This window comes from Mauremys reevesii, linkage group 6 (genome assembly GCF_016161935.1).
Source record: "Mauremys reevesii isolate NIE-2019 linkage group 6, ASM1616193v1, whole genome shotgun sequence".
NCBI classification, from domain to species: domain Eukaryota; kingdom Metazoa; phylum Chordata; order Testudines; family Geoemydidae; genus Mauremys; species Mauremys reevesii.
The window spans coordinates 77900511-77972599 of record NC_052628.1 but is presented as its reverse complement, the minus strand read 5'-3'; positions in this window follow the sequence as shown (position 1 = coordinate 77972599).

Genomic DNA, 72089 nt, shown 5'->3' with positions numbered 1-72089 from the left:
AGATAGAACTATTGCCTTAACTCAGCCTTTCCTGTCCCCTTTGGGGAAACTAGCAGAGAACAATATATGCACACCAATTGGATTGTCTGTCCTTTTTGTATGAGGAAAAAAAATGGGGAGGATCCTTCACCTTCTCCAACTACTTAGCTCATGAACAGGGCCAAAGGACCTCGGGCTCTTACTGTGGGAACTGCTGTCAACCCCACAACTGTAAAGGTGATTCAAAAAATCAGTTATGTGCAGTGCAGATGTGACGTAGGATGATGTACATGATGGGTTATAGGATTCTTTTTTGAGAGGCCTAGCCAGTCTGAGCACTGGAAGATGTGCCAAGTGGTTAGTCTTCCAAGCAGCTGTCGGGAATGTTGTTCCACTTTGCTGAGTGCATATTCTGCAACATCAGATGAGTTCCAAATGCAGGAGGGCTTGCACTCATTCATCTTGCTGTCAGGATTCTCACACAGCAAGTAAAGCAGCCCAGCAAGCAGAACGTAAGTCCCAGGTGGCAAAGCCGGGGGGATGAGTTAAATATAACTAGATCTAATGACCATGGCAAATAGGAACTCTGTCTTAGCCCGAGAGAGAGAGATTATGACTGATTGTTTTCCCTCTTTAATATCTGTCTTTAGGATAAAAAAAATCATTTAATATAAAATGAAAGGAAAGAAAACTACACAGGAGATTTTCTGAAGAAGCTTTTTATTCCTGAACACATTTCCCCTCATACTTAAAACTGGTGCTGTAATAAATAACCATAATACAATCTGTCATGTTTAAAATGAATGTAGAAGTGTTGGCATGTGTCTGCCCTCCCCTCATACAATAAAATGTGATGTGGGTATGGCTGAATAGCGAAGTGTACAGTCTTTCCTCCCAGCATAGCTAAGTATTTGTGAAAAGAAAACTAAAACCTCAGAATGAAATGAATTGCACTTTCTTAATCATGACTGTTTTAGCACCTTTTCTAAGAGGCAAAAATATGTATATGCCAAAGAGCACAACTTGTGACACTTGGCAAGAGAGTTATTTACCACCCTGGACTTCTGGACTCTCATGGCATTAATATAAAATCTAGCAATGAGTGAGATCTTGCTTTTCACTAGAACACCTTCACTTTTGTTGGAGCTTTTTAGTAGGTTTAGTCTTTTTATAGTAGGCATGTCTGCTGCAATGGAAAGGCCAATTGGGGCTTTTGGAGGAACAATTGACCTGACATATTTTAAAACCAACATCATCCAGTTACTTCAAATAACCTAGCAGTTTCCTACAGGAAACCTGGACTTCATAGCTAATTACTAAGTATACAAGAGTTTTAAAAAAACCTCAACCCTCAAACTTCATCTTCCTTAAAAAGAAAAATACTCTCAAGCTAGTGCCGGAGTTTTTAATAGTAGGCAAGGACTTATTAGAATCTTTAACTTGAGTTCAGAATTGAGGTAGGTTTAAGATATTGAAATATTTGATGCAAATATCAGTTTGGAAAGATCAGGGGTACTTGGAGGAGGGAAAGTTTTCTAGGGAAATAAGTGGTGTAAGAGAGAGCCCTGATAGACTGGGAAAGAGACTTGTTTTTAGCTGGTAGATTATGGCTTCTCAAGAATCTGAGGGGCCCCACTGTGGCCCTGTCCTAACTGTGTTTCAGTGTGAATTATCTGATTTATATAAATGTGACCAAAAGGTGGGCTTCTCAGAGTGCATTAGACATCAGGTGTTCTTAGGTATAATGCAGTTGTGAAAAACTGTTGATGCTACTTGGATTTTTTCTGCATTGGCTGACCAGACCATGTTAGAATACGGTCCCTTAACTAGTTCCCAACCCATTGTGGATGTGAGTGTAAGGTTTAGAAGGGTAAGAAGAGCACACCAACAAAAAACTCAGAGCTCTTGACAGGCATGAGAGACAACACTATAAGATCTCTAGGAAGCGAACATTTGGTGCCCACTAATGATTAAAACAAAAACAAAAAAAAACAACCACCAAAAACCAGTCTTCAGGGTGCAGGGAGTGATACATCCTCAGTACCATCTTAAATTCAAATAGTGGCTTCTTATCATGATAAAATGTTATGTGAAGTTTGGTCTGCTGGGTACATGAATCTTGCTTTTGCACTACCACAGAAATTGGATTGTTTGGACTCTAAACCTGAGAGGAGTTTGCACTATCCAGGTAGTTAGTAACAAATCCAAAGGTCAAACCTTTCTTGAAGCAGAATGAGAAAGCAAAGGATCAGCTAATTACTTGTTTGATATTTTATTTGTATTAGGACAGTACCCATAGGCTCCAATGAGAAACAAGCCCCCATTGTGCTAGATGCTATATAAAAACATAGCAAGATTACTTACAGCGTATGTTTCTTTTACAATGTGGGGTGGCAGTAGGGTGACCAGATGTCCCAATTTTATAGGGACAATCCCGATTTTTGGGTCTTTTTCTTATATAGGCTCCTATAACCCCCCACCCCGATTTTTCACACTTGCTGTCTGGTCACCCTAGGTGGCAGAATAGAATAATGAGAGACTGAGAGTAGAACAGTCATTATGGGTTGCTCCAGGTGAAAGTGATCAATGAATTGATTTATCTGGAGTTTGTAGATTGGGAATAATTGCAATACAAACAAAGTAGTGTGCAAAGGTCTGAGAGAACAGTCAAAGCATGTTAGCCCTGGGTAGCTGGAGAATGGAAAACACAGGTTGGTTGGTACATTTGAAGACTTGGGCTCAGGAAAAGCTTTCTCTCTAGAATGCTAGATAGGTAATGTGAGCTACTTGAGAATGTTTTGCAGGCTGGAATTTAATGCATATCTATAGTGCTATATAACCATTTAAAATAATTATTTAAAAAAACAAGGGAGATGGATTTATCCAATGATAGACCCTTGTGTCAGCAAGTCACCATATCATTATTAGTAGCCTGTCAACCGAAACCAGTTGCTACTATGGAGGATAAGAAGTGGACACATAAGGGATTTCTAAATATTATACATGTGGGAAAAAAATCAGTATAGATGGGGAATCCCACGTGTGACTGTAACAATTCTTGTATTTAATATGCTGAAATACAAACCTATTTAATTTGTCCTGTAAACTGTTACCCATTTAGGACAGCAAACTTTAGCCTGCTCAGGTGAGTAAGAACAGCTCCCTTGGGTAAAAGTGTGCAGGATCAGGACCTTTAATTTCTCTATCATCCAACAAATATCTGTTTTTAAAAGCACTTTCCTCACTGATGGCAGAACTGTCTGCTTGCAGGTGCAATAGCTGTTATTCTGGTAGCCTATATATTTTCCTTCACTTTATATATCAGAGGGGTAGCCGTGTTAGCCTGGTTCTGTAAAAGCAGCAAAGAATCCTGTGGCACCTTATAGACTAACAGTGCGCTGTTCAGTGTTGTCCTGGAAGTATTCTTTGAGTCGGAGACGGCGAAAGTAGGCTTCCAGATCACCGCTATGGGCACCCGCATGGCCCTACAATATGCCAATATTTTTATGGCCAACCTTGAACAACGCTTCCTCAGCTCCCGTCCACTCATGCCCCTTCTCTACTTACGCTACATTGATGACATCTTCATCATCTGGACCCATGGGAAGGAGACTCTGGAAAAATTCCACCACGATTTCAACAGCTTCCACCCCTCCATCAACCTCAGCCTGGACCAATCTACACGGGAGGTTCACTTCCTAGACACCACGGTGCAAATAAGTGATGGTCACATTAACACCACCCTATACCGAAAACCTACCGACCGCTATGCCTACCTTCATGCCTCCAGCTTTCATCCCGGACACACCACAAGATCCATTGTCTACAGCCAAGCACTGAGGTACAACCGTATCTGCTCTAACCCCGCAGACACAGACCAACACCTAGAAAATCTCCACCAAGCATTCTCAAGACTACAGTACCCAGACGAGGAAATAAGGAAACAGATCAGCAGAGCCAGATGTGTACCCAGAAGCCTCCTACTGCAAGACAAACCCAAGAAAGAAACCAACAGGACTCCACTGGCCATCGCATACAGTCCCCAGCTAAAACCCCTCCAACACATCATCAGGGATCTACAACCCATCCTGGACAATGATCCTTCACTTTCACAGGCCTTGGGTGGCAGGCCAGTCCTCGCCCACAGACAACCTGCCAACCTGAAGCATATTCTCACCAGCAACTGCACACCGCACCATAGTAACTCTAGCTCAGGAACCAATCCATGCAACAAACCTCGATGCCAACTCTGCCCACATATCTACACCAGCAACACCATCACAGGACCTAACCAGATCAGCCACACCATCACCGGTTCATTCACCTGCACGTCCACCAATGTAATATATGCCAGCAATGCCCCTCTGCTATGTACATCGGCCAAACTGGACAGTCTCTAAGGAAAAGGATAAATGGACACAAATCAGACATTAGGAATGGCAATATACAAAAACCTGTAGGAGAACACTTCAACCTCCCTGGACACACAATAGCAGATCTTAAGGTGGCCATCCTGCAGCAAAAAAACTTTAGAACCAGACTTCAAAGAGAAACTGCTGAGCTCCAGTTCATCTGCAAATTTGGCACCATCAGCTCAGGATTAAACAAAGGCTGTGAATGGCTTGCCAATTACAGAACCAGTTTCTCCTCCCTTGGTTTTCACACCTCAACTGCTAGAACAGGGCCTCATCCTCCCTGATTGATCTAACCTCGTTATCTCTAGCTTGCTTCTTGCTTGCTTATATATACCTGCCCCTGGAAATTTCCACTACTTGCATCCGAAGAAGTGGGTATTCACCCACGAAAGCTCATGCTGCAAAACGTCCGTTAGTCTATAAGGTGCCACAGGATTCTTTGCTGCTTTCACTTTATATGTGAGATACAGGACAACAGTAGTCAGGTAAAGGTTCATTGGTGCAGTTACCAGGTTGACTTAATTCATCCCTTCAGTTGTCTGAAGGGCCAAGTTTGTTTGCTTTGTGCAGGGTCAATGCTTGGTCAAGGTAGAAGTCTGCAGGGTTTGATTCAGCACTGGCAATGCAGCTTTGATGCTACATCTGAGGAGTATAGATATTTTAAAATAAGTATCTACTATATGGAGACAGAGTACCACAAGGTACTCAGTGCCCCCAACTTCTGTGGATTTTAGTAGTCAATTAGATGTTGACCTCATGTGCTTGCAAGTACTTGGTGTGGCCTTTATGTTGCCAAGTTTGGACATCCCTGCACTAAAAACTCTGATTAGGCGCTAGTGTGGTGCTGAGGGAGGCTAAAAGAGATGATTGAAGATGGTGGCAGAGCTTCTGTCTGAAGAATGATTATTAAATAAAAAATATAATTCCATTCCAGCGGTCCCAGATAAGGACAGATTTAATTGACAAATTATAAAAAGAGAGGATTATTAAATAAAAACAAAAGGGTGAAAACATGCTAATCATCAAAAATCATTAAAAGCTTTACCAGATAAGCCCCTAGTTTTAGTTAAAATTTACTTTTTTTTTATAACAGTAAAGTCTTTGCTATTACTCAAAAAGCACATTCATCTCTTTCTCTCAGCATAGAACATACATGGTTATTGGTACACTGCCATCGTTGCCAAAGAGATGTCTGTGACAAAGGTGGTTGTCTCCGTTTTAGAGCCTTATTCTAAATTAACAAATGTTACATTTTATACAGAGCATGGCATTTAGTCAGACCATCTGAAACCAGACCAGTAAAACCTGAATCGGTCCAGTGACTCCTGCTTCTAGTTACACCACAAGATAATAATTTCTATTATGGATGTCTGCTCATTGAACAATTAAAATAAAATACCTTTTATTTTGGATACATAATTAATTAATTGTTAATGCCTAACAATGTCTGTTCCTGTAATCAAATTTACAAAAATACTTCAATCTCTTTAAATACCAGTCCCAGTTTGGCATATATAGTCATGACAGTCTTCTGCCCAACTTGACGAGTTTTCAGTCTACGCACTGAGAAATGAGGCTCGATGTGTTATCCAAGCAAAATTCAGGAGATTAATGGTCAAAACCAAAAGTACAATTTATTCATATAAAGATTATGGAAATAGCTTATACTGGATAGTTTTGAATTTGATTTCTATCTCCAGATACAGCAATCTATCAAAGATACCATCAAGTCAAACCTGACTCAGAAAAATACTGTACTGACAGTATTCACCTGATTGCCTTCTAGCTTAATGCTATTCGTAATTTAAGACAAGAGTTTTTTGTTTTGTTTTGTTTTATAAACCTATGAAATAGAAGGATGAACAATTGATCACACTGGTAATTGTTATTTGTCACCTTCCTTGCATGGGTGATTGCTAAGAAGATTTGAAACCCAGACAATTGAAAGCATAGATAACAGATCAAAGACAGCTTTCCTAAAGTCCTACCATCTCATTACATGTGCACACCCTGCATCTAGGTGCACAGATGGGTACCTGCATGTGCAAGTAACCATTTGCACTCACAATTACAGTAAGTAATGGTAAAAAATGTCAGATAATTTTATGATACTTTCACCCAATCTGCATTCTTTAGTGAGGGACTTTTAAATTGAAAATAGATATTGTATGGCGGGGTTGGCAACCTTTCAGAAGTGGTGTGCCGAGTCTTCATTTATTCACTCTAAGTTAAGGTTTCACGTGCCATTTTAACATTTTTAGAAGGTCTCCTTCTATGTCTATAATATATAACTAAACTATTGTTGTATGTAAAGTAAATAAGGTTTTTAAAATGTTTAAGAAGCTTCATTTAAAATTAAATTAAAATGCAGAGCCCCCCAGACTGGTGGCCAGGACCCGGGCAGTGTGAGTGCCACTGAAAATCAGCTCGCGTGCCACCTTTGGCACCTGTGCCATAGGTTGCCTACCCCTGTTGTATGGGAAATTATTACTATTTGTCCTTTTACCTCAAGGACAGTATATATGTGGGAAAACATGGCTTCTGTCTTTGAGTTGAAAGGGAAGTAGACTTTTACTGAACTAGTTTGCCTTAATTCTGTGGCTGCCTTTATTCACACAAAGCTTGTCTTGAACTCTTTATCTATGCTTGGCCATCACAAAGCAGGCTGGATATTTTGAGATCCAGCAACACAAGTTCCCACCGACTTCTAAAGAGTTAGCTGTACAAGCCCTTTTCAAGTCCAAAGATATAATCTGTTAATAAAATTGACCAAATCTGATCATTTTTCTAAAGAGATCTCAGGGTTGTAAGCTGAGAAAAAATCTATAGAGACAGCAGCAAGACCTGGGCTTCAAAAGAGTTTCAGATAGCAGAGTGCATCTGCTAAATTAAAAAAAATTCCTGAGGGGGGTAAAAATGTGAACAACTAGAAACTATATTAGTGTATTGATTTTCCTGGGGATTTTCCTCCCCACTGTGCCCTCCTTAGGGATAGTAAATCTAAAGGGTAGTCAATAACCTACTTGAAGCTTTGGGTTTGAGTTTTCCCTTTCATCATCCCTTATCAGATTTTCCTTGGCTCTCACACCAGATTTATTTTGCTTTGTTTCATGAATTCTTTGGTTGCACTAGTGTACAGCTTTAAATCACATTTTTAAAAAATAGAATAAATCAGAATGCTCCCTTTTGCTTTCTTTTTAAACACACATTATTTCAGTAGCATGGTTATCATTTGCTTGTGACATATAACTGTGGTATGATAGGTTGGAGTGATTTATTACCATTTTTTGTGTTTTTTTGTTTGTCTCATAAAATGACCTTCTTAATGGAAATGGAAATAAATAAAGCAAATGTTTTGACAGTTGTCTGATACACCAAACACTCATTCACTTTTCACACAATATCATTCACTACTTCCTGGAATGTTTAGAGCAGTAATTCTCAACCTATTTACCATTGCGGGCTGCATATGCTGCTCTCTGTGTTGTGTGGATGCAGCCCAGACAATATATATACTACCTGTGTGGTCCCGATGATGTCACACGGACTGCAGCTGTGTGTTGATTGGGCTGCCCGCGGGTTGAGAACCATTGCTTTAGAGTGACGGGTTTTCAGTTAGATACCGACCTCGCTAATGGAAACATATGTAGCATATATACATTTCCATAAGATTCTGTTTCCACAAAGCTTTCAATTTACTTTAGTGGCCATTAATATAGACATTCGTTAAAAACAAAATCTCACAGAAGATTAAACTTGTGACATCCTGTTCTACACATAGCCATAAAAATAAGAGTACAGTAGTATTCTTGAGGAAAGAACTTTGGAGTAAGACTAGTTTAAAGTGACCTCTTTCTCTTCCATGAAAACACTGCTCAACATACACTACTTTCAGCTTGCTTTCCGTCACTAATATCACCTCTTCTGCACCTGGATATATAGGAATACACCAAACAAACCCAAAGAAAACATGAAACAAAATAAAAGATTACTGAATCCTTTTGTAAATGTTTTCTCAAGGACAGTTTTATGTTGCCTTCCCTTCACCCTCCTTATTTAAAACCCCTGTGATATAATGTCAATTCTCAATATTTATGCAATTGGATCTGTGAGGAGAGGCCTTCTGTGAACTATGGTGACCTGTGAGGATGAGCCAGCACAAAGGACATGGAGTTCTGAGTTGATTCAGAAGCAATGACTGTCATGGACCTGGTCTCTTATAGATGTACTCCCTTCTCATAAGGTTGCACATATTCTGGATCTGATATATAGAGGAAGGAAAATGGGTGGGTTGGGAGAAGAGAATGAAGGGATCAATATTATCCGTGTGTCATGGGCAAACCATGGTCTTCTATAGTTTCTCACTGGGGTGCACCCCATCTTGAAGGAGCAATGTACCTATTTTGATGGTCCACTATCCATGTTAGATGGAATGAGGTAGTCTCCAGGCTGCCTTGAAGGAAAAGGTTGTTCTTTTGATTGACCACTCTGCAGATGGTTTGGTAGGGCTCTCTAATAATATTTTGTCCTCTGCTGTTGATAGAATCCACTAAGGTGTCCCAGTAATTCTACTTATTCCCTACAATGTGCCTTGTCTTGCAATGATCGACACTGAATTTTATGTCATTCTTGTCCATATAATTAGCTTGGTCAGGTCCCTCTGAAGTTCCCCAGTTATCTCCAGTCTTGACCAAGCTAAATAATTTTGAATCGTATGCGTGTTTTGCCACCTCACACCCTTTTCCACATTGTAGTGGCCCACTATTAACCTTTTGCCATGATGGAAATTGACATTTTATTCCAATTCTTTAAGTTCAAGCTCTTAGTTAGTTTCTAATCCATTACAGCAATGTACCCATCATTCCACCATTACTTAGTTTCCTTAGTAGCCTACTGTGAAAGACTTTGGCAGACACTTTTGGAAACACTAAGTAAATTATTGAAGGATATATGGTGGGTTCTGTGTGTTGTGGACTGATTCCAGCCATGTTTATATGGTTGGAGTTAAAAAGTTGTAGAGAAAGTATGAGAGAGTTATTTATATGTTTCGTGATTTGGTATGAAGTATAATAAAAGGAATAAAATTGCTAATTAAATGCGTTATAATTACTAAGCTATAAGAGTTACAGCAATGATTGCACAGTAAAACAAATTAAACATTCAGTTATTGCTGTTTTGTTTAACAATTAGGGAAACAGAAAGACTTTATATCATTTTCTTGCTGCTACTGACTACTGGCTCACCCCCTGTGACTTTTACTCCTTCTGTTGATTACTGTTTCTTTTCTTATCAGTTTCACATCTGGGCCTCAGAATGCTGTGTAACTCCCTGCCAATTTTGACCTTTTGTCAGGCACTCTTCTTCTCTCTCTGTCAATGTCACCTATGACTTTGAGTGCTGTCATGCTACCTGGTTACAAGCAGTAGAAAGTGAGCAGACCCAGTGATAGAGTTGCACAACAATAAGGAGCTTCAGGAAGTTGGCAAATGAAAGGCAAAGTGACTTTTCCTCTACTGAATCCTGATTTTAGAGTTTGTTATATGTTAGTCTATTTCTGGTTTTGGTAAATGACTCAGCCAGTGTTTTCTGAAAGCTGCAAGGGCTTTAGGGGACACACACACAAGGGGAATCACTGGTGTTCAGAATTCTAGGGGATCTTGGGATAAGGTGTACAAGAACAGCAATTTTCAATCTCTCTCCGGATACCTTATGTCCAGTGATGGAGGATGGTTGGAATGTGCTGAAGATATAAGCTGACATGATTCAGTTATTTGAGTGTTATAGTCAAAATAGAACCCCCTTAGTTCTATGGCTGGGCACTGAGGTATATGACTTGAAACACAAAGTGGACAAACTGGTTTAGTGTGAGGCAAGTGGCAGCAAAGATTCAAGGGATGGTAATATGCTGAAGTTCAGTAACCCTTCAATTAAGGGGTTTGAAATGTAATTTGGAGACCTATCACACAGCTTCTGATGTGGAGCGGCACAGTTTTAAAAATAAGTTAATATTTGCAAGGAAAAAAAGTTGCAAAGTGGAAGATTTTATAGTTAGAAACATTTTCAAGGGTTAGAGTTTGAAGAATGATGCTACTGATGATATTTGGGATGAACAGCTTGGGCTAAATTTTGAAATTTTAAACACGTATGTTGCATACATGAAATATTCATGCATGGGAACAAACAAGGAATTGTGCACACAAAATATGCAGTAGTAGGTGCAAAATGGACTATTTGTACACTAATTAAGTAGTGTAGCATGTGGAGATACCCATTTGGTGCATATAGCTATATAATTTCAAATGCACTATTTGCAATTATGCTTTATACCTGGTTTTGCACACACAACTTGGAATCCAAGTCCTGTGAACAATGTTTTTTGCAAGAGTGAACCCACAGTGCCTATCTTTGTGGCCTTTTATGAATAAATTGTGTTCATTTTCCATACATGGCAAGATACTATATGAAGAACAATAGTTTAAATAAGAAAAATTACAAGGAAAATTTCATTTGCTAGACAGCCAAATAAATACTATGTAGGAATTACAATATATATATTAAGGAGAGCAGACAGAATGCAAGTCTCAAGTTTAACTATTATACGGCTGATTTTGGCCTCCTCTTGAAAATCCTCAAGGTGAATTTCAAGTTTGCACATGATTAGTGGAAAATACATCTGCTTACCCTCAATAAATAAATAAGTTGATGTCATTTGGACAAACTTATTTTGAAATATGAAATTTAGGGAAAAAAGACGCTTTTCTGACGCTCTTGTCAGACCTTATCTCAAAAATGGCTTTTTAAAAAAAAACTTGAAGTGAGATTTATTTGAAAGAGCCTGTTGAGATCTGGGGTGCAGGGCCAGTTTTGAGATAGGGAAAGGTATGTTTGGGTAGTCAGTCATGAGTGAGGAATGTCAGAAAGGACCAGCAGGCTACATTGGACTTTTATTGTGGAAAATGACAGGTGGAGACTTAAGCTTCCATTTTTAAAAAATGGGGTCTAGGCTTTTTCTTGGCAAAGATAAACATCAAAATGTAAACCGACTGCTATGGTTATTGACCACAGTAATTATTTTTTTTTAAATATTGAAAATAACTCTTCCTTCCATTCCTGTTACTCTAGCTTCTTTCTTGTCCATAACCCACTAGCCACAGTCAGCTGGTGCTGCTAAGTCAATTACCTCACCTAGTATCTTTTCCTTCCGCCCCCTCTCCCTGCATGCTATCACAGGGGTTCAACATCATGAAATCTTCATTCCTCCAACTACTCCACATACCTGCTCTTGTCAATAGCCATGCCAGCAGTACCCCCAGAAGAAACTGTAAAAAAAAATTCTCTTATTACGCAAATCCACGCAGCTTCTCCTTTTGTGTGTCTCCCTCAGTCTGTCTCATGCAGGAGGGTCACATTTATTGCTCTGCACAGAAGAGCCAAAGATATTAGAATATTGACGCCTTGACATGCTGAGATGACTAATACACCCTCCTTTCCACCCAATCAGGGGAAAACCCATCCTCAGTTTCAGAATCCTTCCTCTTTCTACCTGACATCCACCACCACCAGTGTTAGAAGGCTCTCTCTTCCAGCTCAGAAACTTCCCTCCTGCCCTGGTACTTATAGCTGGGTCTGGAAAAGCAGGAGCAAGGGCAGCCATGAGCAGAAGCAGCAAGAAGCATGTCCAGACAGCCTTGTGCTCTGTCTCTGGGATGCTGAACTAAAATTGTCCCCTAATTCCCTGCTTTGTGCCACCTCCCTCTGTTTGCAGCTCATCGGCTGGAGGCTACAGAGGAATATGCAGGTAGCAAACACTCTGCCTCTGCTTGACTAGCCCCGCCAAAGCTCATATGCCCTGCTATTACCTCCTACTTCTGCTGCCTTCTCTCTATGACTACCAGCATTGCAATCACACTTTATTTTGCAGTAGATGCACCCTATGTGTTGCAGGATCAGAAGTCTCCAGTGGTTGCAGCCTAGGAGCACTGAAACAGGTCTCACCCCACCAGCATTGGTTGCTGTCCCCTGCAATAAATCATCTACTCTATACAGGTGTAGTGCTAATTGGTGTGGCATAGCCCCATTAGCCTTTAATGCCCAGCTGTCGCTGTCTACTTTCCATTTGCCTCAGCAATTATGGTCTCCTCCCTCAAACCTATTCTCTTAGTCTTTTTGAGACATCCCTCCCAGAAATCAGGCCATTCTTTCTTTCACCCCTAGATCTCCCCCTTGCTTTTACTTTCCCAAAAGTCCCAAGTTGCTTGCTGTGCCTCTGAGAATACTCCTGGTTCTTCAAGATCTCTCTGATATTTTCATCCATGACATCATCCCCTCTCTCCCCCAAGATCCCACTTGTGACTTTCTCAATCACCCTGACATTCCCCTTCTCTGTTTTCTGGGCTTTGTGCTGTATCTCTGAGATTTTTCCCACATCCAAACCTTCCATTTTCTCTCTTCCTTCCTTGCCCCAGCTCTCCTTCCTCAGCTTGCCTCTAGCTTCCGCAACTCTCCTCTCCAGTATCCTCCACATAGCTGGTTCCACATGTGCATAGCTGGTCCCCACCTCGGTCTGCCCCTTTCCCAAGCTGTCTTTCTTCCATTGCTATGCCAGCATGGAGAGGACCACAGGATGAAGATACTGTATGTGCAAAAACCTAAGCACTATTGGATCACTTGAAGGTGTCCCAATTAAACAGAATTTCCATACCCATTAAGCAATAGTGATTGTCACTCATTTAACTTCCCTGGAAGGGGACGTGATTAAATAGATTTCCCAAATGAACAGTTCTCAGTGAAGTAGGGTGTAGTATATTTTGATAACTAAATAGTTCTAAAATAAAAAATATTTACACATAGTACACATAGTATAGGTAGCAATTGGTAGCGGTGAGTGCAAAAAGAGACACAGACAGTGTTATTTTAAAACAAAAATTAAACATTGATAGCGTTTTGTATGATTTCCCTCATGACCTTTGCATAAATTTTATTACAGGCTTTTTACAGCCAACATTGTTTTAATGGACTCCTTCTTTTACTCAGCTGGTAAAAAAAAAAATCAGATAGCTACCTCCTGTTATAGCACACTATTCATGTTTTCCAAGAATATTATCTATTAAAAGGAAATTCTGAGGCAATGCAGCAAGAAATAGCTGAAGCTAAAATTCAAAGAGATGTCATAGCACTGATTCATTGTGTGTGCATGTGTGAGTGTGTCTGCTAGCACAAATGAGCTTTTTTAAAATGTCTCATTTAAGGAAGGGTAAAATAACAGTGACCACAAAGAGAGTAGGAGAATGATTTGTTACTGCTCCTAAAATGAGGTGTGTATGTGTCTTCCTTTATCTTTGACAGAGAAAAATAATTAGAAAACTGACCTCTAGCTGCTGATCCAATCCTGAAGAGTTGGTCTTCAAATTCAGAGACAAAGGAAATATAAAGAGCCTCAGAGATGCTATAGCTCCTCTTCCACAGTTTTGAATAGTCCCCATGCAGTGTAGAAATCAAAAGAAAATGGGGGGGAAGAGAGAGAAAATGTGTCTCATAAAATGTGTCATTTTAGGCATTGTGCATATGTAGGGCAGTAGATAAAAGCCACGACAATGCAAATCCCTCTCCCCCCCCCCTTTAATGGAATCCTTTATTTGTTTTACTGAATTTATTTTTTGGCTGATTTATGTGATATTTCAGTAGCAAAACTGTTCTCTAAACACTGTTCAGCTGACACCTTGAAAGGCACTCTTAAAATCTATCTATCTCAGATACTTACAACAGCCCTGTAAAGCATTTTGACTGAAGCAAGTGTGTTGCCTGCAGAATCATCGCAGTACCATACTGCATTAACATACCAAATATGGATCAGTAGACTCAAACTGATAAGAGAACAATGCGACATAATGGGGTACAGTCCAGACTAGTGTGTGTGGGGGGGGGGCAGGGCTGTGTCACCCCTGCCTGCAACCTTGGGTGCCTTACAATGCCTTGCTGCAATACTCCCACCTGGGCTGCTCATAAACAGCCTTCCAGCATGTAAGTCACACCTTCAGTGTCTGTGTGTAACTGCAGCCTGCCAGCCACACACAGGTTACATGCTGGCTCTCACCAGCCTGGGTTATATTGCAGGGTGACCCCAACATACCCCCAGTCCCAGATTTTCCCTCCCCAGAAATGTATGTCCTGTGCTGCCCAGTTCTCCCTCGGACAGCACAGAGATTTTATGTTTGTTTGTGATGCAGTAGGGACTGTCTGCATGGGGATGGGAGAGCAGGGGATGACTTTAGGTGAGGGACAGGACCTGAGCCTGTAACCTGAGCCAGGAAGGGGGTGGAGAGAGTCAACACCTTTGCCCGGGAAGCTGGACAAAGGAAGAGAGCCTGCTGAAGAGGTTTTTAGTTTTGGTTTTGGGCTGGCTGGGAAGAGGCAGGGAACCCCAAATCTGGGGTCTAAGATCCTTGCCCCCTAGAGGGACCTGGCTGAGGTGTCCTGGTTGTACCTACAAGCCCTGCTTGGGACTGAGTTCCTGTTGTCTAATAAACCTTCTGTTTTACTGGCTGGCTGAGAGTCATGGTGAATCGCAGGAAGTGGGGGTTGCAGGGCCCGGACTCCCCCACACTCCGTGACACTGTTATTCCTATAAGGGAACAATATGCCAGCTTATTATCAAATTATTCAGATAATTATGATTATTATTCAGTTATTCGAACACTTCAATTTAAACACACTGGATTAGATAAAAGCATAGAATAAGTTAATTAACTACAAAGTGGTAGATTTTAAATGAGTACAAGTAACGAGGCATAAAAGTCAGAAATGGTTACAAGAAATTAAAGATAAGACTTTATTAATGCCTACTTAACAAACTATTTTAGATTCAACATAGGCGCTGACTCCATGGATGCTCCGGGAGTCAAGCACCAGGAAAAAAAAAATAGTGGGTGCTTAGCACCCAGGAGCCAGAGATTGAGTGTGGAATGTGATGAGTTCTGTGCTGCTGAAAACTTCTATCCTTGGGGCAGGGAGTTTGTTTATAAACAGAGGTGGGGTGATTAAGATAACAAAAGACTGTCATTAATTTAAATTGAGGATCTTTAGATGTTCCTGAAAGCATTCCCAGTCACTACAGTTAAAAGATAGGAAACAAAAAGTAGGAATAAATGGTCCATTTTCAGAATGGAGAGAAGTAAATACCCCAGGGGTCTGTAGTGGGACCAGTGCTGTTCAACATATTAATAAATGATCTGCAGAAAGAGGTAAACAGTGAGGTGGCAAAGTTTGCAAAAATTGCTCAAGATAGTTAAGTCCAAAACAGACTACAAAGAGTTACAAAGGAAAACACTGATCAGCAAATTATGAGTTTTCAAATGATACTTTACAAGGCATGCCTTGTACAAAAATTACTACAATAGTGTGTAGGGTGTGAACCCAGGGGGTACATTCTGTCACAGACAGTGTGCCTGAGGTTTGCTGGTGTTAATAGCAAAGGAAAGAACCAGAAATTACTTTTAAAATTGAATGTCCAAATGTTTTGTATAACTTTTAAAAAGTTGCTTCCACACTAATTTTTCTGTATATCCTTCTAATCCTTAAAACAAAGGCAACGTTATCCAATGAACACAGCCCTAGACTGAATTCCAAAGCCTGGAATTCTTTCCATCTTTGCCATTGACTTGCTGTGTGACACTGGACAAGTCACCTGGACCCAGATTTTCAAAAATGGCTGCCTAAATCTAGGCACATAAATATGATTTTAGGGTGGGATTTTCAAAACCATCTAACTGATTTAGAATCAAAATTTGTGCTCTTAAGTCAGTTGAAAGTCAGCTTTGAAAATCACACCCTAATGTGTTGTTGGGGAGCTGTGCAGAGGTGCTGGAACAATTTGTATAGTGAGGGTGCTGAGAGCCATTGAACCAAACTGTAAACCTTGTATATGATGGAAACCACTTCAAGCCAGGGGAGTGCAACAGCACCCCCAGCACCCGTAGTTCCAGCACCTATGGAGCTGTGCTTTTATGGGCTGGGATTCCCAGCAGAGTTTTGAGCAGGGCTTTGTGAAGCTCTTGTTGTGATGCACAGTAAGTGGGAACCAGACAATATAAAGCAGAGTTCTGCAAACAGCTTAAACAGCAAATGATCACTGAACATCCCATGCTACCAGGAGTATGGAGGAAACAAGTTAACCTGATCTGGAAGAATGGAGCGGTAAAAAAGCCCTACCAGAACTGAAACTCTCTGGAAATGTGGAAAACAACTGGAGAAGTTTAATCGGCACTTCACTTTGTTTAAACAGTGCTTAATAGTTTTCAGTTAATTCCAGCATAGGAGGCTAACTATGAAAATGTCTGACAGAAATCTGAGGAATAGTGCATTCCATGTAAAACTGAAACATATGACAGAGATGTTTTTAAACAGAGTACATAAAGGGGAAACCCTAGCAGAGTATGACCTAAGGCTTAAGAGCCAATCTTGCAATTTTGGTGGGGCTAACTGAGACCTTGATAAGAGACAAGATTAAGATTGGAATCTGAAACAAAAAATCCAGAGAGAGACTACTGGGAGACCCAGAATTGATGGAGAATCCAAAATACCACAAGAAAAAGAGACGTCAGGCAGAAAGACATGCAGATCTTAAAGTCAGAGTCCACCAGAAACATCACACGGAGCTGCACATGCTGTGGCCACCAACACAAGCCAAGACAATGCCCAGCATATGGGAAAAGATGTAAGATGTGCAATGGCTTATATCACTTTGCAAGAGTTTGCACACACCTGAAGTGTGTGCAAGAGTTTGCACACACCTGAAGAGTGTGCACAGCATGGACAAAGGGGATGATGACTGCACCACTAACTGAGATGAATCTTCATAGGAATAATGAACAGCAGAAAGTATTGAGATTGTTAACCTAAAAGCAAATGGGACATTTATTATTATTTATTATTGTGCACCAGTCAGATACTGGTGCACAAGCCAACGTGTTGCCAGAAGCAGTGTTATTAGCATTAAAAGAAAAGCCACAGGTATTAGCAGGTAAACGGGTAAAACTCAGGACCTACAGTAGTGAGTTTAACCCCTCTAAATCAGTATGAGAACTAGATGTAAGGGCAAATAACAAACTGGAAAAGGTACAGTTTGCAATAATACCAGGGGAAAAAGCTCCCATTGTTGGGTTAAAGCATGTAAAGTCTTGGTCTCACCAAAAGGCTGAACTCATTAAAGGGTCAGGGGACTTAAACGATTGAGGAAGAGTTTGAGGACATCTTCCAGGTGATAAGGAATCTCTCAACAGTGTAACAACAAAATAACAGAGAGAGTCCAATTGCCCCACAATTCACACCTCTAGGAAAATTCCCCTTGCCCGAAGACAATGTAGTTTGGGATCCTGGGATGTGCCACCATATTGTGACAATTACACTGTGAATCTCTATGATGGGAACAATTCTCACAAACAGCACTGGTGTTCCAAGAGGTTGTATAATGTTGTCACTCCAGCCAGACACATACTACAAAGTAATAGGTCCAAAATCCCAGAAGGATAATAAGGCGCACCTTGTCCAAATCCCAGAAGGATAATAAGGGGCACTAAATCTGCTGTTTTTCCTGAGGGTATCACAGGTAGGCAACAACCACAGCAGGGTGAAACACAGAGCCCCAGAATATGGAACAATTGGAATAAGTGGACTTGTCAGGGGGACTGACCCCTGACAGCAGTAATTCTGAGGTTCCAGGGGAACCCTGCAGGTTGAAGCAATAGCACCTCAAAGACTAGGTGAACATTATTAGTAAGTTGTCATTAAGCTGGTTATATGTATTTGTCATTGTATTATGTTAATGTTGGGATTTTAAGTGGTGGAGGTAAGTTTTGGCATGGAAGGGAATATGTGGCATTGGGGGACTTTGACATTAAGGCAGAGAATCGGGGCAGGGAGCTGTGAAGATCTTATTATGTGCACTCATTTGGACTGAATGCAGAATAAAACAGAGCTCTTGCAAGCACTTTGAGCACTGAATGAACAGCACACTGAAAAGCATATTTAGGTGCCTAACTTGAGGGAACCATTTTAAGTTTTGGCTTTAACCTTTCTGTGGAGATACCATGCTCACTTTCCTTTTGCCAAGTGCTGTGGGACCCATAGATGGAAAGTACTCTAAATACTAAGTAGTAGAGTGATATTGTACTCACTTTTTGTACTCACCTTTCTCCCATCTGACTGCACTAGCTTCAAATGGCTATTTTCTGGTTGCCCCAAAATTGCAGCATTCCTTTAAACTAACATACTTTCAGGCACTGTCTAAAAGGCTATGGAGTCACTTTTGGACAGATCACTGAACTCGGAAGAAGCATAAAGAGGCCTCTGTGGCATTGTTTCATTAGCAGCTTGAAACGATAAGCACATTAAGCAGCAGAATCAAATCATTAAATCTAGCCAGTTTAAAAATAACCAGTCTTTTAAAAAAAAGACACTCCTGTGGGTTTTTATCCTACTTTAAATTGTTTCAGTACCAGAAGCCCTACATGACTATCTCTCTATCTGTATAGAATATAAGAGAGCTTTGGTGTTTTTATAGCATTTCTTTATGCTTTCCTCCCCTGTGAATCCTTTTCTTCCTCCCTCAGCGTTTTGTGCAGAGGTGATGGGAGGGCAGGACATGGTGAATAGTTTCCATCACAGAGTTTATGCCAAATGTTAGTGGGAGAGGAGTCCATAAAGAAACCTACTGTGTGGCAAATGGCACAATTTTATATCTCCCAACAGCAGATGCATCCCTTCCAAGCTGGGCTTAATGACCTTGGGAAATTGAGGCCGTTCTACAATTTTGCTTCAAGCCAGTGGGTTTTAAATGAAACGCAAGGGCTCTGAGATGTGAAGTTACCTGTGGTTAAAAATTCTAATTCACACATTAGACAGATATGAAGGTGACTGAGGATCCTGTATCACTGCAGTGTGCAGCACACCATTGTGACAAATCTCTTCGATATAATAGTGTCTGTTTCTTTGTTATATACTGCAGCACTGCTGACTAGGTCTCCTAGTGTTCACCACTGCCCTTTTTGTTTACCAGGGAATGTTTCCTCTTTTTTCAGGCCTCCTCTTGAAAAATGCTGCTTGACCACCAGGCCTTTCTTAGCCTAGTATGAATCTGAAATCCACAGCACAGTAGTCATGCTTAAAAACACTTTTCAACTCTTTTAGATAACTAGTTAACGTTATCTTCATATCCAGAAAGTACAGGAAACACAGAGAGTGCTGTCATAGTGAGATACATTATCTATGACAATTTGGAAAGATTTTAAGCGTGATCACTGTAGGATAAGGAATATATTTATATTGTAAAAGCAGCAAAGAGTCCTGTGGCACCTTATAGACTAACAGACGTATTGGAGCATGAGCTTTCGTGGGTGAATACCCACTTCATCAGATGCATTGTAGTAACAACTCAATTTATACCCCAACCAACATCCAACATGTGGGAGGATCTATATATTTTTCAAGCACACTGCTGAAAAAAACACCATAGCATGTTTGCATTTTTAACAGAGAAAAATGCGTGTAGTCTCTGCATATACTCCATTTTTTCCTCATTCATTTCTGCCATCTTGCATAAGCTATTTTTCCTTCCTGATACATTTCAATACCTACAATCCTGTCAATTCTTTCCTGCTTTTGGCTCTTTCTACAGATCTTCCTGCCCACAATCTCCTTACAGCCTCACTTCACTGCTCATTATCGCAACAGTACAAGGAAAATAACTGAAACTATCTATCAAAAACTTTAAGCTTCTTCTTCATGCTCCCCACTGACCCACCTTTCCTCTGTGCCTCCATCTCTGACTGAGCTGTTCCTCTTACTTTCTTCCATGAACTCCACACCAGGACTCACCCATCCAAACCCTAGCCATCAGGGATGAAATATTTAAACTTGGGTATCTAAAGTTAGGCACCTTCATCTGTATTTAGATATAGATAGGTAAGAGTCCTGATTTTCAGGGATGCTGAGCATCCAAAGCATCTGCTGGATTGAAAAGAGAAGTGTCCCATATAAAGGCTTCCACATCCATCTTTTCTTCCTCAAAGGAAGATCTGTCCCACTCACAGGCTCTGCCTCTTTAGGGGGAGAAGAGAAGGAGAAAAACCCATTCCCAGCTGCCAGCTTCCTTTCCCTTCTGATGGAAAATCAGACAGCTGGAACATGAGCTTTGCATATCACTTGCTTTTGTGATGTCTTGATATACCTTCCAAAATGCTGGGAACAAGGAAATCATATTAATATTCCCAAATTTTCCAGGGAAGGACTCCTCTTCTCCCTGGAGCCTTCATTTTTACATCAGGGATCAGCTAAGCCCACCTCCAGACACTGTACACATTCACATCATTCTGCTTGCTTGGCTCTGCTCAGGATACAGTTATCTGCCAGATACATTTCTTGAAGCAAATCTACACTACAAAATTAACTTGACCTAAGTTTCTTTGACGTACAGCCACCGCAGTAAGCATTACACTCCTTGTGTTGGTGGTGTGCGTCCTAAACCAGAAGTCCTTGCACCGATATAACTCTGGTGTGGGGCATTGTGGGACAGTTTCAGAAAGGTAGCAACTGTCAATGTAAGCAACACAGTGTCTATATTGACACTGCATCAACCTAAGTACATCGATTTGAGCACTATGCCTCTTGCAGAGGTGGAATTATTAAGTCAGTGTAGTGGGTGAGTTACAATGGTGGGAGTTATTTTTTAGTGTAGAAGCTTACAGAGTTAGGTCAATGTAACGTCGATCTTTAGTGTAGACCAGGCCTTGCTTTGTTCCTATTCTCTCGCCCTTGCTTCATCCCATCACTATATAATGATGCAATACTTAAAATTCACACAACATTGAGACCTGTGACTAAGAAAACTGAGACCAAAATTGTTGAGATGCCCCTGCCTGTTCTGATCTGTTCTTGGAAGAAGGTGAACATTGTTTTACAATACTGCTGAAAAACCAGTGGACCTCTGACCATGTAATCCCCCCTTTATTTTGTGTAAAAAGAGGGAATGACAGGTACTGTTGAAGGCAGGAAAGGAAGCCTAAGCATCAGCTTTATCCTAATTTCTTTCTCTTGCATTCCTGGTACTGGAACACTGGCTTTTAAAAACTATTTTATGTTCCCATTTTAAGTGGTTTTATAAGAAAACAAAGTCATAAACTATAACAAGAGAGAAAAAACAATAAAGGAAATAAAAACAATATAAATATACTATAGTTAATGGAATGGAAAATAGAACACTAAGCATAAAGTACAAATTTCAAATGAAAACTGATTTGTGGTCTAGTGGATTGTGCATTTGGCTAAAATTAATGGCATTGTACAGGGTATAAGTCAGAAGAGAATTTAGCCCATAAAATGCTCTACAAAAGTTAAATGGTATTTAGTATGTGATGTTTTATAAAATTGAGACTTGGATTGTATTTTACCTCTAAGAGTTTACAATCTAGACTTTGGAATAGTCAAAGATGAATACAGTAAGTTACTAATGGGGGGAAAAAAAATCACTACTCCGAATATATTTACATACAAGACCATTGTTTTCTGTGGCTGATTTTCAAACTTAACTACAAGATATATAGTATTAAGATTAAATTTAAAATTATTTTCCTGTTTTGTAGTATGATCTTTGTGCAACTAATAGAATTTTGCTATTAGAGAGACAAGTGGGTGTGGTAATATCTTACTGGATATTGCTTACCCTGGTTGGCCACGTGTCAAACGTTGCCAATCCCTGGTCAACACCATCATTGGTGGAGCTAATCCCCTGACAAGTGTCTTCCAAACTGTTCTATGAGAGGTAGGTTTGCCCCCTCCAATGGGACATTTTGCTCTGAAGCCCCACTGATTGGGGGGTGAGAAATGAGTGCCCTATTCTTTTTTTTTTTTTTTTGCAGTTTCATTACATGTAAAATGTTCTGTTGCCATTTGAAGTAGCAGCAACTATTTATTCTTCTTTAAATCCGTATAATAGGCTGAGCCTGACTTGATGCTTCTAAATCAGGCAAAGTATCCATTGAGGCAGTAGGGCCCCATTCTGTTTACTGCATGGGAGTAGGGAGTCATTCCATTGACTCTAAAGGGTGTTGGATCAAGGCCTGGTTAGACCCATTTAAGCAGAGGATCTGTGCCTCCTGGCTGGCTGTGGGGGCTTCCTACTTTTCTTTCTCTCTCTCTTCAGGGGAAGAATATATGGATAGCTATCAGCTTCTGAGTCCTAATCCACTCCTTTACCATTGCTAGAAGCTCCAGTCTCTAACGTATAAGATCTCCATCAGGACTATATACTGATGATATGTTTTCCCCCTGCAGGGAGCTGGAAGGGCATGTAGGGTGCCTGCAAAGTGTGGAGGCACAGAACTTCTGCTTAAATGGGTGCACCAAGGCCAGCGCCTGATCCAACCCCCTTTGGAGTCAATGGAATGATTCCCTGCTCCCATGTAGTAAAATGAATAATGCCCTGCTGCCTCAGTGGATGTTTTGCCTTACTTAGCGCTGTACGTGAAGACAAGCCCTACAGTGGCACAGCTGCCCCAGTGCAGCAGCACCGCTATCGCGCTTTAGTGAAGACGCTACCACGCCGATGGGAGAGCTTCCTATGCATAGGGTCAGGGCTCTGCTTGTGCTGATTTAGAGAAGAATAAATTGCTGCTGCTGCTGCTACTACTAATGGCAATAAGAACATTTTTATATTTAAACTGCAAAAATAAGAACAACTTTATGTTAATCGGGAACTAATGCCTTAGATGTCTCAATGGAGAAAAAATGTGCTGTTCCTTTGTGATGGAACTTAAGGGAATCAGGTAAAGCTCAGCATTGTATACTATAATTTCAAAGGGTACGTCCACACTACCCGCCGGATCCGCCGGTAGCGATCAATCTACTGGGGATCAATTTATCGCGTCTCATCTAGATGCAATAAATCAATCCCCAAACGCGCTCCCTGTCAACTCCGGAACTCCACCAGGGCGAGAGGCTGAAGCGGAGTTGACAGGGGAGCCGTGGCCGTTGATCCCACACTGTGAGGACAGGAGGTAAGTCAAACTAAGATACGTCGATTTCAGCTACGCTATTCTCGTAGCTGAAGTTGCGTATCTTATATTGACCCCCTTCCCCCAGTGTAGACCAGGCCAAAATACTGTAATTAATTGTATCATGACTAAACTAATGCCCTGTGGCTGTACCAAGGGAGTGTGGTGTTTGTCACTGGAAATATGTTGGTATTGGTGCCTTTCTGACAAACATCTAAGACTTTTATAGATGCCCATGAGATTTTGCTATTTATAATAAAGATAATAGTTTGCACTTTGACTATGTCTGGCACCTGAGGATCTCAAAGCCCTTAAAGCTGGATAAGTGATGTTTTTAATCTTCATTTTACAGATAAGGAAATTGAAGCAGAGAGAAATATTAAATGAGTTAATTGCCCAAGGTCAACAGGAAGTCTTTGGCAGAACCAGGAATAAATAAAACTGGTCTCATGATGCGCAGTCCCCAGCTTTAACCACTAAACCATATTACCCCATAAACTTTAAGGGCAGAAGGGACCATCACAATCATCGAGTCTGACCTCCTGCACATTACAGGCCACCCATATTACTCACCCATCCACTTCTGTAATAAATCTATAACCTCTGGCTGATTTACTGAAGTCCTCAAATCATGATTTAAAGACTTCAAGTTACAGAACTCCACCACTTACACTAGTTTAAACCTGCAAGTGACACATACCCCATGCTGCCGAGCAAGGTGACCCCTGCCACAGAGTCTCTGACAATCTGATCCAGGGGAAAATTCCTCCCCAACTCCAAGTATGGTGATCAGTTAGACCCTGAGCATGAGGGCAAAACCCAGACACCCGGGAAAGAATTCTCTGTAGTAACTCAGAGCCCTTCCTAGCTAATGTCCCATCACTTGCCTCCTTACTGTTTGTAGTGATGAAATAAATTAAAGGCACATTAATGTACATCTTCTTTAATTTGTACCATTATATTAAAGTTAAAGAGCTGTTGAAAACTTACTGAAAGCTTGAAGACATTCCATTTGGAAATAGTTCTGTGAATTTGTCCTACTTTATTTCTATGCCTTCACTTTTTATTACTCGGCTCAAAGGTTATTTGCATGAAACCAGGAATATTGTTCACTGGGAGTATTTCCTGTTGCTTGTTCCTCAATGGGAGGAAAATATTCTGATTTTTTACCTCAAACTTTTCTGCAGCAGCCAGTTACGAACAGCAAGACAAAATCATAATTTATGTGCCCAGTGGAGCATCCAACTCAAAAAATATGTCCTGGTTTTTCAAATGCTCTTGTATGCATAAGTATATTAAGTTTAAATGAGACCCTCATCCATCAAACTTTCAGGCTTTTCCACTGAAAATTTTGGAGACCTATGGACAGATTTCCATCTCAGCCTTCTCTGCCCCATTACCCTCCTTCCCAGCCTCTTTAGATGGACTCTTGTCATATTTCTACTCTTGAATCCTTGATCTCTGTCCGAGATACTTATTTCTGTGTGGAGCAGCTGGGTATAAAAACATGTTGGTGCAGTTCTTCTATTTAGCCAACAGAGGCTGCTGCTCCAAGTGCTTCTGAGCATTTCCTTCTCTTCCAGAAGTGTCCTGGAGTACTAGCCTGCTAGCATCTCAAGCAGCCAGCAATTTAGCACCTTAATATTGAGGAAACAGCAGGGGTCAAATATTACAAAAGTATTTGGGCACCTAATTTACAAAAGTGCCTCAGAGTTAGAAGCAGAACTCCTATTGACTTTCAGGCACTTTTTAAAATCCCTTTAGGTGCCTAAAATACCTTTGTAAATCTGTCCCAAGGTACAACATGGAAGGGGATGAAGGAATAATATGGATCCCCATGCTGGGGGGTAGAAAAGAAAAAGGGAGAGAAGAGTGGGGGAATCCAATGGTGGTAGAGATGAGAGGAGGGCTTCAGTGGATGATGGATGCTCCAAAGGTAGAAGTTAATGAAAGTTCTCTGACAGCCCCTGGAAGGAGGAAAGAGAGAACAGGGAAAGAGAGTGAAGGGGGGCATGCAGATGTAATAAGAGGGAGCAAGCCTTTCAAAAAGCACCAGTTACCCAGATAGCCATTAGGTTTCTCCTCTGAGAAGATAACAGGTGAGAGGTAAGGCAAAGGCATGCTTAGAGGAGAGATGGCTTGTGTGCGATGGTCATAGGGTGTGGTGGGAGCCTTCATAGGTCTGGATAAGAATCTACATTCTCCAGACTTGAACCTTGTGAATTTCCTTAGCATTCATTTTGAGTGATATTTATTTATTGTTTTAGTCACAGAGGAGTATGCTGCCATAGCATGGAATCACTGTGTGGAAGCATCATAGACTGATGGAAATAATGAAGAATTTAATGGATGTTTGGCTTGCTTAAACATTTAAGAGAAGCCTAAAAATAACTGTTTTGAGAAAGCGGCAAAGAGTCCTGTGGCACCTTGTAGACTAACAAACATATTGGAGCATGAGCTTTCGTGAGTGAATACCCACTTTTGAGATCTTATCTGAGATAGCATAGATATATATTTTAAAAGCCTCCTAAAACTCCAAGAAGACAGACATGCAGTGATGAGCTGCCAAAATCTTAACAACGGGTTCCCTATAAAAAGTTCTGATTTAAGGGATGTGCGACAGCATGTATTTTTTGTACCAATAGGGTTCCATACGTCCATATTTTCCCAGGAGGTGATTAAGAACCGAAAAGCCTGACATGTCCAGGAAAATACAGATGTATTTTAACCCTACCTAAAGTTCTTTTTTAAAAAGATGGGGCTGAACTAGAAATGAGCTCCGTTTCACATGTGTGGGTGGTAATCAGGGACAGTCTCAATTTTTGGGTCTTTTTCTTATATAGGCTCCTATTACCCCTCACCCCCGTCCCGATTTTTCACATTTGCTGTCTGGTCACTCTAGGGTGTGCACATGTGTTGGTCCCAGCTGCTCTCTGCCCCCCCCCTCATTGAAGCAGGTGTGCAGGGTTACTGCCCTGGGAACTGCAGGGCACCAGTGGACGTGGGGCTGGCTGCAGATAGGGGCGTGGGGCAGGGATAGCTGGAGGCAGGGAGTGACACGGGCTGGATGTGGGCAGGTGATGCAGATGGGTGGGCTGCGGGTGGCTGCGGGCAGGGGGTGGCTGCGGGCGGCTGTGGACAGGGGGTGGCTGCAGGCAGGGGGTGGCTGTAGCAGGGGCTGCAGGCAGAGGCTGGCTGCGGGCAGAGGGTGGCTGTGGCAAGGGCTGGCTGTGGGCAGAGGGTGGCTGTGGGCAGGGGCTGGCTGCAGGGGGTGGGGCAGAGGGCGGCTGGGGGCAGGGGCTGGCTGGGGGCAGGGGCGGGCTGCGGGCAGGGGGGTGGCTGCGGGTGGGTGGGGGCAGGGGCTGGCTGCGGGCAGTGGGCGGCTGTGGGTAGGGGCTGGCTGCGGGTGACTGCGGGCAGGGGTGGCTGCGGGCGGGGGTGGCAGGGGCTGGCTGGGGGCAGGGGCTGGCTGCGGGCAGGGGCTGGCTGGGGCGGCTGGGGCTGGGCTGGGGGCAGGGGTGGGGCAGGGGCTGGCTGGGGGCAGGGGCGGCTGGGGCAGGGGCAGAGGCGGCTGGGGCTGGCTGGGGGTGGCAGGGGGCAGGGGTGGGGCAGGGGCTGGCTGCGGGTGGCTGGGGGCAGGGGGGTGGCTGTGGGGCTGTGGGCAGGGGTGTGGTAGGGGCTGGCTGGGGGCAGGGGGCAGGGGTGGCTGGGGGCAGAGGCGGCTGGGGCTGGCTGCGGCCAGGGGCTGGCTGCGGGTGGCTGGCTGGGGCAGGGGCTGGGGCAGGGGTGGCTGGGGGCAGGGGCTGGCAGGGGCAGAGGGTGGCAGGGCGGCTGGGGGCAGGGGGTGGGGCAGGGGGGTGGCTGGGGGCAGGGGGCTGGCAGGGGGCAGAGGGTGGCAGGGGGGCGGCTGGGGGCAGGGGGTGGGGCAGGGGGGTGGCTCTGGCAGCAGCAGCAGCAGCAGGAGTCCCAGCGCCAGAGGTCCAAAGAGCAGGAGCAGCAACAGGCCCAGGGCAGCTCACATGGCGATTTTATTTGGGAAATTATCTATAGAGATTTTTTTTTTCAAATGTCAATAATTATATAGTCAGCCATCAGCAGACAGCTGTTAACTGTGCTGCCATCTGCTACTTTGCCTCTGACTTACAGTTCCCTCCTGGCTCCCTTTGATCATGCAGCCTGGATTCCAAAAATCTTTAATCCTAACTGAATCTGTCCTGCTTGTAGGACAGACTCATGAATATTGTCATTATCCTGCCAATTTCAGGACACAGGGCAACCTTAAGTATGAGGTCTCATGTAAACTATGGCCTGAAATGAGAAATAAGTATGATTTTTTGGAGCGAGTGAAGCTGTTACTCCTACAGGCTTGGATTAGTTCCCTACACCCATACAGTTCAAAAATTAAGCATTTAATCATAAATTGCTGAGCACCCATTACTCCTTAGCACCTCATAGGAGGTCTTCTGCCCTTTGTAGGACTGGGCCCTAAATAAGCAACAAGTTTTCCTTGAAGTTTAGGTGAGTTCGTTTTCTACTCCCTGCTGGTCTGTAGCATTGCTAATATCAGAGCTTCTAAGTGTGTCTATTTTCTGTTTGTTGACAGCCCACCAGCAGTGAACACCAGTAATGCAGTCCTGAAGTTTGTGCTCCTATATGATGAGAACAGCTGTCTGCTGATGGCTGACTATATAATTATACCGTCAACTGGGGAAGCCAGGCTGAAAGCCTGCTGGGGTGCCATTGTGGGGGTCTACAGATAATAGAAGGACAGGAATTGTGATATGGAGGTAGCCTTTGAGGAATGAGGCAGATTAACTTTTCCAGGTGCTTGCTCATTGTCAGAAACTGCAGTTTTCTCCTTTTTGATTCTCATCATATAGGTGCTCTGTCCCGCACTCAAACTCTGCACATTCCCCGATCTGTAATTGACTCCAGTGGGAGCTAAAGTACTTAGCAGGAGCCAATCAGCACCTCACAGGATCAGGTCCTTCATGTCTTTTCTCTTATATTTTAAATAATTTAATTCCAAAATGATTCATTCCCCCCCGTGAAATGTTTCTGAGCATTCTCTGCCTGCCCTGCGCTGGCAAACACTTTACAACATGGTTTTCACCATCTTTTGGTCAATTCTCTTCAGATCATGTTACATTCTTTATAGTAAAACCCAATTATGCATATAAACCACCCTATTAAAAAAAAGCAGTTAATATTGAGGTTGTATTTGTAATTTTGAGGCACTCCATCCTAGGGCAGAGTTTGGGATACTATTGCTTTTACCTGTCAGGATATGTGAGCAGCATCCAGACAGTGCGCGTTGGTCTGAGCTTCGGCTAGGATTCCTAATGTTGAGATAAGGAAATACTTTTGACCCATTCTTTCCCTCCCCTGTCCCCCAAACACTACCTCCTGCTGCTCAACCAAGTGCAGACAGAGGGTTGAGATTTCAAATACAATCTCAAAACTAAGAGTTTTAAAATGAAGAAACTAACAAAATCTGAACTGTATATTTGGGGAGAGAACCACAATTTAAACTGTATTTGCTTAAGTGGGTGAGGGATCAATAGTCAAAGTTAAGAGTATATGACTGGAAATGGGTTGGATGCAGAAACACAAACAATGGGTTGGGGGAAAAAAAGCTTTCTTATGACCCATATTCCCATGCTCCTTTCCATTCCAGTTCCCCTATGGTTTGTGAAAGAAGTCCTGTAGAGTTGATGAACTCTTGAACACAAAAAACATTCTCTTATTAAGGAAATGTCTTTGGTGTTAAAGATGGAGGGAGTAGCAGTGCTGCAAGTATGACTCGTAAGCAGAAGTAGCGCTAAATAGAATGTCTTTAAAAGCTTCCTCCTAAGTACTGACGCAGCAGTTCATTAAGGTGCTATATTGTGAGTGATGGTGAAGTATACGCTCCACTTTACCAGACAGTCATGGTGAAGCTACATCTGAAACATTTTGCTATTTGAGTTCTGATGTAAGGAATAATTAGGAAAACACAATTTAGATGTTGCTGACGTAGCAGACAATGCAGAAAAAGCAAACACAAATTAGGGGAGAAGCACTAAAAGCGGGAAGTGAATGGAAGGCATTTTTCTTCTTAATTGTCCAGAACCAGCTAGGCACTATTTTGTTCAAAGAGTAATTGGTAAAATCACCTTCGATACAGAATCTTTCATTATAAAACATTCAAGCAATTCTCCCCATCAGCAGAGTGACAGAATCAATTGAAGAATGCTCTCTCTGTAAATTTGGAAAGGATGCCTTTACTTTTTGTTCCCTGTTATTGAGTCTTTAAATGTCCACGAATAGAGAAGTTGTACTTATTTTCATTTTCAGAGTGAATAAAACACTCTAAATACATCTGGGGGTTTATTATGGAAAAGTTCACAGAGGCCCTGATTGTACTAGCATTGTGCCTGACTTTAAGCATCCTTTGAAATGAACGTACCAACTCAAATACGTACTTAAACTTTAAGCATTTAAGTACATTGCTGAACTGGGGACACAATGCAAATGATGGTAAGGTGGATCGGATTTTTTGCTCACGATATTTTGCATGTTTAACATGTATTTTGCAGCTCAAGAGGACCAAGTTGAGTTCTACAGAGATGAAAGAAATAATTAGGAAATGGAAAACTAATCCTGAGAATAGGTTGCAAGCAGCTTTTTCTTCTTTTATTATTATCATTATTTATTTATTAAGTGTAGAGAAACAAGAAAACAGCATTCAAATTTTAAAAACCTTCTTTGCTGATTATGTTACAACATCACAGGGACACTTTGAGTTCCTTCCCAAGAGAGAAGGTAAATGTATTTTGGAATTTCATACCCTATTTTGTTGCACTAGTTATTTTTATATTCTGGTCCCTATGCTACCCAACCATTCTATTATAATTTATTTTATTATTCTAGGGCTTGTGTAACTTGAAATGAAATACAGTGTAGGGGGAAAAAGATCCACATTAAGTAGTCTGCTACCACACCCTTGTTTCTGAATCAGGCCATTTTTGTGTCATGATACATAACTCATCCTGCCTTCTAAAATTCAAAATCCACCTGCAGTTAGACAACGATAGAAAGGAATGATCAAATATCAGCAGTATTTAGTGAGTTTGTTTTACAAAAACATTGTGATGTTTCACCCAACTGCTAAATAGAATGTGTAAATTCTAGAATAAAAATGTTGAAGTCAGTGGGAGCTAAGGACACTTGGGACCTCACTGGATTAGGCCCTTTATCAAGTGGCAGCATGTGCTGCCTTACTAAAACCAAAACAAAACAGCTATGTAGTAGAGAAGGTGTAGAGATCCCATATAGGTCTCATCTACACATAGATTTGCACTGGTTTAACTAAAAGGGTATTTTGAAACTGATTTAGTTAAAGCAGTGCAAATTTATATGTAGACACTCTTATTTTGGTTTGAGTGGCTTATTTCAGTATAGCCTAATCAACCAGATTAAGCTAAAGGCTGGTCTATCACAAACATGCTCTGAAATAAGAGTGTGAATTGGAGATGATTTACTTATTTTGGTGCAAGTTGGTGTGTGACACCCTTTCTTCAGATAAGGCTTTCTCTATACTAGCACTTTTGTCAGTAAAAGTCTTGTCCATCGGGTGTGTGTGTGTGTGTGTGTGTGTGTGTGTGTGTGTGTGTGAAAACATACTGCAGAGGCATTTGTTCTGACTGCATAGTTGAGGGTGCACTGAGATTTGCTTGGTTTTAAATCCCCTAATTTTCATTCAGTGCTCTTGAATTTAATCTCCAGATTTAACATTAATTCAAACAAGATCATAACTGCAATTTTCTATAAATTTCCTATTATGGAAAAGAACTTTCTGCCCATCTGAAATATTTTAAAACCCTTTATTTCTGAAATTTAACTCGTGGTGTTTCTTCATAGTCCTTTTAAAATATACCATTTATATCCCTGAGACACCTCAGGTTTCCCACATTCACTCATCCTCCTCGTAACTCAGACTAAGGTAAGTATTGAAAATTCAAACCCTATAAAATAACTATTCCATTAATTCCATTCTAGGTGAAGAGAATGAATTATGTCATGTGGTAGATGGTCATGTAACTAAACCAAGCCTCCAGGGTTAGAAAAACAGAGGCCTGTGGAGTCATAGCTGGGTAGAAAGCCTGGCTGGATAAGGCTGGGGTGGAAGACGTTTTATGTTTGTTTTTTGAAATTTAACTAAGGAGGGCTGTGGTGATTGGACTTCTGAAACCCTTTTGTGTGTGAAATATTTTGAAAAGCCTGGAAGAGAAGAAACTGAGGCAGGGCACTGTTATAGTTCATTAGACGCTTCCATTGCTACCCAGTGGGAGAAAAATGAGAAAACCCTCTAAGCCTTCTGTTGCCTTTATGGTCTAGAATATGGTGGGAGGGAATAGGGTGAGGGGAAGACTTGTCGACAAAGTATTCTGAAACACATAGTTTGTAGCTCTGCTATGGAGGTCACACTAGTTAAGACATCTGGACCAACTGCCAGTCACATGCTTAACCACCTAATACCCAAACACAAGGCTAGACTCCACATTGCCACAACAAATCCTTTTTCACTTCCAATATACAACTGCCCATAATAAACACATTCATTTCCTGAAAATCTCAATCTCATCTCCAGACTCAGAGTATTGTAGGTGATAATAACACACACAATTCTAAAGGAAGCACATGTCTTTCAGTAAGGTATCTGCTTAACTTTGCTTATAGTGGAATTCAGGTGGTATGTTTGAGCGTGACTTGGAGCAGCGGAACATGTGCATTGTGGTAGTTGTACGCTGGAAGAGAAGGGATGTTTGTTTTGGGGGTAAGGCAACTGTGAGCATGTTTGAGTGGAAAGGCATGCCATTTGAGGTTGCTCTGGGTATTAAGGGGTGTTTTAGCTGGTGGCTTCCTTAATTATTAGTGTTTACATTGCAAGGAAGTGCACCTAAACTAGCCTTATATCCAGATTTATTGTGGGGGATTATGTGAACTAGAAATAGGGCTATAGCGATACAGGAAATTAATTAATCTCAGCATCCAGCTTTAATCCTGTGGTTTATACTGTCACCAAAACCTCTGTGGAGTAATTTCCTTGTAATTCCCTGCAACCAGTCCGTAATTCAAACGCATTACTCTAACCTCATCCAGTTTTAGTTTCTCATCGGTACTGGCTAAAAACTTTCTTTGTGCTGATAGGAATTTATTCACTGGGTATATCTTTAATTTAACCCCCTGATTTATCTCATTAAACAATTCATATATATCATCTGCATGGGATTAACAACAAAGAAAAGGTAGATACAGTACTGGAAAAACCTCTCTAAAATGTCCTCCATATCAATCATATCTAAGATTAACACGGGATAGCATCATAAAAAATGCTGTGAAAATATTCCAATGGAGAGCCTGGTGATAGTAAAAGTGGAAATATTTCAAGCCTCAGAGCATAGCGGCAAGCAGCTCTGTTTTTCAGAGTTCCTGTATTTTTTTCTGACTCTGCTTTAACAAGAGGAACTCTTTCATTATGCATCCCCACTGCGTGACCTTTTTCGCTGCAGCTTTGTCAGAGAAACGAGAAAACACAACAATTCAAAGAACTAGGGGCCTGATCCTGGGAGGCACATTGTGTGCTCTCTTCGATGTTAAGAGGAGCTGAGAGAAGTACCATCCAAGAGAGACTTAGTATCTTGGAGGATTTGGCTCTGGTAGTCCCTTAAACAATTCCCTATTAGAATCTGCCTATATAAAAGAATTTACAGCCCAACAACAAAACAAAAATAATACATGGCTTGATACAAAGCCTATTGAAGTCCATGGGAGTTGTTCCACTGACTTCAATAGACTTTGGATCAGGTCCATACTACCTAAGAATCAGAGAAGTTAGAATTAAAGGAGACTTTTCAGTTTATACAGTCCATCTCCTTGCCAGTGTGATGTTATCCCCATGTTACATTTTATAGGGTTTTATTCAGCTAGATATGAAAGTCCCAAGCAATGGGATTTAGCTTTCCTTGGGAGATTATTTCCCAGATCAGTAATACTCTCAGGGAAGTTAAGCTTGATATCTCTGCTAATTTTCCCTCTCTTCATTTCATTCCATTATATCTCTGTGCGCCACACAAAATAATTCCTTGCCTGACTTAGTGCTGACACTCCTCAACAGTCAAGTCATAAATATGAGTTGACTGTTACCATATACTCCATTGCACAAGCCAAAGCCATACGTTCATATTTTAGCATTTTAAACCTTTTCTCATAAATTAGTCCCTCCCTCCTCCTAATAATAATTGGTGTTCTTCTCTGCACTCATTCTAATTTCTCAATGTCTTTATGGTAATGTGGTACCCAGAAATGCTTCTCTGCATTCCGCATATATATACACCATAGAAAAATAGTGAGTGACAATATTAACTCCCTGCCCTGTGACATCATGCCTTTATGTATGCAGCCCACAATTGTACGGATGCTGCTATATCACAATGGAAATACAGTACATATCTAAGTTGACATTGACTATTACTCCTAGCAGTGGCAGGGAAAAACATTCTAATCAATTGTCCATAGGCAGCTGTGACTTTAAATCTGATTGTTTGATGTGAAGCATGGCCATTGTTTAGACTGTGGTCTTATTCTCGCAAGTAAATTTAAAATGAACGATTGCTGCTATAATTACCTACAGGCATTTTCTCCAAACTTGGCTTGTTCTGTTTTGGACTATTGTTCCAGAATTTCTTATTTTTCATTCTCTCCTTTTTAGTTTGTCTGACTCTCACTTAGTCTTTCTAAGCGAACATTCTATTATCTAAATACAGTAGTATTACAGGTAATGTTCATGTGTCTTGAAACCTAGATTTGAACATAATGAATAGCACCAGTCTACTTCTCTACCAGTGCTGCCTGCTGTTGCTATTGAATGCTCACTGTGATTGTATCCACTAATATATTTTGGTTTTGATCCCTCTTATAGTTAATAGAGAATAACCTAATGGGTCTGGAAAACATCTCTGCTTGGGCCGCTCGCTCATATCTGAATAAAGGCTTGAATTGTGTTTGGCTGCACATGTGCATGTGGAGTTATTTTGGTTAAGGTCATCGTAGAAAGTCCACTTTCTTTATGTCGCTGTAGCTGATGTGTATATGTAGGACTCTGTCCTGAGACTAAACTTTTCCCACAATTGCATCCATGCAGTGCCATTAATTTCAGAGTGTATGTACAGATGTGACTGGGGGAAGAATTTATCCCTTGAAGTCTATTAATGTGCTTTCATTTCACACCCTTGATATTATTTGAAAGATTTCAGTATTTTCATTTATTTATTTTTTGGTATGTCATGGACCCCAATAATTTAATTGCAGGTAAAGAGTGTTAAGGACCTGATATTAATGAATTGCAGAAAGGATAAGACACATACTGAAATGAATTTGAAAATGGAATACTGCACGTCAATCTTTGCTTGTGAAGGACAGATCAAAACCAAGATCTAAGTGTAACAGTACTACGCATCCTTTTAAAGGATTTGCAAAATTTATTGCATTTCCTCAGTGTAGAAAATTGCATCAATGTATAAAGTTACATAATTTGAGATAAAGATTTGTCACATCAGGAGAATGCCTTTATTTTACTTTAATTTGCTGAAAACATATTTTCCTGGTCCCCTTAGGGTATTTTACATACGTTAGAGTGTGTTAATGCTAATTGTGTTAAGCTCTAACACCTTAGATGTCAGGTTAGAACAAGATGACCAGGGACATTTCAAGCAAATCTTTCAGAGCCTCACTCCACAAGTGGTCCTACTGATCTGTAATCAAAGCAAAGCACCGATCTCAATGGGGTTGCTCATGGACTAAGGTGCTTTTCAGCTTGAGTGAGAGTAGCTCCACTAACTGTCTCCATCTAGGAATCCAGATGCCTATCTCCTATGTAAGCCCCAGAGTGATTCATGACCTGGGGTGGGGTGGGGGAGAGAGAATTCAGCCACTTAAATTGTGAGCCGGGCCCAAACCAGTATTTGGCCTCTGAGCATGCCTATTGGGTTGGGTCCCATTCAAAATCCATCCAGAAGAGCAGAAGAAGGTGATATTACTTTCCTTCTGTGTTTTAGCCCAGTGGTTAGCACACTAGCCTAGGGTGTGAGAAACCTAGGTTCAGTTCCCCACCTTTCTGCCAGATGGGGAGAAAAGATTTGAATAGGGATCTCTAACCACTGAGTTATGGGATATTCTGATACATGGCTCCCTCAAATTCTCCTGTTCAAGCAGTTCCACTGTGGCTAAACAATGAAAGAGTGACTGACGCAGGGGGACTGGACCCAGAGTCTCCCACCTCTGAGGTGGGTGTCCTAACCACTGAATTACAGAGTCCTCTCTTCCCCGTGACCCCCACTCCCTCTTACCCAGTGACTGTTCCACTGTTGACAAATACATAAATAGTCACTGGGTGAGAGAGAGTGACTCTGTAGGTCAGTGGGAGACCCTAGGTCTAGTTCCCTTGTTCCCATCACCCTTTCATTATTTATACACACTGGAACAGCTTCCACAGGAGAGACTGAGGGAGCTGCATATCAGAATATCCTATAGCTCAGTGGTTAGAGCAGCTGAACAGTGGGAGCACCCCCCCCCATTCAAATCTCTTCTCTCCCTCTGACCCTGGATCTCCCATATGCCAAGTGAGTGTACTAACCACTGGCTAAAGGTTATATGGTATGTGGTGGCACCACCGCCTCTTCTGGTGACCTGACTCCAGGCAGTGGGTTCCCCTTCTTAGCCCTGGTCTACACTACGGGGTTAGGTCTAATTTAGCCGCATTAGGTCGATTTAAAAATGACCGCATCCACACAACCAACCCCATTCCATCAACCTAAAGGGCTCTTAAAATCGACTTCTGTACTCCTCCCCAGCGAGGGGAGTACTGCTAAAATTGACTTTGCTGGGTCGAATTTGGGCTAATGCGGACTCAAATCGACAGTATTGGCCTCCAGGAGCTATCCCAGACTACTTCATTGTGACCGCTCTGGGCAGCACTTTGAACTCCGATGCACTATCCAGGTACACAGGAAAAGCCTCGGGAACTTTTGAATTTCATTTCCTGTTTGGTCATCGTGGCAAGCTCAGCTGAACTCAGCAGCACAGGTGACCATGCAGTCCCAGAATCGCAAATGAGCTCCAGGATGGACTGAAAGGGAGACACTGGATCTGTTTGCTGTATGGGGAGAAGAATCTGTGCAGGCAGAGCTCTGATCCAAAAGAAGAAATGCAAATATATTTGCCAAAATCTCACAGGGCATGTTGGACAAAGGCTACACCAGGGACACACAGCAGTGCTGCATTAAAGTTAAGGAGCTCAGGCATGCCTACCAAAAGACAAAGGAAGCAAACAGTTGCTCTGGGTCAGAGCCCCACAGATGCTGCTTCTACGAACAGCTGCATGGCATTGTAGGTGGGGACCCTCCCACTATCCCACCACTGTCTGTGGACACCTGCAAGGGGGCAGTCCCACGAAACACGGAGGAGGATTTTGCGGATGAGGAAGAGGAGGAGGAGGAGAATGCGCAGCAGGCAAGTGGTGAATCCGTTCTCCCCAGCAGCCAGGAACTTTTCATCACCCTGGAGCCAATACCCTCCCAAGGTGGGATCCCCGACCCTGAAGCCGGAGAAGGCACCTCTGGTGAGTGCACATTTGTAACTACAGTACAGGGTTTAAAAGCAATAGTGTTCATGGTCACCTGGTTGAAATAGGGGAATTTTTGTAAGGGAACAGTAAAAGGACCCCGTTCATGCTGGGCTGTTTGCCCTTGGCTAAAAGAGATCATCTCAGAGAATAGCCACGCGGTGGGGCGAGGGGGAAGGGATCATCCCAGAGAACAGCCATGCAGTGGGGTGAGGATAGGTGTGTGCTGCAGATCTACCCGAATACTGCAGCCCCTCCTTTTAAATATGAAACCCAACCCATTGCTTGCTCTGGGCAAAGGGGGGTACTGCAGTTTGAAAACATTCCCACATGTTATGAAGGCGTAAGAAGCCAACCAAATTTTACTCTCCCTTTTTATCTCCCTCGAGGTGCAAATGTTTCTATGCTCCCCCTATCACCTCTGTCTCTGCAGTTACTGCAGATTAGAAAGCGAAAAAAAATGCACTTGTGATGACATGATTTCTGAGCTGATGCAGGTCTCCCGCACTGATAGGGCACAGCTTAATGCATGGAGGCATTCAGTGGCAGAGGCCAGGAAATAATTGAGTGAGCATGAAGAGCAGAGGCAGGACGTAATGATGAAGCTAATGGGGGAGCAAATGGACATGCTGAAGCATCTGTTGGGGTAGCAAACGGACATGATGAAGTGTGTGTTGGAGCTGCAGGAAAGCCAATGAGAGCACAGACCCCCACTGCATCCACTGTATAACCACCGACCCTCCTCCCCATGTTCCATAGCCTCCTCACCCAGACGCCCACGAACGCGGGGTGGGGGGGAGGTTCTGGGCACCCAGCCACTCCACTCCAGAGGATGGCCCAAGCAACAGAAGGCTGTCATTCAAGCAGTTTGATTTGTGGTGTGGCTACAATAAACAATGTGGCCTTGTCCTTCCCTCCTTCCCCACCCCACCCTGGCTACCTTGTCCCATTATCTATTTTTTTAATCATTAAAGAAAATGCATGGTTTCAAAACAATAGCTACTTTATTTTGAAGGCGGAGAGTGGTTGGCTTACACAGGGAATTAAAATCAACAAAGGGGGCAGGTTTGTATCAAGGAGAAACACACACAACTGTCACACCAAAGCCTGGCCTGTCATGAAACTGGTTTTCAAAGCCTCTCTGATGCGCAGCGCACCTAGCTGTGCTCTTCTAATCGCCCTGGTGTCTGGCTACTCATAATCGGATGCCAGGCAATTTGCCTCAGCCTCCCACCCTGCCATAAACATCTCCCCCTTACTCTCACAGATATTATGGAGCACACAGCAAGCAGCAATAACAATGGGAATGTTGGTTGCGCTGAGGTCTGACCTAGTCAGTAAACACCAGTGAGCTTTTAAACATCTAAAGGCACAATCTACCACCATTCTGCACTTGCTCAGCCTATAGTTGAACTGCTCCTTATTACTGTCCAGGCTGCCTGTGTACGGCTTCATGAGCCATGGAAGCAAGGGGTAGGCTGGGTCTCCAAGGATAACTATTGGCATTTCAACATCCCCAGTGGTAATTTTCTGGTCTGGGAAGTAAGTCCCTTCTTGCAGCTGCTCAAACAGCCCGGAGTTCCTAAAGATGCGAGCATCATGAACCTTTCCTGGCCATCCCACGTTGATGTCAGTGAAACGTCCCTTGTGATACACCAGTGCTTGCAGCACTATTGAGAAGTAACCCCTTGTGGTTTATGTACTGTTTGGCAAGGTGGTCGATGGGGATATATGTTCGTCTATTGCCCCATCACAATTAGGGAACCCCATTGCAGCAAAGCCATGCACTATGACCTGCACATTTCCCAGTGTCACTACCCTGGATAACAGAACATCAACGATTGCATTGGCTACTTGGATCACAGCAGCCCCCACAGTAGACTTGCCCACTCCAAATTGATTCCCGGTAGTAGTCAGGTGTTGCAAACTTCCACAGGGCTATCGCCACTCGCTTCTCAACTGTCAGGGAAGCTCTCATCTTGGTATTCCTGCGCTTCAGGGTGGAGGAAAGCAGCTCACAGAGTTCCAGGAAAGTGGCCTTACACATGCGAAAGTTTCGCAGCCACTGTGAATCATCCCATACCTGCAACGCTATGCGGTCCCACCAGTCTGTGCTTGTTTGCCTGGCCCAGAATTGGCGTTTCACTGTATCAATCAGCCCCAGTGCCGCCATGATGCTATGCTTGTCATGCAGGACTGTCAACCCATCACCTTTCACAAGCACTAACAATATACTTACAATATGGAAAAACAAAACAAATCCAAATATCTCAGAAATTAATCAGACTAACAAACATCTAAGTTTTTGTAACTATTTTGGATCTACTCTTTTATTTCTGTAAATTACTTTTATTAAATAAAAATCTATCATTTATGAACTTTATAAAGGGCTTCCATTTGCAGTTAAATTGTTGACATTGACATATTTAACTTTTTATAAAAAGGTAGCATTTTAATAGTGTAAAGAAAGTTAGAGGGTTATTTAACATGCTAACAATTCCCTTCAGGTTTTATTGCTAAATTGCCTAATTTACATAATTCAGATGAAACTATTTAACATGTTTATATTTACCTTTTTTTCTAGGCTAGGAATAACATCTGGCAGATAACTATCAAGTCAATTCCAGCATATTTGAAGTTATTTTACAGCTGTTCCGACTACGTGTTAAATTCATTTGGGAAAAAGGGGGAGGGGTGAGGATCAGAAACAAATTAAATTGAATTTATTACAGGGAAATTGAAAGAAAATGTATATTTATATGTTGAAGGATAATATTAAATGAATCACAGGCTACGGCAATATTGATTTTCACTGAAGTTAATGGTAGTTTTTGCAGTGACTTCAGTGAGAGCAGGCTCAGACTGAAATTGTTTGCCACTGAGCTGAACTTGTTCTACTGTGGCTGAGTCAGCTACTATTTCACTCAGAATGGAGAGTACAAAAGTCAGTGTTTGGAAATCATTATAAATTTGCTTGGATGGGGATTGCAAGAATAGAATACAGAGTCAGAAGATTTGCAAGCGTATCAGGGCAGGAGAGGGTAAGGTGACAGCAGGGAGGCTAGAAGTGTAGGGGGAAAATTAAAATATGTGGAGAGCTAGATACAAGGGAAATACAGAAAGGCAGTATAAACTCTTAGGGGCAGAGAGAGCCTTTGTTATATGGTGTATAGTGCCTTGCACAATGGGGCTAGGACCTCTATGCATTACTGCAGTACAAATAATAATAATAATAAAACTCTCTGCTAAAAGCACTGCTCGTAAGGAGGTAAGCTTTTGTCATTGCTGACAGCTGAGGACAAAGCTAGTTCCAAGGATGTGTGAAGAGTGTTTTGCAAGTGGCATCCTTTGGCCTGTGGCTCGCCTTGGAGGCTGAGTCATTGTGACTGGCAGTGGCAGTTGTAAAGTTTCTTGAATAAATCGGCAAAAGATGGAACGGGTGTGAGTGGCTAGAGTGTTAGAATTTGAATGGTGGGAAGAATGAAGAATCTTGAATTCTTATGTTATTATTCTGCTTCTAAGATGTATATAAGAAGGGAGGCAGAGAGAGAGAACCCCTTAGTGGTATGATTGATCCCCAAAACATCACAGATATGCAAAAAGGCTGCTGATTCTCATATGGAATCAATATAGGTTGTATCCAGATCCAACAGAAACCAAATAGCACAAAGAGTTCATGTGATCTTGGGAACAGAGTCTCATTTCAGTGTATGGGGACTTAGTGGGCTTATACATCTACCACTGTTTTATTGCCCAGTCCTACACCCGTTTGAGGCATTCAATGGATGCAGATGCTTCCTATGTATATTACTGACAGCTTCCAACTTAAGGTGCAATTTTAGAAAGGCAAAAATGAGTAGGTTTGATTTTGACAAGGTGCCAGGAAGTCTAATTAGAGCCTTCATGCCTGTGGATTGTGTCTTTCCATTTCATTGCTTTTTACCCTTTTAAAGTTGAGGATTTTATTGCTTACAACAACAACAACAACAACAAAGAAAACCAACCTGATTCCCCTGCCAGTGCTGGGACTCCATGCTGTAAATGAAAAGTTTCATCTCGGCAGGGGGGTTTTAAATAAACAAAAGCAAACAGTGAAACAGAGATGACAGAGGTAGCTTCTACTTAAATGAAACAGGAAGAAATGGAAATCTAGATGGAGCAAGAGGATTTCTTCACCAGCATGGTGTTGTCTTGTTTTATCAGTGGAGTTTTCTTTATGATGAATTTGCACTGTCTCCATAGCAAGCACAATTGCTGGGTATCAGGAACTTTGATTGGGGCTTTTAACAGGTGTTTGCTTTGAGCTGTTGATATATTAGTTTAGGTTTGTTTAGTCATAAAGTTAAACACAGTTGGTTTTGGCTCAGTTGTCCAGATTGATGCCTCTGACATCTGGCAGCCATATCAGATACATTCACATTGCGGCCCATGTGAATCTCCCACTGTAACTAACCATGGGAGAGAGACCAAATGTGACAATACACATTGAGACTGCAATAGAAGATGTCAACATAAACAGCCCCTTTCAGGATCTTTGCCAAAGATGACACTCAAAATCCTCAGTTTCAGTGCGGAGGCATTCCTGACAGAGAAAGTATACATTCTCTGGCATGAAAGCAGACATAATGTGCTTGTAAGAGACACACAGGGCATCTCTACACTGCATCTGCGAGTGAGCCTCCCAGCCTGGGCAACAGACTTATGGTAGCAGGGCTTGTGGTAATGCTGTAAAAATAGCTGTGGTAGACATTGTGGCTCAACCTGAAGCCTGGGGGTTTGGGTGGGCTGTATAGCCTGAACTCCAGCCTAAGATGCATCCTCAAAGTAATGTCTACACAGCTATTTTTACAGCGCTAGCGCAAGCCACGCTAACACAACTGTATGGAACCAGCCCAGGAGGCTTGCTCCCAGATACGGTGTAGACATGCCCGCAAAGAGATGACAGCACCAAACATCCTTGGCGTGAATACTTCTGCGGACATTGGAAGCCACATTTATGGCAGTACAATATTAATATATGACCAAAGACTGGTGAAAAACACTGTTCTGAAACCCTATGATATAATGGAACTTATCATGCTTGAACTTGATCAGATGGCAGTAGCTTCTCTTTAAAAACCATAAGGGGAATAGTTGCATGGTCAACTCACTTTCTCCTACTAGAAGGACTATGTCTGGTCATAGGCAACTTCAACAGTCACAACACCACGTGGCGATACCCAAACAATGACAGAAGTTGAGAAGTGGGCATCAACAAACAGCTTGACCTTGCTTTATGACTTCAATGTCAAATATACCTTCCAAAGCACATGATGGAACAAGGGGTACAATCCTGATTTAGCCTTTGTCACCTCTGAAAATGGAGGCATCTTCATAAGGGAGGTCATGGCAGCGATCCCAAAATCACAGCATAGACCAGTGCAAGTGACAATAGAGGCTGCAGTATAATCCAGAAAGACAAATCTCTCTCAGAATTCAACTTCGGAAAGGTGGGAGGGTTTTACTTTGAATTGGATAAATCCATCTGTAGTATTCTGACACATTATGAAGACTTTGTCTTCCTGGTATGGAAGGCTGCCCAAGAACATCCATAGGGATGCAATTGCTGAAGGGAACTGAATGAAACAACAAACCTGTGCCTTAATAGCAAAAAGATATGGCACTATTTGAAAGCTGAACCCCAGTGGACAACAACCAAAGTGCATCGCTATAGTCTTGCCTGATCAAGTAATACACCAGCTCATCCTAAACAAGCCTGCAAAGCAAATTGCAGAATGAAACAAGTCAAGCAGGGACTTCACTCACGGCTCAGAAACTGCAAAGTTGACCGTGAGCAGCTCAACAGTGAAGAACTGACAATAGCCATGAAAACCCTGAAATGAGGAAAAGCAGCTGGGCTTGTGCATCTAATAAACTGTTACTATACCTTGGGATGAGAGCACAGAAGTGGCTGCTTGACTTCTTTAATTCCTGCATTAAAGGCTGATCTACGCTAATCACATAACTCTTTGAGTTAGAAGCAGCAAAGAATCCTGTGGCACCTTATAGACTAACAGACGTTTTGCAGCATGAGCTTTCGTGGGTGAATATCCACTTCTTCGGATGCAAGTAGTGGAAATTTCCAGGGACAGGTTTATATATGCAAGCAAGAAGCAAGCTAGAGATAACGAGGTTAGTTCAATCAGGGAGGATGAGGCCCTGTTCTAGCAGTTGAGTGAAAACCAAGAGAGGAGAAACTGGTTCTGTAGTTGGCAAGCCATTCACAGTCATTGTTTAATCCTGAGCTGATGGTGTCAAATTTGCAGATGAACTGGAGTAAAGCAGTTTCTCTTTGAAGTCTGGTCCTGACGTTTTTTTGCTGCAGGATGGCCACCTTAAGATCTGCTATTGTGTGGCCAGGGAGGTTGAAGTGTTCTCCTACAGGTTTTTGTATATTGCCATTCCTAATATCTGATTTGTGTACATTTATCCTTTTCCTTAGAGACTGTCCAGTTTGGCCGATGTACATAGCAGAGGGGCATTGCTGGCATATGATGGCATATATAACATTGGTGGACGTGCAGGTGAATGAACCGGTGATGGTGTGGCTGATCTGGTTAGGTCCTGTGATGGTGTCGCTGGTGTAGATATGTGGGCAGAGTTGGCATCGAGGTTTGTTGCATGGATTGGTTCCTGAGTTAGAGTTACTATGGTGCGGTGTGCAGTTGCTGGTGAGAATATGCTTCAGGTTGGCAGGTTGTCTGTGGGCGAGGACTGGCCTGCCACCCAAGGCCTGTGAAAGTGAAGGATCATTGTCCAGGATGGGTTGTAGATCCCTGATGATGCGCTGGAGGGGTTTTAGCTGGGGACTGTATGTGATGGCCAGTGGAGTCCTGTTGGTTTCTTTCTTGGGTTTGTCTTGCATCTTTGATCTTTGAGTTAGGGTGTTTATCGCCCAGTATTTTTACTCTGATCAACCTACAAGGTATATGAATGGAGGATAATGGGTAGAATAGTACCAACTGTGAAAGGGCAGCTGACTGATAACCGAGATGGTTATGCTATGGCCAAGTTGTAAACCTAACTCAATAAATCAAAGATGATTTTGAAACCTGTAAATTTATGGGGCCTGTGTTTGTTGATTTGTCAGCTGCTTATGTAAGTAAGACACAAGTTTGTACCTTCCATCTGAAACACCACCAGGCCAAGCAAAAACTCCAGATATTGTGGGATGGTCCAATTATTGAGCACTATGAACCTCCAGTGTACCTGTGATGATGATGATGAGGATGGTGGTGAAGCCTCTGACACCTAATGCAAGGCCAGCAGGCATTCTGACTAAGATATGAAAGGAAAATCAAGAAGGGGAAAATCGTGCAATTTCTGGGAACTCTTCCTGAAAGAACTTTGGTGGCTAGTCCCTAGTTAGTTCTACGGAGCCTGAGCTTCAGACTTACAAGCTCAGGCAGTCAGACACACAACCTGGATACAAGCTGTAACTCCTGGGGATGTTACATTAGTGGCAAATGTTTGCGATCACTGTTTGAAAAAAATATTTTAAAACTGCAAGTTACATTGGGCAGATGTTGACTGATAGGTGCTTTGAATTCACAGTTGTGTTCATACAAGTGCCAGACCACACTACATTCAGTGGTTAAAGTAGGCCTCTATCCAATGCACCATCTTGTGTGTTGGTGTAAAACACAACACATCTTGTGTGTTGGTGTAAAAGAACCCTTTATTGCTAGCTACAGTTGGACATTTCCCCAAAAATGTCTTGCTAAAGCAAGTTGCATTCAATAACCTTTCACCGAATCACAGGCAGGAGTCTGATAGAACCTTGTCTGCTAAGCAAATGTCTGTTGGAAACCTGCCTGGTTTCCTGCCAGCTCACCTGGTTCGTTACTGGGCAACCTGAGCTTCCAGGGTCTGTGGCCCCCAGGTAGCTCTGCCACCAGAACTGCCCCAGAACCAGAGCAGAGACCCTTGATTTCTAGGATGAGTGGCTACCACACAGTGCCAGAGCTTTCAGCCTCTCTGCCATGCAAACAAGAGCCTGAAAACCTGGGAGATCTCTGGGCTTTCCCATTCCTAGCCATAGAGCCAGGAGCCTGCCAGCTCATAGAATATCAGGGTTGGAAGGGACCTCAGGAGGTCATCTAGTCCAACCCACAGCTCAAAGCAGGGACAGATTTTTGCCCCAGATCTGTAAATGGCCCCCTCAAAGATTGAACTTGCAACCCTGGGTTTAGCAGGCCAATGCTCAAACCACTGGGCTATCCCAGATCTGGAAGAAGCTGTCAGAAGCTAGACTCCCAGATCTATAAGGAGGCCTGAGCCAGGACACTCAAACTCTCATGGAGATGGGAGCCTGGATGGACTTCTAGGGCCTATGGCTCTCGGGTATTCCTCACCATGCAGACTGTGGCAGGCTGGAGACCCCAGGACTCTCAGATATCTCCTCCAGCTGGTTCCCGAGGCAGCATGACTCCTAAGTGGGCAGCCCAGGTAGCCAGCTAGTCTGGAAGCCCTGGGGTCCCCACCCCTGGAGCAGTCTGCATAGAAGAGCAGCCTCAGAGCTGCAGACCCTGTGAACCCAGCAGCAATGAAACTGACAAGACCATCAATTTCAGCCAGCAGCTGCTGGTTCCAGGGAGCAGATTTCCTTAGAGAAACACCATGTGTCAGTGTTTCCAACACAATTTTTTTTCCAGGATTTCTTGTTCTTGAGACATTTTGAATAATTTTGGTTTTGGCCCAGTTCAGATCAGAACCAAATTCTGAAATATCAAAATTTCCCATGAACCCGTAATCCCAGTTTTCATTCAGCTCTATTACTGGTATCTCTGGAAGAGCTCATGCATGCACAGTCACTGGTAAGATAAGAGCAAAGGAGTATCTAGCATGGAAACAGCCAACAGTACCATTTGCTCTTGCTACTTGAGTAATTGGGAATGTGTGATTACACGGCTGCAGGACTATTGATACTGGCAAGAAGTGAAGGCACTTTCTCAGAGTTACTCATCTGACTATTGAAGTTGACCTTTTTCAATTATAGTCTTTGAAACATTAGGGAAGCCACTTTGAAAAAGACATTTTTACAGGAGTTATTTTCTGCTTTGCTAAATCAACAGTGCATATCTCAAATAGTTTCCTCTTGAGTGGCCCTTTCCTGCTTCCATTAAAATTAATGGGAAAATAACTACTGAGATCATCGATAGTAGGATCAGGCCCAGTGTGTGCAAAGAACTCAGTAAATAAACAAGGCTACCACTCATTCATGGGGAGCAGAGCAGCAAGTGTTAGGGTATGTCTACACTACGGGCTTATTCCGATTTTACATAAACCATTTTTTTAAAACAGATTGTATAAAGTTGAGTGCACGCAGCCACACTAAACACATTATTTCGGCGGTGTGCGTCCATGTACCGAGGCTAGCATCGATTTCCGGAGCGTTGCACTGTGGGTAGCTATCCCGTAGCTATCCCATAGTTCCCGCAGTCTCCCCTGCCCATTGGAATTCTGGGTTGAGATCCCAATGCAAAAACAGTGTCGCGGGTGATTCTGGGTAAATGTCGTCACTCAATCCTTCCTCCGTGAAAGCAATGGCAGACAATCATTTCACGCCCTTTTTCCCTGGATTGCCCTGGCAGACGCCATAGCATGGCAACCATGTAGCCCGTTTAGCCTTTTGTCACTGTCACCGTATGTGTACTGGATGCTGCTGACAGATGCGGTACTGCAGTGCTACACAGCAGCATTCATTTGACTTTGCAAGGTAGCAGAGACGGTTACCAGCCCTATATCACCGTCTGCATTTGGAAACTGGCGATGAAGTTTATCAGTCATTTTGCACCGTTTGCAATTGGAAATTGGCGATGACGGTTATCAGTCCTTTTGTACCATCTGCTGCTGTCATGGGTGCTCCTGGCTGGCCTCGCTGAGGTCGGCCGGGGGCGCATGGACAAAAATGGGAATGACTCCCCCGGTCATTCCCTTCTTTATGTTTTGTCTAAAAATAGAGTCAGTCCTGCCTAGAATATGGGGCAAGTCTACTAGAGAACCAGAGAGCACAGCCGCTCTGGGTCAGAGCCCCAGAGATCCTGCAGAAATGATGATGCCATTCTAGGGGGTGCCCCTGCAACAATCCCACCCATTGCTTCCCTCCTCCCCCAACCCTCCTGGGCTACCTGGGCTACCATGTCCCCCCATTTGTGTGATGAAGTAATAAAGAATGCAGGAATAAGAAACACTGACTTTTTAGCGAGATAAAATGATCGGGAGGCAGCCTCCCACTGCTATGATAGTCCAGGCAGTACAGAATCTTCGTTAGACATGAAGGGGGGGGGGGGGGCTGATGGAGCTCAGCCTCCAGCTGCTATGATGAGGATGGTTACCAAGCCTTTTGTACCATCTGCCAGGAATGACCGGGAGTCATTCCCATTTTTGCCCAGGCGCCCCCGGCTGACCTCACCGAGGCCAGCCAGGAGCAGTCACGGGATGATGATGATGATGACGGATATCAGTCATTTTGCACCGTCTGCCACCGGGGAGAGGAGGGGATGCTGCTGTTCAGCACTGCAGCACCCCGTCTACCAGCAGTATGCAGTAGACATAGGGTGACATTAAAAAAAGGTGAGAAACGATTTTTTTCCCTTTTCTTTCAGGGGGTGGAGAGAAGGGGGTAAATTGACGGCATATACCCTGAACCACCCGGGAAAATGTTTTTGACTCTTCAGGCATTGGGAGCTCAGCCAAGAATGCAAATGTTTTTCGGAGACTGCGGGGACTGTGGGATAGCTGGAGTCCTCAGTCCCCCCTCCCTCCATGAGCGTCCATTTGATTCTTTGGCTTTCCGTTATGCTTGTCACGCAGCACTGTGCTGAGTCCCTGCTGTGGCCTCTGTCTATCATAGCCTGGAGATTTTTTCAAATGCTTTGGCATTTCGTCTTCTGTAATGGAGCTCTGATAAAACAGATTCGTCTCCCCATACAGCGATCAGATCCAGTATCTCCCGTACGGTCCATGCTGGAGATCTTTTTGGATTTTGGACTGCATCGCCACCCGTGCTGATCAGAGCTCCATGCTGGGCAAACAGGAAATGAAATTCAAAAGTTCATGGGGCTTTTCCTGTCTACCTGGCCAGTGCATCCGAGTTCAGATTGCTTTCCAGAGCGGTCACAATGGTGCACTGTGGAATACTGCCCGGAGGCCAATTCCGTCGAATTGCAGCCACACTAACCCTAATCCGACATGGCAATACCGATTTCAGCGCTACTCCCCTCGTCGGGCAGGAGTACAGAAATCGGTTTTAAGAGCCCTTTATATCGATATAAAGGGCTTCGTTGTGTGGACAGGTGCAGGGTTAAATCGGTTTAACGCTGTTAAATTCGGTATAAACGCGTAGTGTAGACCAGGCCTTAGAAAAGACTTATAGATTTGCCTCTATAGCCGTATGATGAGCCTTTACGACTTTAAATTTTTCTCGAACTTTCAGTGCATCATAACAGAGGCGAATATTGAAGTAATTTTGCAATGAGACAAAATGTGCTCTCTGAGGGTCTGCATGTATTGGAAGTTTTATGGCCTAACTAGCTCAGTTAGCTAGTGTGTTATGCAAATACCCTCTCCCCACCCTGCCCCAGGCTATGGTTTTAAATTTCCACTCGCCAATAAAGAGACTGAAGGGAGTGATTTTTTTTGGTTCTTCCCCCCCATCAGCCAGCTACTGTGTCACAAGGATCTTCCCAGTAACATTTAGTGAAACATGATATGGGGTGATTCCTAGAAAGGGTTATATATGGTCAAATAGCTCCCTTTAGATACCCAGCATCGTAAATTGAATAAGGAACTAGTTTGGGAGTTAGGAGACCTGGGAGCAAATCACTTGCTTGGTAAATTTATCCCAGAAACATGACTTTCCTGTGTCTATTTCCCCATATGAAAATATTGAAAGAATTACACTTGGACACCTGGGTAAAATAAGATGACATCTACAGGTGCAAAATGCTGTATTGGGGATTACCCTAAACACATGTAATTTCCCTTATCATTTTTGTCCAATTTGAATAATCACTTCCGGTGTTACAGAAGTGCATGAAAAAAGCTGCCCATGGGCGGGACTAGCATTCTTAAAGAGAAGGGTTGGATTCTATGGATGCCACTATAAGAACACAGTGTGGCACAGTAACCACATAAATGTTCTTATTTGGGTGCAGCAGTAAGCAAGAGCAAGTCCGTGCCACAGAGTGCTCTGCGTGCTGTTGAGCTTGGGCAGGCTGCTTAGCACTGTGGAGCACTGAGAATAGTCATTCTGCAGAGAATGATCAAGGCAAATCAGTCAAATTATAACACCTCCGGAGCGGTGCCACCTCCTAAGCAGGCTCACAGTCTGATTCAAACTGATTTCTCCAGAAACCAACAGACAAAGAAAGGACTTTTTGGATAATTAGCCTGAGCTTAAACTGGCTCAGGGCCTTTGTTCTGGTTCTGGATCTAAGATAGATGAATTTATAACCATGGGCAAAATCCAGTTGTGGGTTTTGAAGGACTGAAGCCTACAAGGTTGGGGTTGGGGATGAGCTCTGGTAAACTTTTAGCATATGTGTAGCTTCTTTTATTATTTTAATATTTCCCCCTGTAATGCTTTTACCTTAAAAATAAATGTGATTGCTTAGAAGGAGTTGTGTGGTAACTTATAACTGCTGGCAGTGCACTATTCATAGCCTTTGGAGAGAAAGTAAAGTGCAGGTGATGATCTTTTAGGCAGTCTGGCTTGTTGGGGATATCACAGTGTAAATCAGGGAGCTGCACAGCCTTAAAACTCTGGTCAGGAGGGAATGAGACTCAGGTCTCCACCTGAGATAGGTGACAGCTGGGAGTCGGAAGCCTAAAGTGAGTGCCCATGGTGAACCCCAGAGAGGGAATACAGGTGCAGTTACTCTGAAATTCTGAGAGATATCAAGTGGCCTTTTTGCTCCATGGAGGTGCTGGAGAGTCCCTTTGGGCTGATTCTGGCCTAAGGTTAGAGGCGAGTAGACATTTTGGTTTGAATTCTTACTTTAGCTGAACCAGAGCCATCATCCCTAATTTCACAGTCCATCACTCTGTCTGCATATTAGAGCTAATTTGTCACCCTCCATTTTCTGGGGGATAGATAGTCAGCAACAGAGCAATGAGCCCAGTTCTAAACACAGCAGCTCAGCAGCATCTGGATGACATAGCAAGAGTCAGTGATTTGGAATAGGAACATATGTATAAATATGCCATGGACTAAGTGTGTGACAAAGGCTCTAAGTATGGAGTACAGGAGAAAGCATGATATGGATGCATTTCTATAACACAGAGAAAGTTTCCCATACGTTCTCTTTTGGCAAGATTATAGAATGCTGATATCAATAAGTCATAGTAATAAACAGTGAGATAACAGCAGGGTTGTGTGGAGTGGGGGTAAATTTGGGGTTAAAACAGGTCAGACACCTGAAAATCAGGTATAGTTTAGATGTATGGATGAGGAACACAGAGAACAGATTGCTACTGTATTCAGTAATTTCATAAGAACATGGAGACACAGCATGGGGCAGGACATCGGTGTTAATTTATTCCCCTTCCTGCACACATCTACATAAAATGTATACATGTTAGCCGTCACTAGGGGTGTTGATATCAAGGCAATACTTTTAGAGCTCTGTTTCTCTCCCTCCCTATCTCTTTCAAACACACATAGTGCTAGGGAGCAATGACTAGCTGTTCCATAGTTCAGGATGAGGCTAGCTTCACATTAAAAGAAGAGGAAGGATTGTCCAGTGGGCAGGGTGCTAGCTTGACAATTGGCAGACCAGGTTTGTTCCCTGCTCCACACTTCCTGTGTGACCTTGGGCGAGTTCAGGTGAAATCTAGGCCCAATGGAAGTCATGACAGGTCTCCCATTGACTTCCATAGGGCCATGATTTCATTGCTAGTTTCTCTGTGCCTCAATTCACCATCTGTAAAATGGGGGTAATAGCACTAACCTACCTCACAGGGGTGGTGTCAGGATAAATATGTTAAAGATTGTGACATGCTCAGATGCTATGGTCATAGTAAGAGGCCATAAAGGTACTATAGACTGGTTGTTCAAATGTGGAGCTCCTCTGCTCTATATCTGTGGGTGCAGGTGGATTATGACTTGTGCCATCAACTGGCTACTGAAGCTAGCCCATAATGTTCATCTAAATTTCTCTGTTGGTTCATGCTAAATGCTGTGACAGGATCAGGCCAGATGGATACAGGAGAGTGTTCGAAGGCAGATATATTAGTCCCAAATTAAGTAGATCCCTTTTTCCAGGGTAAGGCAACAGGGACGGTTCTAGAACAAGCAGGAACTTGCTGGAACCAATTAAGGCAGGCAGGCTAATTAGGACACCTGGAGCCAATTAAGAAGAAACTGCTAGAATCAATTAGGACAGGCTGGCTAATCAGGGCATGTGAGTTTAAAAGAACCTCACTTCAGTTTGTAGCATGCATGCAAGGAGCTGGGAGCAAGAGGCTTTAGGAGCTGAGGGTATGGCTACACTGGCGATTTGCAGCGCTGGAAAGCCTCCACCAGCGCTGCAATTAGTAAGTGGCCACACCTGCAGGCACCAGCTTCAGCAACTCCTCTGCTGCGCTGGCCGTACACCACCCACTCACTCAGCATGGGGATTCCAGCGCAGCGCTGCAGCGCTGCGCATCATCAATCAAACACACACACACTGTGTTTGGCCTCCAGGGAATAAGGTAAGGTGATCCAGAAATTGCTTTATAAATCTTTGTTTTTTTTTGCAGACTCTCTTTGTTTTTTGTTTTTGAGCGAGCTCCGAGATCGCTCTGGCTGTACTGTGTGGCATGGCAAAAAATGAGAGGAGGCAGGCAGAGAGAATGAAACAACGAAGCGATGGAGCTCCTTTGACTGCTTTACATTAAAAACAAAAAAAATCACAGCAAAACAGGAGCTATCTGTACCTGGTGGCTGGCTGTGAACATGAGGGCAGGGGAGGGAAACAGTTGGTTTTGTTTTTTTTTTTTTTTTTTTTTTTTTTTTTTCCTCTCTCTCTCCCTCCCCCACACCACACAGTACACCACAGGAGGGGCAGTCTGTGTTGGCAGCAGGCTGTGCAGAAGGCAGGCTGTTTGCAATTAGAATTCATGATATTTTTTGTTTTTTTTCCAATCCAGGAAATCCAGGAAGCACACAGGCAAAATCCTCTCTCTTTCTCCCCCCCTCTCCTGCTCACAGCCACCCACCCTCCACCCCCCTGAAAAGCACGTTGGCAACTGAATGCTGGGATAATGCATGCCTAGCAGCACTCCCAACAGCGCTGCAAATGCAAATGTGCTCCAAATCACACCACACCTGCTCCACAGCAGGATGACCAGCGCTGCAAACCAACACGCTGCAGCGCCCCAAACCTAAGTATAGCCCTGAGAGTGGGGGAGGCGTATTGCTGGAGGATTGAAGAGTACAAGCATTATCAGACACCAGGAGAAAGGTCCTGTGGTGAGAATAAAGAAGGTGTTGGGAGGAAGCCATGGGGAAGTAGCCCAGGGAATTGTAGCTGTTGCGCAGCTGTTCCAGGAGGCACTCTAGACAGCTGCAGTCCAGAGGGCCCTGGGCTGGAACCTGGACTAGAGGGTGGGCCCAGGTTTCCCCCAAACCTCCCAACTCCTGATCAGACACAGGAGGACTTGACCTGGACTGTGAGCTCTACCAGAGGGGAGGGTCTCTGGGCTGTTCCCTGACCCACTTAGTGAATCTTTGAGGCGAACAAATCTGCCAATAAGCGCAGGACCCACCAAGATAGAGGAGGAACTTTGTCACAATGCATAAACCAAAATTGACCTGCAGGTTGATGAAGAGGCATTTCTATCTCCTAGAAGTTCCTGAATAATCCAGATAGTTACTATACATACAAGTCCACATCCAATTGCTCTTGCTGGAGTGTAAAACAGATTTGCATATCTTTCCTCATGCAAATAGACTGACTGAAATTAAGATCATTCCCTGTTTACCTGCTCTGATTTCCAAAACATGCTATTAGCCACTCAGCTAATTCCTGAGCAATTCATCTTTTCTGAAAACTGCTAGTCTTAGTTTTCAGACTGATACAATGTGACATGAAAAATTTCCTAAGTGCTGCTTCAATTTAATATATAGGAGGTTAAAAAAAGTTACAGAAGATTAAAAAAGACTGTCCATGACCTTAGCTCTGGAGTGGAGAGCACACAGGACATGATTCACTGTTGTCTTGCACCTTCTGTAGTCATTTACAGCAGTGCATAGAGGGTATAAAACCATTACTATATGCACTGGTATGAATGACTACACAAAGTGCAGAGCAATGGAGACCAAAGGAATCTTCCTCTTTACCCCTGCACATGGGCTCGGTACGATCACAGTCTCTGCTTGTGTCTGTACAGGAACTGCTCCCTTCCTTTGCTCATTTACCTAAAAATAACCCCAAAGGAGTCATATCTGTGGCCTCTCCCACACTCCACACCAGCATGGGAAGCTGGCTAGCCATGGAAAGAGGCGCACGCTGCACAACCAGTATGCTTCACTATGCACACTCCCCTTGCACTCCCAGGAGTTTTGGGAAGGATGGTGCCTCCCAAAGATCTCACTGGATAGGGATATGTCTGTGATGTTATTGACATGAACTGTGACCATATAGATCATTGTTGCAACCAGGGTCCTATGGTTGCACCTGGTCTTGCACAGAGGAGGTCAAGTGAGGTATCTATGGAAAGGTTGTAGTTTTCCGGTTATGATTATGCTGTCTGTATGTGTATATAATTTTTGTATTTGAAGTAATGAATATTGTACTTGTATCTCAATGTGTTTGATTCTAATAGCCTCAGTGAAGCATTTGGTCAGCTTCTTGAGAATGGGCACTTACTGAGAATAGTCCTATCAAGAAATACATAACTGACAATGGACTTTGGGAGATGCCAATCCACATCTGAGCTTTCCTGGGAACATTCAAACTAACATGTAAACAATGTCAGCCTGCAAAAAGCTGAATCATTCATAGACATATGACTTGCCCAGGTGGCTACAAACTCCATCTCATTGCTGTGATTTTGCACAGGAGAACAAAGGGGTTTCCTCCCATAAGAGAGAGAATATAAAAGGCCCTGGAAATCCCTCCATTTTGTCTTCAGCTGGCTCAAGATATGGCATCTCCACTTCCCAAGAAATGCCTGAAAGAAACTGGAACAAAGCACAGTAACTATGGGGGTGTGAGTGATTGCTAGGAAGGAGACCAGTCTGTGAAAGAAGCTTATTGGAACATCTCTGGGGGTGAGATTTCGTCTGTAATCAGTTTCTTTCTGTATTAGGCTTAGATTTGCGTGTTTTGTTTTATTTTGCTTGGTAATTTACTTTGTTCTGTCTGTTACTTGGAACCACTTAAATCCTACTTTTTGTATTTAATAAAATCACTTTTGCTTATCAGTTAACCCAGAGGAAGTAATTAACACTGGGGGGGAGCAAACAGCAGTGCATCTCTCTCAGTGTTATAGAGGGCGGACAATTTATGAGTTTACCCTGTATAAGCTTTACACAGAGTAAAATGGATTCATTGGGGCTTGGATCCCATTGGGAGCTGGGTGTCTGGGTGCTAGAGACAGGAGCACTTCTTAACTGAAAACAGCTTAAGTCTGAAGCTTTGGGGTGCGTGGTTCAGACCATGAGTCTGTGTTGGAGCAGACTGGTGTGTCTGACTCAACAAGGCAGGGTTCTGGAGGCCCAAAGTGGCAGAGAAAACGGGCTCAGAGGTAGTGTCAGCACATCAGGTGACAGTCCCAAGGGGGTTTCTGTGATCGAACCCATCACAATGGCTAAATGACACAATCAAGCCCTAAATATATGAAGATTGTTGCAATTATGACATAAAACTACTAAATAGAAAAAAAAAAACAGTAATTCCTAAAGTAGCCCTTATATAGTTTTTCAAGCAAAATCTTTCCTTTAGGGCCCAAACCAGGAAATGTTTACCCCTTGAGAGCCCCTACATATGTTAGTAGTTCCATTCAGTGCAGTGGATTTTTCTCATAAGTAAGGACAACACCCACGAGTAAGGGTTTACAGAGCTGGGCACATAGAGCTCTGTAAAAAGCAAAATTGTTCAGTGTGTCTTTGGATTCTCCTTCTTTCCCCCTCCCCCCGTTTAAAGTTTTCCACTGCAAAGCCTCAACAAATTGCAATAAAGTGTCCACATGAGTCATCTGTCCAGTAATTAATCTTTGCTATGCTGAAGGCATCCAAAAACACAGAACAGAAACACACAAGGGAATGTTCTATTAGCTGGAAATTAAAGTTTAAAAGGCTCTTGCTCTTGTTTCTCCGGCAGAGACTATTTATTTTGAAAAAAATTATAAGTGAAAGCTGGGTCTCACTACTAATTTCTGGGAATGACAATTCCTCTGTGAGTTAAAGCAGCCATTTCACAAAAAGAGCCTGGGACAATCATGAGATACTAATGCACATAATACCTCTAGAACACACACACCTAATTAGAAAGAGAAAATGCTCTATTGCATTCTAATCATTAGGAACCTGTTTGAATTTGGGACCAGGCCAACTGGATATTTCTTTCCATGGGCTACTCTTTTGCTTCTGAACTATGCTGTTTTAAGCAGTAGACCTTTAAGACCTTTGCATTACTGAGGTTCAAAGAAAGATCAGGGAACTCAGTGGTTCAGAATCTCAGTTATGCTAAGGCTCCTTTATGCCATATTTTGTAGTAGGTGGAAATGTCCCCCTGTAAAGTCCTGGCCAGGGTAAAGTTGGTATAAGGGCTCTACCATGACCTTACCCAAAGCCCTCAGCTTGAAGAGTGGATTGAGGGCATGTCACAGGTATGGTCTGAGTATACTGCATTACAGTTATCCTCCTCTTCTTGGGGCCATAGGCCACAGCTATGACATCACAGCGCTGTTGCAGGATCAAGGAACCTCTGTGAAGATGGTGGGTTTGCCTCCTGCCCATCCCCTGGGCATGAACAAGTCCACAGGGGTGGGTCCTGTATCTTACTCCCGCCCCCACTTCTCGCAATGAACCAACGTGGGGGTATCACTGTGAAAGGGTATGTCTACACTGCAATTCAACCCCCCAGCAGGCCCATGCCAGTTGACTCAGGCTCGCGGGGCTCAGGATAAGGGGCTGTTTAATCTACACATTTGGGCTTGGGATGAATCCCATGTTCTAGGACCATGCAAAATGGGAGAGTCCCAGAACTTGGGTTGCAGCCCGAGCCCAGATGTCCACCCAACAATTAAATAGCCCCTTAGCTAGACCTCGTGAGCCCGAGTCAGCAGGCACGGGCCAGCTGTGGGTGTTTAACTGCAGTGTAGACACACCCTAAGATCCCTCACATACAGCGTGGTGTGGAAGGGGGCAATTTGGCCTTTGGGGCTATCTGGGATAGAGGTGGGCAGGTAGTTATCATTGTATAAGTGCTCATGAGATGTTCTCAACGGATTTCCCTTTAACAGAGCTGTGTAATAGTGCCTTCTGAGTTAAGATTTGAAAAATCCTATGTTATCTAAACTTTGTTTGACCATCTTCCAATTTTGGGAGGCATGGCAGAGTAGAAATCCTTTTGGACTGAATTTTTCATGTTTGTTCTCAAGTCAGAAGCAAACAGTTTTAAAAAACCCCAGAAAAATGAAAATATGTCTTTGCAATAGAAAATTTTGATATTTGTGAAATGGTCTATTACCCTGATGAATGGTGATTTCTTTTCTATAGCTAGTCATTAAAGTTCAGATATAGTTAAGTAATGAATACAAATACCACTTATTCACCAGGACTCAAAGAAAAGAACTGCCTTCATGTTCCCACTTTCATATAAAATACTGAATCACTGACATTTAAGTGAGCTTCAGTCCCCCTCTTTGACTCTAGTCTAAAAGTTTGTATCAAAGAAAACATAGCAGTTGGAGCAAGGGCTGAGGGCTTGATTTTGTAATGTGCCCGAACAGAATTTAGGTGCAATGGAGGAGAGGGGGTAGGATTCAGAGATTTATAAATTCATGGATTCCAAGACCAAAAGGAACCATTGTGATCCTCTAGCCGAGGGATCGGCAAAGCTTTGGCATGCGGCCCATCAGGGAAATCCACTGGTGGGCCAGGACAGTTTGTTTACCTGCAGCGTCCGCAGGTTCGGCCAATCTCAGCTCCTACTGGCCATGGTTTGCCATTCCAGGCCGATGGGGGCTGCAGGAAGCGGCGCAGGCCGAGGGATGTGTGCTGTCCCACAGCTCCCATTAGCCTGGAATGGCGAACCACATCTGGTGGAAGCTGAGATTGGCCGAACCTGTGGACGCTGCAGGTAAACAAACCATCCAGGCCCGACAGTGGATTTCTCTGACAAGCCGCATGCCAAAGGTTGCAGCCTGACCAAAGGCTCTAGCCTGACCTCCTGTGTAACACAGGCCAGAGTACTTCCTCAAAATAATTCTTAAAGCAGATCTTGATTTAAAAATTGTTAATGATGGAGAATCTACACCACCCTTGACAAATTGTTCCAGTGATTAATTACCCTTACTGCCAAAAATTTATGCCTTATTTCCAGTCTGAACTTGTCTAGTTTCAACTTCCAGCCATTGGATCGTGTTATACTTTTGTCTGCTAGATTGAAGAGCCCATTATTAAATATTTGTTCCCCCATTAGGTACTTATAGACTGTGATCAGGTTGTCCCTTAATCTAAAACTAAATAGATTGTGCTCCTGAATCTATCATTACAAAATAGTTTTTTTTAATCTTTTAATCATTCTCATGGCTCTTCTCTGTGCCTTCTCCAATTTATTGACATCCTTCTTGAATTGTGCACACCAGAGCTGGTCACAGTATTTCAGCAGAGGTCACACTAGTGCCAAATACTGAGGTAGAACCTCTGTACTTTGACTTGAGATTGCCCCAGCATATCCAAGGATTGAATTAGCCCTTTTGATCACAGTGTCACAGTGGGAGGTCATGTTCAGATGATTATTCACCACAGCCCCCAACAGGGAGCTAATTGTGGCGCTTGATTCTGAGCCATCCAGCCCTGGCATAATGTCCCTAGGGATTGTATTCCAGTGGAGAACTGGGCAGTGAAGTACTGGCAGCTTTACATGGCCAGAGATTCCCCCCGCACAGAGAGTGAATTATCCAGCGAAAATCTTTGGCTGTTTATGTTCACTTGTATTGCATAGGTGGCATACAGTGAATTTGGGAGACTGCAGAATTTGGCTATCAGTTAAAACTTCAGGATTTGGTCCCATAGTAATAGTTTTTTAATGAAAGGTTTATGCAGCAAGCAACTCCCTATCCCACCAAAAAAACCTCATCACTGGAGTGGTCAAAAATGTTAACTAATGTATGAGATGCTAAATTTAGACCTTAATCCAAAATGCAGAGTTAATCCCTCTGTGTCACAAATACTCTTCTCTGTATTCAAAAGGGCCTTGATGTTACAGACCCTACCAGAGTTCTGCTAATGCATAAAAGTTTGTGTTTTCAGAACTGGTTTCAGGACACCCCTCACCATAGTTTCCCATCTCTCTGCTTGGTGATTGCCACTCATAGCTTGAATGTATGGGAGTGCAGAAAAATATGGCAAAATCAATTATTGTTTTTTGTTTACTATTGGAACAGGCCCCTATATTTAGAATATTGTAACAATGAAGGACTGAAAAACTATCCTGCCCTTCCCCCTCCTCTCTGGGAACAGGCTGGAATTTCTGCTGAGGCCTGGATTCAGTCTATGGTAATAAAGCGATACCATCAGGTGTTGAGCCAAGAGAGTAAGTGAGCTTAGGTCAGAGGTGTTTCTTGTGCCCAGGTGAAGGTATTTTCCCTGGTATTCAGCCTCCAGGTTGCAGGAACTTCCCATGCCTGTTACTGAGTTCCCCTTTGATAAGACGAGGGGGGCAATTTGCTTGTGGATTTGTGCATCAGTGCTCTTCCCTCCCTCACCCATTGAACTACACTAATTCAGCTGCAGTCAGGGCCTCCCATGTCCAGAGAGATTGGGAAGAAGAGGGTAGGATTTGCCCTTTTATCACTAATTGATTAATGCAGTGAGGCAAGTAACCTAAATTCCTTTTCCTGGTGTCCTTACCTGCACTAACACCCAGCAATCTCACTCCAGGATGCAGTACAGCAGTTTACATGGAGCAAATTGCCCTCTTCTGGCATCGCAAGCCAGAAAATAGCAGTTTCCCCCTCCCTTTGCAGCACACAAAACTGGCCTTTTATCTTGGATCATATTAACAATGCTTAGTTCTGGTTCTAATCAGTGGTTTGCTCACAAAGGCAGTAGTTAGTGTAATGTAATGTATCCCTTCAATTATCCTAGTCTAATCATTAGCACTGAGATAAAGGGCTTCTGTTTAGCACAATATTCTATTAAACACTGACATGTCAGCTACTGAGAGTCCTGCTAACTCTAAACATTCAAACAGGAGCCAAGAGGGGCAGCGCACTATGCAGTTATCTGGATGTAGGAGAAACCTCAGACAACTCTGCATAGGTGACACATCTCTGGAGGAGGAGGAGGAGGAGGGAGGTACACTCTTCTAATACAATATGTATCATATGTTTACTCTTGTTAGCTGCTCTAGGAGCAGAATAAAAGGGAACTTCACTTAGACTCTCTCTGATTCTGAGAGTCAGTGGGCCAGATTCTCCTCTCATTCATTTTTTCAGGGACTGTTTCCTATGGTTTTACTAAAACTCTATTGATTTCAGTAGAGTTACTCTGGATTTGCATTGGACTGACTGAGACCAGAATGTCCTGCTGTTCATGAGGAGTTGACAGCAGCAGTAATATACATCCTGCTCAATTGGGCATAAAGATGGGAACAACAAAATGGGGGGGAAATTAAGGGCTTGATTGTTTCTGGTTATGCGTGGATGAGCAAGTAAACAAGAGAGGGTGGGAGAGAGAGCACAGAGCCTTGCCTCACCTTGCGCACTCATGGTCAGGCTGGCTTGATGACTGCACTGGTCAAGGCCAGGGACCAATGTACGCTGCCCTCGTTGAAAGGGAGCAGAGCTTCCACTGCAGTGTGCACTGTCTGAGAGCCCCAGGAGGGATTCTGAGGAAATATTCCATAAATTCCAAGGCCAGAAGGGACCATTATGACCATCCAGTCTGGCCTCCTGCATAGTACAGGACTTCCTCAGAACTTCCATAGAACATTTCCTAAAGCATAGCTTGTAGAAAAAATCCAATCTTGTTTTGAAAATTGTCAGTGATGGAGAATCCACAACAACTCTCAAACTGTGGGTTGGACCCCCAAAGTAGGGGTCGCCAGGACTGGCATTAGACTTGCTGGGGCCCAGGGCCAAAGCCTGAGCCCTACTGCCTGGGGCTGAAGCCCAAAGGCTTTGGCTTTGGCCCCCTGCCCAGGACTTAACTATCTTGAGTAATTTTGTAGTATATGCAAACTTTGCGACTTCACTGTTTACCCTTTTCCCACATCATTTATGAATATGTTGAACTGCATTGGTCCCTGTTAGTCTCTAAGGTGCCACAAGTACTCCTGTTCTTTTTGCTATATACATCTTTCCACTATGAAAGTGCACTGTAGCAGTGTCCACACAACGTTCTGCATACTGTAGATTCACACGCTGACTTGCAGCACAGAAACTTGAAGTGTAGACAAGTCCTAATGTAGCGTTGCTGTGTTCCTTCCAAAAGGAAACTCAGGATTTCAGTAAGGAGTGAACTGATCCTAGTATTCAGCATAAAATGCTTACAAGTTTGCACAGAACTTTATCATCATTTGGGATGAAAGACACTCTATAGATGTGATATATTCTCTCTGGTTCCATTGTGTGGAAAATTCAGCAAGTGACTACTTTAAGGCTCTAAATTCCATCCACTGGGGTTTAATTAAATTGTTATTTACTTATCACAATGAAAGCCTCAAAAGGGAGTGTCTTTGGAGTTTTCATCAGCCTGAAACAGAGGTTGAAAGCCCTCAATGTTCAAAAGTTAGATATTCACTGAGGAGCCTACTGTCCAAAACTATTTAAATGGTTAAATGCATTCAGTGTAGTCTCTATGTAAGTGAATTCTGGTGTTATCAGTCATGGTGAGACATCTGAACAAGTTTTAATGTTGCCCTGTTGTGATACCATGAAGGGAAACATACAAACACTAGGATCCTCATCATATGATTATTGCATGGTGGCACTACATTAAGAGTTAAGGTTCTTAGAATGCCTGGACTGTGCATTTCCATACCTTAACATGTTTGGGTTTCTTTTAAGTGTAACCTTAACTTTGAATGACCTGCATTTGTAATGCTTTTTGTCTTTAGATAACTGATACATACTCTCAACCATTTTTTCATTAACTTGTTTTTTCTCTGGGAATATAGATAAGTCTGAGGTTTTTATGTGTAGTAGGGATAGCAAGGACCTCCTAAGATCCGCACAGTTGCTAGGTCTCTGAAGTATATGAATTTTCAGTGGTTATTGCAAGAGTCAGTTCTAAAATGTTTAGGATCGGCTCAGGAATTTCTGGCCATCCAGGGACAGATTTAGATCTTTTAGTGTATTAAAATAGAAATGTAAGATGATGCTTTTCTGATTCATTTACAAGATAACTCATAGTGAATGTAGGGGTTGTCTCATCATGAAAACAGGCAATTCCATTACAAAGACATTTCTAACCCACTCCAGGAAGACACTGACTACAGCCTTAGAATTAGAAAAGGTACAGAGAAGGGCAAAAAATGATATGGGGTATGGAATGGCTTTGGTATGAGGAGAGATTAAAAAGACTGGGACTGTTCAGTTTAGAAAAGAAATAACTAAAGCGGGATATGATAGAGGTCTATAAAATCATGACTGGTGTGGAGAAAGTGAATAAGGAAGTGTTATTTACCGCTTCACATAACATAAGGACTAGGGGTCAGTCAATGAAATTAGTAGGCAGCAGATTTAAAACAAACAAAAGGAAGTACTACTTCATGCAATACACAGTTAGTCATGGAATGCATTGCCGGGAGATGTTGTGAAGGCCAAAAGTATAACTTGGTTCAAAAAAGAATTAGCTAAGTTCATGGAGGATAGGTCCATCAATGTCTGTTAGCCGAGATGGTCAGGGATGCAACCCCGTACTCTGGGTGTTCCATAGCCTCTGATAGCCAGAAGCTGGGACTGTATGATAGGAGATAGATCACTTAATTGCTCTGTTCTGTTTATTCCCTCTGAAGCATCTGACACTGAATGCTGTCAGAAGACTGGATACTGGGCTAGATGGACCACTTGTCTGACCCAATATGGCCATTCTTCTGTTTTTATTGAAAGTCTTGGAGTGTGGGACATTCATTGTGCCATGGTAGTGTCCACATGGGACATCATGGCACAGGGAACTGGTATGCCTAAATTCAAAAACCTGGGTATAAATCAGGAAGTGAAACTGCAAGAAGAATATAAATAGACAGATAATAATCAGGATTTACCATGGAATTCACTCCTTGTCACAGAACTGAAGACAAACTTGTAAGGACACAGTGATTTGTGACTGAGTCTGTAGAGTGTCTAAAAGGTGTCATCTGTTCCATTCATCTTAATCAGAGCCCTGTGGCCTTGGTGAGTCCACAGCTGCAGAATTTAGCATTCTTCCAAGATGCCATTGAAGTCTGGATTTTGCTGCAGAATTTGTGAACATGCTACAATCAGGAGTTTGACATTTGGTTTTCTGTCTCATTGCTGGAGTCCTGAGACCTGCCCTAGAATATTTTGCTTTGAGATTCTGAACCAGGCTGCCTGGAACAACAACATCACAGGAGCTGAGGTCTGGGGATTGGAATTAGGCTGCCTGGAGTGCTAGACCTGGATTATAATCGCACAAATCACTGTTTGGCATAAATACTGCCTACACACACCTCTTCTTGGAGTGGGGGTGGAAAAAAAAAAAAATTTTTTTTTTTTAAAAATAAATAGTCATAAATTTTTTTTTTTTTTTTCATTCAAAAGATGTTTTATCAGCACAGTGCTCTGCTAATAATACCCAGATCATGTGAGCACCATGCAAGACAGAAACTATCTTATTTATACAGATAAAAGGGCGAGAACTTAACAAGATAACAAAGGAAGCAGAATCTGATAAAAAAAAAACAGGAGTACTTGTGGCACCTTAAAGACTAACAAATTTATTTTAGCATGAGCTTTCGTGAGCTGCAGCTCACTTCTTCGGATGCATAGAATGGAACACACAGACGGGATATTTATACATACAGAGAACATGAAAAGGTGGAGAGGTTGAAGTGTTCTCAACTTAGAGAACATAACCAATGACATTGGCCAAACCAGATAGTCTCTACGCAAAAGAATAAATGGACACAAATCTGACATCAGGAATCATAACATTCAAAAACCAGTGGGAGAACACTTCAACCTCTCTAACCACTCAGTGACAGACTTGAAGGTGGCAATTTTGCAACAAAAAAACTTCAAAAACAGACTCCAAAGAGAAACTGCTGAACTTGAATTAATATGCAAACTAGATACTATTAACTGTGGCCTAAACAAAGACTGGGAATGGTTGGGTCATTACACCAATTTAATCTATTTCCCTATGTTAAGTTCTCCTCACACCTTCTATGGGCCATCTTAATTATCACTTCAAAAAGTTTTTTTCCTCCTGCTAACGATAGCTCATCTCAATTGATTAGACTCTGCCTGTTGGTATGCATACTTCCACCTTTTCATGTTCTCTGTATGTATAAATATCCCCTGTCTGTGTGTTCCATTCTGTGCATCCGAAGAAGTGAGCTGCAGCTCACGAAAGCTCATGCTAAAATAAATTTGTTAGTCTTTAAGGTGCCACAAGTACTCCTGTTTTTTTTGCGGATACAGACTAACACGGCTGCTACTCTAGAATCTGATAAGTTTACCTGGGCTAGACATGCATATCTTATTTCCTTACTAACTACTACCGATCTTCTGTTAATGTTTTGCCATTAGCACCATTGTTTATGCCTAATGTTTCTTTTCCTAGCACCTGTATTTCAACATTTCTTATTTCTGCTTAAAGGTACATACAACATTTCTTTGATCTATTCTTATTTTTACAATATAATTCATTCTACTTTCACAGACCCAAACTTGATTCTTAATTCCATATTGAGACATTGGCTTAGTAGCAACTGTGAAGGAAGAGTAATACCTGCTGAAACAGTAATTTCCTCTTCAGTTATTCTCCAGGGTAGGCCAAATGCTATCTAGTGTATGGGAGCAGATTAGTTCACAGGCTGATGTGGTATTGGACTTTTTGATTTTGTCAAGGGTTTTGAGTTTTATAAATAGTGCACAATAAAAACCTTAGAATATTCCTACTTCTGGGATCCAAATATGGAGGCCATGTGATAAGACATAGGTGTGAGTTTTCAGAAGCTTCTGTGGCCACAACTCCGATGTGTATACATGTCCATTCTGAATAAAAAAAATACACATGCCTGTGGTAGGATTTGCAAAGAGTGTGGCTGGTTGTGTGCAGTGTGCGTACAAATGAGCAAGCTAGGGGTTGTGGCCTCAGGAATAGACCTATAAATAGTAATATCAAAATTCCCCTGGGTGACAATGTTTATTAAAAGTTGGGATAAACATCTTTGATCTTATGTGTAAAGTTAGGCATATAAATCCATATTTAGGGACCTGCTTTTTTTTTTTTTCAGAGGTGCTGAGAGCTCACACTTCCTCTTGAAGTTTGTGCTCAGTATGTCTTAATATGAGGCTATTAGGTACATTATATATGGATTGAGGTACCCAATTTTAGGCCCCCAAGTTTATAAATTTTGCCCTTAGTAACTCAAGGCAACTTCTTATCCCTGTCATGCTGTCAGATACCACAGTCTGCCACATATACTGCTATGACCTCTGAATATAAACCATGTTTCAAGGAAGGTTTTACAGACTTAGTTACTTCTGGTGCTAGAACGGCCCATTAATTCAACCAGTCTGGAGAAGAACTAAAAATATAGTTTTGGCTTTGTAGTTTTACTGTATTTTGCAGAAAATGACTGTCTAAATGATGCTATATCTTGGTAGCAAAATGCCCCAAGATAAAATGATTCTCAGTGTCTTAAACCACCTGGAGCATTATTATTATTGGTTGTTGTTTTTTTTTGCAAGAGGAAATTAAAATAATTTGTGAAACATACAATCCCCCCATTCAACAGAACTAAACAATAACACATTTTAAATATTTTAAACCAGTTTTTATAAGCATTATCAAGATTAAAAATTTTAATTTGTGAAATATTAAATCTTTTGTATAATAGTGCACCCTTAATTAAGTTTAATTGAATGAAATATGAAGTGCACTTCAGTTACATAAATAACCTTGGAGATGAATTATATCAAATCAGAACCCAAGACACAATAATATTTAATTACATTGCAGTGTATATGACACAGATGACTGGTATTAAATCAAAGCTCCCTGGTTTATCACCATTTCTGCTGAAAAATGGATGAAAAACAAAGAAAGAAGAAAAGAGAGACATAGAAATCTATTGGATGCTGATTCAGATAATATAGTGAAATAAAAACGTTAATATCAGTGCAATCTGTCATGGGATTCAATCTGCATATGGGTCCATCATAATTCAGCGATGCATGAAACTTCCCTTTCAACCTGCTGAGTAGAATAAATTTTAAACCACACAAGTCTAATACAGGTTGGTTAAGAAACTCTAAATGTTAGTATTGGACTTTTTAAAATTTTTTTAGATGCATGAACAGCCCTTTTATATATCTTGAATACATTGGGAAATGTACAAGGTGCTATGCATCCACTGGTGGACTTCAATTCACTGTTGGCCAGCTGTTTGGTGGTAAGCAGAAGCCCGCTGTCTCATGCCTTATCCCTGAAAATATAGAATGGAAATATCACTTTGAATAAAGTTGAAAAAGGCAAAGGAATCACAGACTATTTTGTCCTCAAATGGGATCCTAAACTTGAACACATACATTTTAATAAGTTATATGAAATCTACCTGAACCTTTGTCTGCCTTCCCCTATCCCTCCATTTCTCATGCCTGTGCATGCTAGGGAGATTCCTCTTAACAGTGTGAGAGTATGAAGTCAGAATTCTGCAAGCTGGCTCCAAGTCCCTGATGAACAGTACAATCACTGATTTGAGGGAATGACTTTTTTTTCCAATTTATTTCAGCATGAGCTTTCGTGAGCTACAGCTCACTTCATCCGAAGAAGTGAGCTGTAGCTCATGAAAGCTCATGCTGAAATAAATTTGTTAGTCTCTAAGGTGCCACAAGTACTCCTGTTCTTTTTACAGATACAGACTAACACGGCTGCTACTCTGAAACCTTTTTTTCCAATGTACAGCCATAGGAAATTGGGATCAGCTGAAGCATTTTCACTCACAGCCCACATTGAAATTCTGGAAACAAGGGAGAGGATATTTTCAATAAAGAACCCTCATTCCTGGAGTTTACTATCCCTTTTATCTTACAAAACTCAAATCTATTTTCCCTAAGTGAACAGTGGAAAGCCCACTTGTTTTCTTAGTGGGGGAATTTCAAAAGTGACAGGTCAATGGGATTTGTGTTTCTGACTCACCGCAGGGCCGGCTCCAGGGTTTTTGCTGCCCCAAGCAGCGGGGGGGAAAGCCGCGATCGGCGGCAGCTTCACCGCGCCGCTTTCTTCTTCGGTGGCAATTCGGCGGCAGGTCCTTCCCTCCGAGAGGGACCGAGGGACCCGCCGCCGAATTGCCGCTGAGGAGCTGGACATGCTGCCCCTTCCTCTTGGCTGCCCCAAGCACCTGCTTGCTGAGCTGGTGCCTGGAGCCGGCCCTGACTCACCGAGATGCTTTTGAAAATCCTTCCCTTTGGCCTTCCACCTGGGAGAACAGTTCGGTGTGTTTTTACTTTTATGCGAATATGGATAGAACTCGTTGAAATTTAGTTCACACTTTTAATTGGGGGAAAAAAAAAGTTTTGGATGAAAATTCCCCAGCCAGCACTAGTTGTGGGACTGACTATTTTAGTCTTAGTTGGTACTGAACTCATTTTGATATTGACTTTTATTAATTACTCACATGTAAACATAACCTCTACCCATGAACAGTATACAATCTAAATAGGCAAAGGGTGGGAGAAAAGAAGTATTATTACCTCTGTTTTTATAGGGAAACTCCGAGAGATTACATGCCTACATCTCCAAAGAAAGTTTTGGCCAGAACTGAACCCATGTTTTCTGAAGCCTAGATTAGGGACTTTAACCACAAGACCCTACCGCCTAACACTACAGAACAGCCCTTTGGAAGTATAATATAACTAACCATGCTGACTATATAAAATAAGACAAAGACTAATGCATTCAACTTTTTATTTTATTTTATTTCATTCTCCACTATTAGCACTTAATAACAAGTACAGATAGACTATGCAGCTGTCACAGATACTAACTTTGCTTTCATGGCCCGGGATGCTTAATCTTTCCATTTTTATAGTGACTTCTGAATGCTAACAATTGGGTGGCCAATAGAAAGGACTACTTTTCTACAGTTTTATGCTGTGTTCACTTGATTCTATCTAGTATTAGTTCCATCCATGATTGGAGTGCCTGTTGGAGGCTCAGAATGGAATTAAACCACGGCCAGCACTATTTAACTAGATCTTTTTATAGCCTGGGTTGTGAAGTCAAGCATAGTAGAAAATCCATATTCAGAAACCTTTTATAACCATCCTCTAACTGCATTTCCCCTATCTATTTACACAGAATATTAAAGTCCCTCAGAAATTAGGAGTCCAATCACATAAATCTTTCTTGGAACTACGAGTAGAAAAGAGTGGAATAAAAGTTAGTGAGCTTGATTTAAGAAGGCACTGTATGACCCATGACTTTTATCGTTCTTGGTTATTGAATTTGTCTGCAGAGCTGTGAGACACCTGTGTTGATTGATTTTTTTTCAGGGTTGAAAAGAAATCCCTACCTAGCCGAGGGGAAGGGCAGGGTTAGTGTGTGTGTTTGTGCTTCTGTAGCACATAAATATTTTACTTGAACATATATTTGAAAGTTTTTGATATCAGAAATATCAGGCTCTAATTTCTGTCTGTAAATGAAAACCACTATTCTAAAAAGTTAAAAGAGAAGTGGTAAGTATGTCAAACTTCTTGTTATGCTTGTTAGAAAAAATAGGAAAATCATAACTGTTTAGAAGCCTCACGTAATGCAGATCTGTTTAGGATGGTGACCGACTAACAGGTAGGAGTAATATGGTGAAACTGACAATGACTTTTTTGACTATAGCACATTTTGTTAAATTATATTTTAAGGCTTCTTGCAGATGTTTTGTGCTTTTATCTCATAAATACAGATATATTTCTATAGATGTGCTACATATCAAATGTGAAGGGGATGTAGATCGCATTCCCTAAATAAAGCTTGCTTGCACTAAAAACTAAAGTTTTATAGTTTCCTTACATACCTAAGCATATTTATATTGAGGTTCATATTTTATTTAGGTTCAGATACTGGTTTTCTATTTTTGCGTCAACTAGTGGATTTTCACATACTCTGAACTATGTGACTAAATGTAGTATAAACTCATGTTTCAAGAGTATGGTATAATTTGAAGATGTACTAAATGTCAGCATGACTTAGTGTTTATGGGTGATACATAACCTTCATGACCCAAAAGGGGACATTCTCATGTCTGTTTTCCTAAAGGTATGTCTATGCTAACCACCGGATCGGCGGGCAGCAATCGATCCAGCAGGGGTCGATTTATCACATCTAGTCTAGACACAATTAATCGACCCCCGAGCACTCTCCCATCGACTCCTGTACTCCACTGCCACGAGAGGCGCAGGCAGAGTCCAACGGGGGAGTGGCAGCAGTCGACACACCACAGTGAAGACACCGCGGTGAGTAGATCTAAGTACGTCGACTTCAGCTACGTTATTCACATAGCTGAAGTTGCATAACTTAGATCGATTTCCCCCCACAGACCCCCAGTGTAGACCAGGCCTAAGAGAAGGAAGCAATGTCTCCCTGGTCGGTGAGAAGCAGGGACCCATAAGAGTTGCCTCCAATGAAGGATCAACGGCACCCAATTTCCAGAATTATATATAAAGATTCCAGGCTACTAGAGAGTGTTATTGGTGTATGAAGATAACAGCTCTTTGCTTCTAGAAGGATTATTTTTTTTAAAGTATGTAACTTTTGTTTTGCTTATTTATTGGTGAACCTTGTGTTGAGAAAGCAGCCCAAAGATCAGAAGGCCCTTGAAGAGATTTTACTTTGTGTTGGCTTTTAACATAAATAACCAAGCCACTTTCTCAAAAGGGGGTTTTCCTTCTAAAATATCTCATGTTGTTTATGAAAAGGATTTTGGCCCTGGGTTCTGCCACACTTGGATAGTTCAAAAACTTTGTATAGAACAGAAACAACTTATAAACAAAGTTTTTATATAGATTCTGGGAGGATACAAGTCAAGTCAAGTCAAAACATCACTATCAATTTTATTTAACTTAGGTTCTTGAGTGGCATAGAATTCTAAGATGTAAGGTCCTTTCCTTTGGTACTGTCATTATTTGTTAAAGCAACATATACCACCTATAGCCTGCTGATGAGACACAAGGAGCATGAAATGTGTGTATGCATGGTGTGAGGATGAATGCAGTGTTCCAGTGTTGAAAAGAAGGCTTTAATCCAAATGTTGCTGGTTAGCAGTGGCTGGTCTTCATCGTTGCATCAACACAATGTAGCTAGAGTGTACCGACAAATCTGACTCCGTAGTGCATGTGTATCTGTGACACAAGGACACTCTGCTTATCTGCTTGATCCTGTGAATAGGCAGGATAACAAAATTTACAAGAACCTTCTTAGTAAAGTGTCCTAAGAGCAAGATTATTGTAAATTTCAACACATTTGCTCCCAAATGGGAACAGAAATCAGCATGATGGACCCATACACGCTTCTAGCACATGCATCTATGTTTATGGGGACACCAAGCTGTTGGATTTGTTTTTGCAGACACTCAAAAGAATAATTCTAACTAAGCTAGGTTGTGGTCTCATTTTGGGGTGAAAATGGGGTGAAAACCAAAATGAAAGAAAATGTATGATTTTAAAGGTAGGCTAAATTTTGTGACTGCCATCCTTTAAGTGTGAAATACAATGGCATTTTTCTCTGAGATACCCTGTTTATACATAAAAGCTAATGATCAGATTCAGGGCCTAACTGCTATGTAGAGAATATTCTTGCATGTTTATTCCTATTCTATTATTATGTCTCAAAGGATTTTTCTAGTGCATCCACAGGGCTAACCAAATAAAGAACTCGTACACCAAAAGTACATTTTGGTATATGTGCACATTACAACCAGCGAGTTAGTTACTGTTGCTTAGATTGAACACAATACAGCCTAAATTGCAAGGTTGAAGAATAGCATTTAGTTTAATAAGATCTTAATCTGCACATACTGATTACAAAGTTCTCTGAGCTGTCATGGCACCTGAAAGACAAGGTAGGTGTGGTAATATCTTTTATTGGACCAACTTCTGGGTGAGAGAGACAAGATTTCAAGCTACACAGAGCTCTTCTTTAGGTCTGGGAAAGGTACTCCAAGTGTCATGGATAGAACAGATTGTTTAGCATAAGTAGTTGGCACATATTCTAGGGCACCATTCAAGGTACCTCACCCACCTTGTCTCTCTCTAATGTCCTGGGACCGACATGGCTACAACAAGACTGCATGACACCTGAAAGATTTTTTTTTTTAAAGAGGTTGTTTGTTTTTTACATTAGAAAATCAGGTCCTGTCACACCTTGATGGCTGGAGAACTGGTGAATGGTAATATCAAAATTGACAAGAGGGAGAGCTGAGCAATTGAGGAGAAGGAATTTTTAGTCAAAGGCCTACACTGGGAAATTAGGTTGGTAAAACGTCGTCACTCAGGGGTATGAAAAATCCACACCCCTGAATGGCTCAGTTAAGCCAACCTAACTCCCCGTATAGATCATGCTAGGTCAACGGGAGAATTCTCCCATCGCCCTAGCTACCAGCTCTTGTGGAGGTGGATTACCTAGGTCAACAGGAGAGCCCCTCCCATTGGCATAGGTAGCATCTTCACTGAAGTGCTACCAGAGGTGCTGGAACAATTTTTATAGTGGGGGTGCTGAGAGCCATTGAATCAAACTGTAAACTCTGTTTATAATGGAAACCACTTCAAGCCAGGGTGTGTGGCAGCACCCCTAGTTCCAGCACCTATGAGCGCTACAGCAGCGCAGGTGCATTGGTGCAGCTGTGCTGCTGCAGTGTTTTAAGTGTAGACAAGCCCAAACTGTTTAAAAAGCTTTCTTGTTAGTTTTAAATCTATTTAATGTCAATGACTAACTTCCTCGCCATACAGTCAGTCTTAAGAGTAAGAACTCCCATATCTTCAATTGAGGAGAACTAACAACATCAGTCCTCTGTGATACCCCCAGCAAGTCCTTCAGCAAAATCAAACAAAGCCAGACTTGATGTTCCGATACTTAAGTTAAAAATACACAAAAACTTATGCAAAAAATTCCCCCCAAAACATCCAAACCTTTCTTCATCGTAAAATAGCAGAGAGGCCAAGTAGCACTCATTATGCTCTTCCAGCATGACTGTGAACCACTGATAACTAATCTCTGGGAAAGATTTTCCAATCAGTTATGCACCCACTTTATACTAGCTCCATCTAGGTTGTATTTCCCTAGTTTGTTTATGAGGTCATGCAAAACCATATCAAAAGCCTTACTAAAATCAAGATATACCACATCTACCTCTTCCCCCCCATCCACAAGGCTTGTTACCCTGTCAAAGAAAGTTATCAGGTTGGTCTGACATAATTTGTTCTTGACAAATCCATACTGATTGTTACTTATCACCTCATTATCTTCTAGGTATTTGCAAATTGATTTCTCAATTATTTGCTCCATTATCTTTATGGGTACAGAAGTTAAGCTGGTTGGGCTGTAATTCC